The sequence below is a fragment of the Martes martes genome, assembly GCF_963455335.1.
Source record: "Martes martes genome assembly, chromosome: 3".
Classification (NCBI taxonomy): Eukaryota; Metazoa; Chordata; class Mammalia; order Carnivora; family Mustelidae; genus Martes; species Martes martes.
In genome coordinates, this window is record NC_137890.1 from 87,225,285 (window position 1) to 87,297,172 (window position 71,888).

General features: G+C 45.6%; 1 protein-coding gene across 1 annotated transcript; it reads right to left on the reverse strand.

The window, feature by feature from the left end:
• Positions 1 to 13,337: 13,337 nt before the first annotated feature.
• GYPC (glycophorin C (Gerbich blood group)) lies at positions 13,338 to 58,058 on the reverse strand. Its single transcript, XM_080799271.1, has 3 exons — positions 57,444 to 58,058; positions 14,997 to 15,053; positions 13,338 to 14,053 (listed from the first exon to the last, which is right to left on the reverse strand). Exons 1-3 carry the CDS (start codon positions 57,478 to 57,480, stop codon positions 13,857 to 13,859), a joined length of 291 nt encoding a protein of 96 aa, XP_080655397.1. The 5' UTR covers positions 57,481 to 58,058; the 3' UTR covers positions 13,338 to 13,856.
• Between the last annotated feature and the right edge of the window lie 13,830 nt (positions 58,059 to 71,888).

The following is a 71,888-nucleotide window of genomic DNA, read 5'->3' on the forward strand; positions in this document are numbered from 1 at the left end:
GGGCTCGATCCCAGGACCCTGGGATCATGACCTGAGCCGAAGGCAGAGGCTTTAACCCACTGAGCCACCCAGGCGCCCCCATTTTTAACTTTTTGAGGAAACTACATACTGTTTTCTAGAATGGCTGCATCATTCTGCATTCCCACCAACAGTGCAAGAGAGCTCTTCTTTCTCCACATTGCGTCATCGTCAATGTGTGTTATTTCTTGTATTTTTGATTTTAGCCATTCTGACAGGTGTGAGGTGATATCTCATTATAGATTTGATTTGCATTTCCCTGATGATCAGTGATATTGAGCATCTTTTCATATATTTACTGGCCGTCTGTATGTCTTCTTTGAAAAAAAAAAGTCTATTCGTATCTTCTGCCCATTTTTTAAGTGGACTATTTGTTTTTTGGGTGTTGAGTTTGATAATTTCTTTATATATTTTGGATACTATATATTATTATATAGTATATATAGTATTATATAGTATATAATATAGTATTATATTTTGGATATTAACTTTATATATTTTGGATAACTAACCCTTTATCAGATATGTAATTTGCAAATATCTTCTCCCATTCTGTAAGTTGTCTTTTAGTTTTGTTGTTTCCTTCAGTGTGCGGAAGCTTTTTATTTCAATGAAGTCCCAACAGTTTATTTTTGCTTGTGTTTCTCTTGCCTTAGGAGACATATCTAGAAAGAAGTTGCAGTTGTTGTCAAAGAAGTTACTGCTTGTGCTCTCTTCTAGAATTTTTATGGATTCAGGTCTTACCTTTAGGTATTTAATCCATTTTCAATTTATTTTTGTGTATAGTGTAAGAAAGTGTTTCAATTTCATTCTTTTCCATGTTGCTGTCCAGTTTCCCCAATGCAATTTGTTGAAGACTGTCTTTTTCTCGTTGGATACTCTTTCCTGCTTTGTCAAAGATTAATTGACCATATAGTTGTGGGTTCATTTCATTTCTATTCTTTTCCTTTGATCTATGTGTCTGTTTTTGTGCCAGTACTATACTTTCTTATTTTTCATTAATTTCTGTGTTTATCTTTAGTATACTCTTTTTTTGCATTTTCTTTAGGTATGTTTCATTGTTCTTTTTAAGTCATATGTTTATTTAATTAAATTAATATCTTTCTTGTTCTTAATATGAGTCTTTAAGACTATAGATTTCTATCTATATATCAAATTAGTATTCCATTACATTTTGATGTGCAGTCTTTTATTATCTTCCAGTTTGAAATGTTTTCTAATATCCATTGTGATTTCTTCTCTGACTTGTGCTATTCAGAAATATGTCATTGAATTTATATACAGTAATATCTTTGTTTTTAATTTCTTTTTAAAATTTTTTATTATGTTCAGTTAGCCGAGATAAAATACACCATTAGCTTTTTATGTAGTGTTCAATGATTCATTTATTATTCATTTCTAACTTAATTACATGGTAGTCAGAGAATCTAGTTTGAAGATACGAGGATACCAGCCCTTTACAAGTATTTGAGACATTTATATTTTTGTTTTTGGTCTTAATGTGTGGATAACTTTATAAATATTCTACATACACTTGAGTAGAATGTGTATTTCTTAACTGTTGAATGCTATGAATATTAATTGTCTATCTATCTATCATCTATCTGTTATCTGTCTAGCTCTGTTTTATCAAGATTTATGTGTTTTTCAAATCTTTTATGTCTTTGCTTTTTTGTTTTTATATTTTGCTTGATTAAGCTATTCCTGAGACAGTTGTGTCAATATCTGCTAAAATAATGCTGAATTTGTCTGTCTTCTTGTAGTTCCATCAACTTCTGCCTTATATACTTAGAGACCAAATTTTTACATGCATACAAGTTTTAAGTGTTATATTAGCTTTTGTGGGAATCAGATATTTACATGTCTTTTTTTTTTTTTTTACTGTTTTACTTTTATCTTGTGTGTTGTTTATAGCGGTTTTCCTTTTCTATTTTGACAATCTTTTTTTTAGTGGAGAATTTAGTAAATTTACATTTATTGTATTTCTGATAGAATTAGATTGATTTCCAATAATGTCCTTTGTGTTTTCCAATCTTTTCTGTGTTTTTCTTGCTTTCTTTTGAATTGATTGCATATTTTTTCTCATTCCATTTTTTGCTTTCAGCTTAGAATTTATACATTTTTATGTAATGTTATTTAATATGTATATTTAACCTATCAAAGTCAAAGTTTAATTAATATCATTGTCATTTTCCCAAGCAATGCAAGACCCAAGAACGTTTTAACTTTCCTTTTCTAAATATGGTGTTGATACCCAGTATTTTAGTCAAACCATATTTTTAACTTCATAAGACATTATTATTGTTTTATAAAGTATGCATTTATTTAGGTTTACTTATACATTTTTCACATATTTTGCTTATTTTTTATTTTGCACTTATACTTTCCATCTGAGATTCTGTCCTCTGCCTGAATTTTTTTAGTGGGGAGGAGGGTAGAGAGAGAAGAAGAGAAAGAATCCAAAGCAGGCTTCACTCTGGGATGGGGACTGAATCTCACCACCCTGAGATCATGACATTAGCTAAAATCAAGTGATGGACATTTAATCAAATGAGCTACCCAGAGTCTGCTGAATTATTTTAGAATATCTTTTAGTGAGAGTTTCTTGTTCATCTGAAAATGTCTTTCTCTCATCACGCTCTTGAAGGTAGTTTTGATAAATATCCAATTTTGACAGTTTTATCTACTTTTTCTTTGAAAGTATTATTTTAGCTTTTATTGCTGCCTTTTTTTCTGTTGAGAAAGTGTCTGTCAAAGTAATTGTTGGGATCCTTTTGAATTTAATCCATTTTTTAATTATTATTTCTAATATATTCTTGTTATCTTCACTGCTTAGCAGTTTCACTATGATGTGCCTAGTTGTGGGTTCCTTCCATTTTCCTTCTTGAGAATCCTTGGGATTCCCATATTCTGAAGATTGGTGTCTTTTAATAATTCTGAAAAATGCCTCTCTCTGTTTCTCTGCTCTCTTTATAGAAATCTGATTAGATGTATATTAGATCTCCTTACTGAATCCTTTATATATCTTTCATCTCTTAACCTCTTTTTCTATTTTTGGGGGGTGGGTATCTATTTTTCATTTCCTAGATGATTTTCACTTAGTACATTGTAGGCAATCCATTGCTTTCTGATTTTCTCAGCTGTTGTTAGGATGTCATCTGCTAGCCCAATTTTTATTCTGTGGGAGGCAATCTCTTTTTCCCATTCTCTGTGATTTTATTAGGATGTGTCAGGGTGTGAACTTACTTTTGCTTATCCTTCCTGGTTCTGAGGACCAGTTGTCTCTGAAAGTCTTTCTAAACTCTGTGTCTCCCTTTCTAGGTGAATACTTTTATTTTCTATTACTTGGCCAGATTCATCTCTGAGCCAACAAGCTGGTGCGTCTCTCTACCTCTATTCCTTTTCTGATGCCACAGAAACATCTTCCTTGATTCTGAGGCTGCTTTCTCTCTTTTGGGCTTTACTTCATATTACTATATGATGCATCTAAGGAGGGAATTAACTTGTACCATCTTGATTGGACCATGACTTCTAAAAGTACATAAAAATAATATTAAAAAGAAATTAAATGAATTTTCTATGCTGCATCATCTTGGGCCTTGATTTCTTTTGTCATTTAATCTGAAAAAGGGGTCCAGTCTTATATGCTATAGGTGTTTTTGTGGTGGTGGATGCTAATGTGTTAGTAGGTGAATGTTAAGAAATTACCCAGGAAGATATGGTGAAACACCCAGGGAACATATTTGCATGCTATTAACTTCTTCTCTGGAGATAAAGTATTCTTCTCAATTCAGGATTTTTAAAAAGTAGTGGGAATTTCCATGGACTTGGCTTGTGGAAGGGGAAGCGTCCATCTTGCCCATCTGTCATGACACTAAAAGTGATATTTCTAAATTTCAAATCTGTTTAGGCCTCTCCCCGCTCAGAGTCCTCCAGAGGGTCCCACTGATTATTGAGCAAAATGCACACTTCAAAGCTTGATCCTCAAGGCTATTAATGAGCATTCTTTTAGGACTCTGGGCACACCAGATCCATTTCTGCTCATCACCCTTCTCTTTCTGAGATTCTCTTTTGTTAATTCAAATGCTGATAAATCAGTAATTCCTACTTATTTATTCTTTCAGACTAACAAGTAGAGTTCTTCCTCCAGGAACCTTTCCTGGCCAGTTTCTCTCTTCTTTTCTACCCCTTTCTTTGCCTTCGCCTTGCTTCTCTCTCCCATCACACTCTCTTGGGTCATGTGTGGAAACATTCTGGGGTCCCCTCTGTCTCTGTATTCAGTAAGCTGTGTTGACGTTTTCAATTTCCTTTATATTACTGCCTACCTTTGTGACCTCCCTCATTCGTCCCTGTAGACCAAGTGTACACATAGAAGCAGGCACATAGTAGGTTCTCTGTATGTGCTTTGTGACTCAGAATGAAGGCATGTTCTCCTACCATGGTATACAAGTGGTGCTCTGCCCTAGTAGGGCTCCAGGGTTTTGTTTTGTCATGACCCGTGAACAAAATTCCCTGACTTGGCTCCTGGGCAACATCATTTTCAGGGTTTTCTATTATTCTGAGAATTGAGCATTGCATCCAGGTAGAATGTTTCTGGAAGGCAGTACCCTTCCCTCCTCCAGTGCCCCAACCCCTGCAGACATCCTGGGGAAAGCAGATATTTCTGAGAATATATTTGCCTGGCCTCTAAGAATTTGATTGGGAAAACACTTACCTCAGTTGGAATAATTGCTAGTTCTGTGGATAGAGATGCTGACTTGACTGGGTCAGGGTTGCAGATAAGCCCACTCATCTCATGCCAGACAGAGAAGGTATCTAGGCTAGAGCAAATCTCCTGTAGGCTCACAAGCCCCATGTTCCCAGAAACTCAGTGCAGCTCCTTCATTTCAGAATCAACACTTTCTGAAAAACTGTGTGGTGATTAAGTGAATGGGCTGAGGCCTGGTTTCAAATCCTGGCTCTCTAGCATGTCATGTTATGCAATCTGGATGGCCTTCTTAATGTCCCTGTATCTCAGTTTCCTTACCTATAAAATGGAGTCCTACCTCAAAGGACTGTTGTGAGGATTAAATGAGTTAATGGATCATACCTAGTACATATTCAGTGATTAGAAAACTTAGAAAGGTTAGTCATAGCTCAGTTTCAATGTATCGTGTTTTATCCAACAAGACCTTACCTCATCTCTCTTAGTATCCCCATCTGTTCAGTGAGACAGCTGGACTGTATAACCTCATCTGTGCCTTCTAGCAACTGGAGCCCCCAATTGTCTTCCATTTGCTAGCTCCATGCCCAGTGCTTCCAAACGTGGATGGTATGTTCATAGACTAGTATGGCTTAGGCATTGATCTAAATCACTTTTCACATGGCCTTGTTTCTGGTTTGGACAATACTCTTGCACTGCGTCTCTGTTTGGTTCTAAAGACTACCTTTTCTGGGGTGATAACCTTCACTAGGGAATTCATACAGGGATTTGTAGCCTGAGGGCTCAGGGAGGAGGGTGTTCTGTAGAATACTCTGAATTTTACAGCGGAGCCAATTCATGGCTGAGGTTCATTTAATTTATACTGCCCCCCCCCCCCCGATTGTATATTTTTTGTAGAGGACTTGGAAAAGCCCTTGATAGGAAGGAAATAGCAGAAAATGATGACTCATACCTCTTACAGTTTGCTGCAGAACCTCTGTTTCTCTGGAGGAGCTGAGCTCCTCTGCAGTTGCTGGGATAGAGAAGGAGACGTCTGGTTTTCAGTGTCTCAGTGTGAACTCACATGCCACAGTGTAGATCCCTTGACAGGAGATACACAGTGGGACAAGGGAGCCTATGAAGGTGCCATATCCTGAGGGTGAAGAGGGAACAGGCCACAGTGAAGCTCTGGTCTCGGCCTCCCTAGGGTGAGGAGTCTCAGAAAACCTTGCTTGATTCCTGTGGAAACTTCTCTCAATGGTCTTAATACCCTGAGTGGTTACTGTTCACATGCAGGTGGGCTTTCCAATCTTGCCTGTGCCTTTTTAGCCTGACTGAGTTTGCACTGGGTATATTGTGTAATTTAGTGTTTTTCACTTAACATTATATCACAAGCATTTCCTGAACTTATTAACAATTCTCTGTAACATCATTTTATTGCTTCAGAATATCTAATTGTAAGTCCACATCATAATTTTCTTAACATTCCCCTAATGATAAACACCTAAGCAGTTTTATATTTTCCTTACTGTAAATAGAGCTATTATGGGCACTTTTTAACTGAAATCCTGGTGTGCATTTCAGGATATTTTCTCAGAATAGACTTCTAGAGGTAGAATTTCAGGGTCAAAGAGTATGAACGTTTATGATATTCTTGGCACACTGCCAAAGGGATTGAAAGTCTGCTCCTGCCAGCGTATGCCCATTGCACCCTTGGTGGCTCTGGGTAAGCTTCTTTTAGATAATCTCTGCCTTAATTAATAAAATAAAATGGATATACATACTTCTTTGATTAGTAATTCAGCAGCACATTTTTTCCTCTTAGAATCATTTTTCAATGGCAGGTGATTAATAATAAGTGGGATAAACAAGTTAAAGAACTTCCTTCTACCTCCCTGGAGAGAAGCTGCTGTTGACTGCCAAGAATTCCAATTCAGCCTGGCTGTTGAAACTCTCTAGCTTTTTTATTTTGAAAAGTGAACATGTCTGTGTGTGTTGCGGGGGGGGGGGGACCTCTCCATATAAGCAACCCAAACACATTTTTGGCGTGGTACATTTGAACAGGGTATTGAAAAGGATGGGAAAAACTCATGGTGGAGGTTTTCCAAACATCACACATTAACACCTCTGTCTCAGGACCAGCTAATTCTGACAGCTCCATGAAGAAGGGAGGCTAGGACTTTTCTCCTCTTTTTACTAATGAGGAAATATAGGGTCAAAGAGACAAGACTCCTGATTCTGTTCCATGTCAATTCCCAAGAACGAACTCATCTTGCAGAAGTCATGAAGGGTGAGGCTAGACCCACAGACTGCAAAGAACCAGGTAATGAGGAGTCTGGCTGTCATGCTTGGAGTCTGGATGTTGTTGTTGGTGGTGGTGGAAAGCCCTTGAAGGGAATGGGACACAGATGTCTGGTTTGCAAATCATATTGGTAGCCAGTGTTGAAGATGAGTTAGAGGTGTACTCTGGGGAGAAAGATGGCCTAGGAATTGTTGAAGCCTGAATAAGGAACAGCACCTTATAACAGATCCCTTGGGATGGAAGCCAAATCCTCTTTCGACACAATTGTGAATTCACCTGACTCCCGCACTGGTTCTGGGATGTCATGCATATAGAACCCTACAGCTCCTGGAGGGGAAGTTTCATGACTTCTGCAAAGACTGCATGCCCCAGGAACAGCAGCACACTGAAAGTTTCTGCGCTCACCTTTATTTCTCTGCATTTCCCACCCCTATGACTGGTTGACTCCTTTCAAACCAGGCTCAGAGTTCCTTCCCAAGAATGCTTCCTTGGCCTCCCTACTTTAATGTGCTTCAGTATTCTTCTACTGTGGACTCTGTGAAACTTGAGCTGTTTTAATGCATTTCCTACTGTGATGAGTGTCCTCCAGAGCAGCGGCAGGGCCTTGCTCACCTTGTCTCTGGCATTGTACTTACCACTTGGGATAAACTCAGAGAACATTTGTGGTCTGAATGAAGGTGTGTCACTCTCTAGATGTTGAGTTCTGGATGTTCACCATCATTTTGTCCTAATGTCTCCACTTGTCACCCTTAGAGGACAATATCTGATAAACAGCAGCTGTGAACTAAATGGTCCTCCCCTGGAGGAAGGAGTGGTCTGCCCCTGGGGCATCTAAGGGGGACCACAGAGGGCTTTATCTTCAGAGTGCTGAATGTAAAACTTTTTCTTGCTTTTTGATGTGGAGAGAAAAATAATTTCAGCTATTTGAAAAATAAAAGGTGACCAAAGCGTTTGGTTTAAAGTTAAAGACTGCGTGGGGGGTCCACCTCTCTTAAGCAACCTTGGAGATCTATAATGTTGGCAAGAGAGACCTCTTGATCACTGGATGACCTTAGAAATAGAAGCTGGAGAATTCCATCTAGCCTTATTGTCAGGGCTCTAGATTTATGAGTTCACCCATGAACTAAGACATTCCCATAGTGTACACCTCTATTTGTTCCTGTGACAGTAAACCAATAAAATCCAGAAAACCTGCAGCCATATCTCTCTGGGATTAGCAAAAAGATGGAGAAAAGTTTTCTCCTTTAAACTCCCTCATGTGCCTTAAGAAGCAGAATATGCTTTTTGGTTGGCTGGTGACAAGGTAGAGATACTTTGATGTTCTCCAAGCCCAGTTACTTGGCACATTGCTTGGGTTTAATGTATGTACATACTTACTCAACAAATACTGAGCACTCACAGGCAGCAGGCACTGTTAGGCAGCGTCTACCTTGTTGGAGGACAATGCTCCATGGGTCTCTCAAATTTGTCACATCTTGTGAGAAGTGAACTAGTTGTTCCTGGGCTATCTTTGCAAGGATGTTTTTATAGCAAGCAGCTTTGGAGAGTGGAGATAATGCCTTTCTCCAGAGCAGAGAGGCAAGCATGCTTATTGTCCATCAAAAAGGACTCTGGTTCTCTTAGCTCAGGTCTCTTCTTCTAGAACTCAACCTACCTTGTGGAAAAGCATCCAGCAGGGACCATCCACATTGCCGACGTGGGGCTAGGGGACAAGAAGTGCTGACACAAGTGTGTTGATGTTCATGCCCTAGCTGTGAGCAGTAAAGCCCTCTGTCCTGTGTCTTCTGTCCGCGTCCATGGAACTGTTACAGGTTTGGCTTACCTCACAAGCAAGCAAAATCTCAGCACCTTCATACTTCGTGACCAGCTTATATCCTTACTGAATTTCATATTCAAAATACCCTAAAATTAAGATATCTTTACTTCATTTCGTGGATTAGAACTGAAGCAGAGAAGTTAACTCTTCCTAGGTTACAGAGCTAGTTAGTGGTAGAGAGGAATTTTTTGCTCAAGTCTGTCCAGTTCCAGGACCATGGCTTTCCATAACATGTTGGTTCAATTGCAGATGTGAAGGTGCCTGTAGTTCTATGTGTGGTACTGTCCCCCTATTCCCTAACCCCTTGGCCACTAAATGAGCTCTGTTGCTATAATGATAAAAAAGCTCAATCAAGGAGTGGAAACCAATTGGGCAGCATATCCTCCAAAGGAACATAAACAAGATATCATCAGGAGTGGCTTCCATGAAAGAAGTTCTCTGATATTTACATAACAGTTGGCTCAAGCTCTACTTACTGCCTTTTTTCTGATGAGTGGATGAGATCCATTTCCCCACAAGCAGGATGGGCTGAGTCATGTGAATTTCATACAAAATGATATGTAGCTGGAGTAATGGACAGGCTCCAGGATGACAGATGTCTAGCCCCTTCGCAGTGTCCAAACCTTGATAAGCCTATAGAAGCTCCCTTGTACATTTCCACAGTGCATTTTTATCTGTGCCATTTAATTTGATCATTGCCTTATCCTTATGATAGTGACCTGCTTCTCTGGTGGCTCCATATGGTCTGTGGCACAAAGCCCCATTTCTTAGCCTAAGGGACCAAGATCCTCTGTGGTCCAGCCCTAGTCTACTCTGTGGCCAAACAAAGTTTCCTTTTCCATCTGAAGCCTTCCTAATCCATTCCATACCTTCGGTGGAACTGGCTTCTCCTTCCATGGTGCTCACAGTTATCTGTATCCCTTCACTCACAGCATCTGTAACTGTGGGCTGAATACACTGACATGTTCATCTTCTCCATCAAGCCATGGGCCCTTGAGGCAAGGCTGGCTATATCTAGATACACCACCCATGTCACACAGAATCTATCTCTAGGTTTGAAATTTCATCATTAAATACTCTTATTTGGGGCTTAAACACTTTTTAAAGGCAAAAATCATCCCAGGAGTAAGTAGCACAGATGTTTCACACATGTTTCGACATGATGTGACCTATCTGATCATTTTCTTCCTTGATAAGAGTGACCTGGATGGCAAGATTCGTGGGTGTTAGTACATGAATGAGATGTGATCAACCTAAAAGTACTTACTGTCTTTATCTTGCTAATCATCCTGCAGGGGGCCAACAGTTCAGGACTCCACTTGGTCACTGACTCCCACCTTTGAGAGCTGCCTCTGTCGCAGACCAGCCCTTTCCAGGGATGGGGATGTTGGCATAAGAGCCCTGGTCATTGTTGACAGGGGCCAGGCCTGGAGTGCTCTGACCCCAGCACTGGGTCATTTCGCGGTCCTTGAGCCCTGGTGCCACCTGCTCCACTCCCATGAAGAGCTCTTGCTGATGCGCCTCAACCTGCAGAAGGAAGGAGCCTCCTCTCTCTAGCCTGCTAGTCAGACAGGCCTGGATTCAAATGCTCTGGTGGCCATTAGAAGCTGTGTGACCTCCAGAGATCACTCCAAGCTTTCTGAGCCTCAGTTTCTACAGGGCTGAAAGGTGGATGAGGTTACTGGCCTGCAAGGACTGTGGTGAGGACAAGAAGAGCACATGCAAAGCAGCTGGCCTTTCATACAGAGTGTGCTAGCGCCCCCTCCCTCCTCTTCCAGCCCTCCTCTCCACTTCTCTCCCTTTTCTCTCCCCTTTCTGCCTTTCCTCTTCACTTCCCTCTGTCCTCAAGAGCTTTTGGAGAACTGGTGCATGCATTTGTGCACATTTGCCCCCATCCGCATTTGTGGCAGACATGCTACCTTGTAACTCTATGCATCATCCTTTGGGGGAGGGATCAAAGATAAAGAAAGTGTGCTCCCTTCCCAGATGGTGCACCATTTATTTGCATACCAGTGTGTTCTAGATGCCTGAGGGAATGTGTGCTTGCATGTGCTCACTGGCCTGGTGCTTTTGCCTCTGCAGTTAGCCTGTGACAGCTTCCTCCTCCTGGGGGCATCTGGATAGGCCACCTTGGATGAATCAGCCTGGCAGCATCCATGTCACCCCTGTGCCTGGTTCTGGCTAGGCCTGAGGGTTGAGACTAGGTTGTGCTTCAATACAGTCTTCTAGGACATTGGATGGGCACGGAGGGCAAGGACCAGGGAAGGAGGTGCCAGTTCTCAGAGAGTAGTCAACACAGGTGGCTCTGGGGCTTTTGCGGAGGATATGGGGAGGAGCCACCAACATCTTTTTCCAGGACAGACATCTGTGGTGGCATCAGGGGGCCCAGGTACTCTGGGTTCATCCTTTTCCTGGAGACTTTTCTAAAGCAAGACATGCCTGTGTATGGGTTCTGGGAGCCTCCTCTGTGCCCACTGGGCAGTGATCTGTGCTCACAATCCTTCAAGATGAGGCCATATGCCCACATTTTCTCAAAACCCTGAAGTGATGTCACAACAGGAAGGGATGTTGGTAGTTGGTTAGTTCAGTGTTTCCCAAATATGTTCTGGGGACTCTTGGCCCACAAGTGTGTAAAAGGTGTTTTGGGAAGAAATGGGGTCTCTGGAAAAATACATTTGAGGAATGCTGCATTCATCCTCCTACCCTCCCATACTCCAAGAGTCACTGCACACATTGGAACACTAAGGATGCCTGAAACTTCACACAGCTTTAACTTTGCTTAACAGGTCATTTACACATTCATTTGCACAAGGAACATCCTTTTTGTTTGGGCTGTTTATCACTATTTTGCCAGGCTGTTATTTTATAGATTAGAGTTTGGGACACACAGAGTTTGTAGCTAAATGCTTGATTTTTATAGATGAAGTGTGGTGGGCTAGCGAACTCAGGTTACTCAGGGGAAGGTCTCACCTTTTGGCTATCATTAGCTTCTTTTCTTCTATTTCTCCCCCAACACCCATGACAACCCTAGAACATCCAGCTATTTTGCTTGGTGGCCATTTGGGGCAGAACTTGGATCCTGCTCTTCTCCTAGGGGGAATGATGGAGGACCTTTTTGCTGACTCCCAGTTGTAGAAGGTGCAGCCTCAAGAGATCTGAGTCACAGAGGGTTCCTGGCAGCCTGGGCTGTAGTCTTAAACCTAGACCTACTGGCCTCTGAGTGACTGCTGAGTTGCTGGGAGTCTTAGAAAGACCCTTATAAAGGACTATGGTTAGTAAGTTCATCTTCTCTCCCTGTTACTCATTTTAAATGACAGTCACTCTTCTTCTGGAAATGTTTAGAAGTGGTGCAGTAAGGAACTTCCATTATCAATACATATGTACTGCGTATCTAGCACGAATTGTTGACTCTGGATGGCAGCACTGAGTGCCTGATACACTTGTTCCTGCCACCAACCCTGAGATTTGGTACTGCAGGGGTTCAGAATGAGTCCCCACGCAGGTTATTTTGAGCTGGGAAGAATCAAGGCCCAAAAGACTCGGAAGAAACTCTTACCTTCCCCTTAACTGCCCAAAAGAATTGAGACAGGGGACCTGCTCCAGGAGGGGAACTATCACCATAGATAACTACATTATGATATAACCAGAGGAGGTGGACAGGGAGGAGTTTAGCAGAGTGTGTTAAAATTCCTCTCGGTGTCCCATTGTTCCTGAGGGGCCCAGCCAACATTTCTTTACCAAGCATTTACTCTTTTCCACATTCCTATAAATGGACCTTCCTTCCCTTCAAAATACAAACCACCTACCCTCTTCCCCTTAGTCAGGATGGTAAATATACCTCATTTTGCCTGTTTTTGGAATCCCATGTTTATGTGGATTCTCGGGAATTATGAAATTAAATTTGATTTTTCCAATCTGTTTCATGTCAACTTGATTCTTAGATCAGCCAGAAGGATCTTGAAGAGCAGAATAAAATTTTTCCTTCTCAACACTACCATGGAATCATGTCCATTTGGGGGATGAGAACACTGAAGCCAGAAAGGTCAAGTGAGTTGCCCAGGTTCCCAGGACCAGGAAAGGGGATCCAGGGCCCAAACCCAGAGGGATGGCACTCTGCGGGCTATGCTCTAGCCACTGTTATTAAGGGAATGATTGGTTCACTCATAGTTATTTAACGGGTGTAGTTTTTCTAATATCACACATTAAAAAATCAATGCTTCAGTCAGTGTCCTGGCAGCTGGTAAGCCCATTATTTCTAGGGGAACATTCCACTCTTACATTTGTTTCATGAAGCTGGTGCCTGCACAGGGAGAAAAATAAATCTTGCCACTGGGCCCTCCTTCCCTCAGGGCCCCAGGAACCCTCTCCACTGTCTATGCTGAGGACAGGACAATGGGGCTGGAAGTGGATGGTTCCAGCCCCACGCACGCAGACTTAGCGGAGAACACAAAGTCGCACCTGTGAAAGGCAAGGCCTGGGTGGTGGTTATCTTTCCCTAGACAATTACAGTAATGCCATTTGACTCTGAATGCTTGGTTACATTTCAAATTTATTTCCAATCATTTAGAGCTGGATCAATGGGAGACAAAGGTGCCTTTTAGCTCTGGCACCTGCTGTTCCCCCCAAATGTCAAGGACTGACATTTGATGCCATTATCCCCAGTCAGCTTACAGATGACTCACTTCCTTGCTTCCCCAGCCCTCAGGCCCACCCGCCCAGCAAGGACTTTCACACCATGCTGACAACAAACTGCACTGTCCAGGAGAACCCAGACTTTTTCCCTCTGGCAGAGCAAAGGCAGGCCTCCTGGGTGGCCACTGCACCCCTGGGTGCCTGGGAGAGGCCTCTCGTGGCTTAGTTCCTTCTTCCCTCTCTCTCCCCAGGCTAGCACCTAGTGTTCCCAGGCCAGGTGCATATCTTGGGATGAGGTGGGCACTCTCATGATCCGCCTGGTGGTACAGATAGCAGGTGGGGTTGTGGGGTGCATCTTCTCTTGTGGATTCGAAGGAGGCACTGGGGGAGGTGAGGCCTGGTGCCCCTCAGATGAAGTACTCCTTTCTGCTGTTGTCACCTGTGTCCTGGAGGGAGGGGTCGTCCTGCAGGGCTGCGTCTGCACTCTCAGCAAACTCTGTGCCCTTGGCCTCATTGGTGTGGTACGTCCCCTTGTGCCTGTACATGTAGCGTAGCATGACGATGAGGAGGCAGATCAGGACGATGGCTACAGCAGCGATCACGCCTGCAGGAGGGAAGCAGTGCATGGCTCTGTCTGAGACAGGCTTGTGGGAGGGAGTCAGGACACACAGGGCTTGTGGCAGAACAGACACTCTGCTGCAATAAACACCAACCCCAGACAGGCTGGCTCATTCCTGCCCAGTGTGCACTCACCCTTATCTGTGCCCATCTGAGTTACCCCTCTCTCCCCTCCTGCTCCCCCTCCCTCCACTCACTGTGGTGCAGACTGAGGCTGGAAGAGGATTCCAGAACTGACCCTCTCTCAGGGACGCTCAGTTTACTGAGGAAGACAGACCTCTGTGCATAGCTTGCAGAATGAACTATGTGAGTTTATCTAAAATTGAGGGGTTCATGAACCTCAAGACTTTTAGTTTTAAAACCAGAACAATCCCAACTGAGAAACATGAGACTTCCCTGGGGCATGAGACTTGGTGCTGAAACCAGGAGAGTGCCCAGAAGGCTGGGCCCCGGTGGCTGCCCCCTGTGCACTACTGGGGGTACAGAACAGGACCATGGGAAGCCCTTGAGACAGGCTGGACAGAGTGGGGTTCACTGCTTATCACCCTGCCTGAGCTCCAGCACATTCTCCAGAGGTGAGGGCTGCATGAGTCTGGCTGGGGAGCAGTGACCAGCCAAGCAACAGACTAAAGAGGGAGAGGATTCTGGAGGATGCCATGTAAAGGCATGGGGTGTGGGTGGACGTCAGCCCTTCATTTCTGTTTAGGCTCATGAGCAGTTGGGAGAAAAGACTTGAAATCTGGGCAGTAGGGCCAGGTCATTCAGAGCCTGGGAGTGCTGGGGTGAGGGGGACGCTGGCAAGTTTTAGAGGGGCTTAGGTTCCTTATGCAGCCTCACCCTCATTCTGGCATTTGCTCTTAAGCCTCAGGCGGGTTCTCCCTGGGGAGTTCCCTCTAACCCTCCTGGCTTGGAGGCCTAGAACAGCTCACCTGCAATGATGGCGATGTTCGCCCCCAGAGAGGGGAAAAATGGGCCAGGGTCGAGTTCTGTGAACAGAAGAGAAGAGCCTTAGTGGGGAGAGAAAATCTTCCTATACTTGGCAACACCCCGGCCTTGCCTGCACCCCTGCTCACAGGCGCACAGCTCTTGAGCAGGCTGAGTGGACAGGAGGCAGTGTGTGCCCGGCCAGGCTTCTGGCTCTGCCTGGTCACTGGCAGGTCTGGAGAGAACGTGTGAACCGCAGTGGAAAGGACCCAGTTCTGGCGTCTCTGCAACCATGCGAGTGGGATGAGGGATGAGCTCCTGCACTGGGCAGACCCTGGGTAGACATGCCTGGTGGTGGGCATGAAGGTGGGCAGTAATATGCCTGGTGCCAGCACCAGGACTTTGGGCCTCAGCTTTTCACACCATAATGGTAAAAACAGACCATTTGTGAAGTGTCCCCACATGCAGAGGGTCTGTACATGCCAGGTGTTGGTTTAGTTGCCTTTCACCCATCCCATCATGTGGTCTTCACAGCCATCCCATGACGTGTGTGGTATTACTAGTCCATTTCACAGGTGTGATCCTGAGCATCAGAGAACGACATGCCCAGAGTCACACAGCTCACCCAGTGGTGGGCCCGGACTTAGCTCACACTTTCATCTCTGGGGTGTACTGGACCTCCTCCCAGAGTCCCCTCTGTGGTCTCTGATCGACTCTTCTGTGGGAAGGGCCGTCTGGGGCGCTACCAAATTATTGAGTGTGTTTTTCTGTAGGGCTCTGGTTTGGCTGCAGGGCTAGCATCTCAAGGACAGCAGGCACCTGCACATCACCTCCAGCAGTTGCACAGAGTGTCTCCTCTCTCCTCTGGGAGATGAGTGAGAGGAAGGATTTATCAGACCACAGAAATATCAGTGTTAACATGGAAATCCCATGTTCCCATTACAACGGCTATGCATATTAGAGAAGGCTACTTCATAATAGTCCTTTCCGCTCAGATAATCACTTTAATTATAGTCGGATGAGGTCATTCTCCCCAGTGCAGCTTCCAGATGCCTTTTTCTGATAAGAAACCAGCTGTGGGAGCGCCTGGGTGGCTCAGTGGGTTAAAGCCTCTGCCTTCGGCTCAGGTCACGGTCCCAGGGTCCTGGGATCAAGCCCCGCGTCAGGCTCTCTGCTCAGCAGGGAGCCTGCTTCCCCTTCCCTCTCTGCCTGTCTCTCTGCCTACTTGTGATCTCTGTCAAATAAATAAATAAAAAATCTTAAAAAAAACAAAAAAACCCACAAAAAACCAAAACCAGCTGTGGTGCCAGGAGGGACAGTGTGGAGAGCCAAGCAAAGGCTCCAGGCTGGAGGCAGAGGAGGAGAAGAACAGCCTGGAGGACGGAAAGAGGTTAAAAGAGGTCCTCAGGTCAGCAAGGAGAGCAGGCACACAGCAGGAGACAGGGCAGCGGGGGGAGGGGAAGGCAGGAGAAGCAGTCAGGTTAGCTTCTAAGTGCTTCACCGCAGTGAGAACTGAGGCTGGAGGGGCAGGAAGTTCAAGCAGCATCGGACTCTGAGATCTAGGGTGGACAGGAGCAAGCTAGAATTTAGTATGAAGTCCACAGAAGGTGCTCCATGGACACACACTGAATGATACCACAGAAAGAAATGCCTGTACGTGTGTATACACCCCACAAGTGAGCGGATTCAGACGCTAGCCTTGTAGACCTTCCTCAATCACAAAGCACCTCATGCTTCAGTAAGAAGAAGAAAGAATGGCCCCTTCCTTAAGTCTGTGTGGATGGTCACAGAAGTTCAAATATCCAGAATTGCCACTTGGAATGTTCCAGGCCAAGACCAGCATTTCTTATGACAGTTAGTCCAACCAAGTCAGGGATAGAAGGGACTCCTGTTCCGTTTTCTTTTAAAAACAATTCACAGTTGATCACCACGTGCCAGGTACTGTCCTCAGCATTTACCAGGTTTTAACTCATTTAGTCCCCACGGCGGTCCCATTCAGAAGCAGTGACTATTTTTCCCATTGTACAGATCTGGAAGCTGAGCCCCAAAAAAGTGTTATTGTTTTTCCTGGATCATACAGCTAAGAGAGTCAGGAGTCCACCAACTCAGGCCGAGGCTTCCTGGAGTCAGTGTGCTTACCCCTGCAGGCACTGCCCAGGGAGGGGGTCTGGGTTGGCAGCTTAAGGAATAGATGAGGTATTAGGCTTGAATCCCTTGGGGTGAACTTCTTAGCTTGTGTTTGGAACCCAAACCCATATATTGGAACACTGGAAGCCCTCCCAGCAGGCCAGTGGGCTGGGGGAAGGAGGGACCTCTGGCCTCTGAGGGGTCATTAGTTGAGCCCCTAGCAGGGCTCCCTCTGAACTCATGTGCACTCAGGAGCACAGTGGGCAGAGACGCCTGTTCTCATGCCCCAGCCCTCCAGCTGTGTGGAGCTGAATTTGCACACTGTGAGTGCCCCCAGACACTTCAGCATGACAGGAACGGCCACAGAGGTCAGAATCGACACAGAGGAGGCAGCTCAGGCCTGTCTGGGAAGATGGGGATGGTACAAGAAGTGGTTCTCAAAGTGTGGTCCTGGGACCAGCAGCATTTCCTAGGAGTCTGCTAGAAAGGCAAATTCTTGGGCCCCATCTCAGACCTGTGGAATCAGAAGCTGGTGCCCTGCAATCTGTGGTCACAGGCCTCTAGGTGGTTCTGATGATTGTTCCGTGTTGAGAACTGCTGGTGGACGAGAAAGCTCCCAGAGGGAAGTCCTTACGATTGGCCCTTGAAGGATGAATGAGAGTTTCTGCACAGACAGGAGTATAAGCATTCCGAGCAGAGAGCACAGCACCCAGAACAGTGCTCACCTCTCCCGAGCCCTCACTTTCTCCCTGAATGTCCGCTCACCATCCATGGCGCTGAGGCTCCGGAAGCCTGTGCTTTGATCTCTCACCTCTGGAGATGGTGGGGTGAGGACTGTCATTGGCTCTGCTCCTTTGTCCTGCTTCCTTTTAGCCAGCAGCAGTGATAAGGGACATTTGGAAAGGCTAGCTGGAGTGAGCTCCATCCCACCCAGGAAGGTGACGGGTTAGTGTTTAAGCAGATTGCAACCCTGGAATGAAAGCCCACCTCTAGCTGGGGCTGAAGGGTGAGTATGTGATTGGAGTTAGCATCATTCTGAGACCAGGAACTGGGGTAAGGGGATTAATGGGCAGCCTTAGTGGGTGCATTTATGGCAGAGCAAGGCGTTACTTATGGCTAGGCGTGGGACTGAGATCAGAAGTAAGCCACTGTGTAGCCCTCAGACTGGACAGGCATGGGAACCCTCCACCCTTCTGTAGAGATCCAGGGTACGTTGTGATTTTCCTTCTTGGCTCCCCTCAAGGTTGTAACGCTCCCCACCATAGAGAACACTCTACAAGCCCCAGAAGCACACTGACCCCAGTGTGCACAAGCCCCAGAAACACACTGGCCACAGCTCTATGCTCCACATCGGGCTATGCTCCTGGGACCCAAGAACAGTTGTTGAATGGTATGTGAAAGCTTGGTCCCTTCGGGGAGAACCTAGAATCAAACTGCACTTTGCATTGTCCACATTGTTGTGAAGACAGCTTTTGGTTCAAGTCTTGATGTGACTTTCACAACAGTGTATTCAGCAAAGTACTTGATATTGACTGTCTTTAGCTTCTTTGTATGTAAAACAAGATTAGCAATTACCCCCCCTGTGGTAGGGATTAGAAATGACATGCCCACACATGATAAATATTTTATATATGTTTACTGAGTTGTAGTCACTTTTTTTTTTTTTAAAGAAAGGCAGACTGCCACATGTGTCACCTCATTTGGACGTGTCTGGAGTCTTGGAAGCTTGACCACCCTACATTCCCCTAAAAATAGTCCTCGAGAGCTTGACTGAAGGTTCTAGCAGGGGAACTCAGCTACTCATATACCTTCCACTGAAGAACCGCCTTCCTCTATCAGGAAAGGTCGTCCTCTTCAACCAAGGGCGTGGCTTTGGGAGGGAAGCACAGGGAGCCCTGAGGAAGGAAGGGGACACTGCCTAGATAGCCAGATCAACTGAATCAACCCTGGTGATCAGCAGGGTGACAGATGTTGCAGAGAGATCGCCCTCACATCCTGTCACCACTAGTTTGGTCTCATTCTTATTACTACTCTGCTTTGCACATAATTCAGGGCCAGTCCACTAAAAGACCTGCTAACAGATGTTGTGAGTCCAGGCAGAGGATGGATGCTGGTCATGGATTCCCAGCACAGTCTTGGCTGACAGTCAATCACCATCTGGGTGCTGAGTGTCTCTGTGTTCCCAGCAATACCATAGGGACGGAAGAGGTTCCAGGAAACAGAATGAGTCTTGAATCTCAGGGGGCTTATGGTCTCCCTGGGAGATAAGACTGTGACATACAACTTATTTAAGTTAGTGTTATCAAACAGTAAATCCCAACCCACTAGTGGTCCCAACTAGAGAGAGTAGCATGGGGAGAGAGAGAGAAGTAGAGGAAGAGAGAGAGAAAGAAAGAAGGAATGGGTGGGGAGAGAGAGAGAGAGAGAGAGAGAGAGAGAGATGTTCAGAAACCATCAGGCCCTATCATAGGCAGCCAGGGGAAATACTGTTTGGTGGGGCTTTGATTTCATTTGTGCGCATACAACAAAAGCATCCACCATACTGTTTGGAGGCCATGGCTTAAACCACAGCACTATAAGAGGGAATAAAACAAATCCCTAGTCCCGCAGTGCTGGTTCAAGTAAGCGCAACTACAAGCAGGCAGATAGCCAAGAAAGCACGGCTTCACCCTGACAAAAGCTGGTATGGCTACGGCAGTAAGGTGGCCATGTTGCGTGACAGCTCTGGGCTTCTGAACCCCTGATATGGCCAGCCACAGTCCTCACAACAAGGCTAGGGCCTGGGTCATGTGCCAAGTGCAGGGATAACAGATGCTTCCTGTGAGCTGAGCTGGTGAATCTTCAGAGGGAGAGGAAAGGGAAGGGCCGTTACAGCCCCAAACTCCTGTTCAGGGAAGCTGCCCTCCCACGGGGGAAGGGGTAGGATGGTGAGTGGGAGGAATGCTCCCTGATTACGGAGATGAGACCACATAGCCTGGGGTTCAGCCTTGTGAGCCTCTGGAGGAGGAGAAACACTCTGCAGGTTCTCTATGCATAGAAACTCTGGGCAAAGTTTCTGTGGAAGCTCTCTCATTTAATCCTGCAGCAAGCCTGCAAAAGGGGAGTTTCCTCCCTCTTTTAAGTCACAGATAATGCAACGCATGCCCAAAGAAGTCAAATAACATGTCAAAATCTCACTGCCAACAAAGAGCAGAACCTGTGTTCAAACGCAGGATTCCGTAGTACCAGAATGTGTGCCCTTCAAAGCACTGGCACTGGCTTTTCTCCTGTGCAATCTACAACCTGGCTGTGGCCACACACCTGCTGATCCTACATGTGGTCCACAGGGTGGCCAGCTGCCTGTCCTCTTGTCGAGGGCAGCAGGGCACATAGGTGCTGCTCCTCGTTGAAGGTGACATTCCCAGTTCCAGCTGGCAGTTGGGCACAGCCAACAGGGTGCAGGACATTAGCAGCAGCTGGACCCTGGGGGTTCTCAGATGTTGATAGAGAGCAGTGGTCAGGTGCTGGCTCCAGAGACACAGGTCGACCCTCTGGGACCACCAAGAATTTCCCTTCTTCTGTGTTTTCTGATGAAGCTGTGCTAGGAGTTCTCTTTTTTTGTGCAAGATTTTGTCTTTACACCTCTTGCCCACCTCTAATGGTTTTTCCTTGTGTCTCAGGAGTTATGGAGGAAGAGCCTGCTCCCAGATTCCCATGTCCACCTGGGCCAGCAAAGCGCAAGAATTCTGGCCAGGGCAGAGCCCTCTGGGGAACTGAGTTACTTAGAGTCAAGAGGGAGAATGCCTTTGAACCAGGATACCTAAGTGTTGTGGGAAGAGGAATATTATTTCAGTTTTAAAACCATGAAGGGAAACAGAGGTTTGTCGTGTAGTCCTTGGAGAATTCCCACCATGACAATCGTGTGGATGACAGCAACACAAAGGGGTCGACAGCACTGCCTGATGATTTGCCAAGCTCCAGGCTGCTTACCCAGAGCGTTCCATTTCAAAGAAACTACAGATCTGGTTAGAAAAGTCACTCTCCAGTGGCCATGACTTTGCGTGAGTCTGATTTAGGTTCAGGAGGAGGACAGCTATTGGGGGAGGGAGAGGAAACTACGTGGCCACGGAAAGTTCTCCTTGGCTCCCACTGGAGTTTCTTCTTCCTGTGCTAGATTCTTGCCTCCAAGTTCTTATGCCGGTCAAGCAGAAAGCAGCTGACAACTGAAGTTTATTAACTGACTTTTCTTTTTGGGTAGGAAAAAGGTCAACCACGTTTCCTTTTCTTTGATGGTTTGTTGTTATCAGACTCTGAAAGGATATAGCATTTAAGCTACAACTGGGGAAGAATTGGTCTCAGGATAGTATTGCTTCAAAATAATAAATGGATAGCTTATTATTCACTGTCTATCCATCTCTCTTGCAAGCCATCAATGTTGGCTGAGCAGGTAGCATTTACCTAGCCCGGGGATGTGGAGAAGATAGGGTGTGCCCCAGGGAGCTTATGACTTGGCTGAGGAGATTTAATATATTTATGTGAAAAGAGACTGCCAACACTGTCTGTGTGGTAAAGTGTCAAAATGAGCAATAAAGATATGCCTGGGGGTGTGGCAGAGGGGACTCAACCATCAGGCTCAGCCCCAGGATTCCCAGCCTCTCTGACAATGTGGGTGGTCATGATTCTGTTTGTTTATTTTTCTGTCCCTAGCCACATTTCTCTAGCACCTACTGTTTTGCAGCAATGTGCTCTCTACTTAAGCCACGACCCTTACCTGGAAGGAGCTTACTGTGTAATAGAGACAAAGGCATGTAGGTAAGTTTAGAAAGAGTAGCTCTCTGATGTTTTCAGGAATGGCTTCCTGGAGGAAGAGGGGGCTCCCAAGACGGACCTACTGAGACGGTGTACTGGGCAATGCCAGCAGGGGGAGCTGGGTGCAGTGGTGAGAGGACTCAGGGTGCAAGTCTATAGCAGAGTGGTCATGACTTCTAGGTGGGGCAAGAGGACCTCTGTGTGGGCCTAACTGCTGTGGTGCCTGGTCATTGTATGTCAGATACAAAGCCCCATGACAACAGGACTACACCTAGGCTGGAGGGCAGAACTTCTCTGGCAAGTTAGCTCACTTCTTGGCGCTTCCTTCTACTTCCTTTAGAGAGTAAAACCTCTTCCTGATAGGGCTAGAGGGGGCTGATAGCTAAGGTGTGGGTTCTCAATCTGAGTGTGCATCAGTATTTCCTGGGGGATTTGTGACATCACAGATCACTGCGCCCACCTCGGATTCTGACTCAGCACACCAAGAGTGCACCCGAGAATTTGCATTGTTAATTATGTTCCAGGTGCTGCTGATGCTGTCTTTGAGAACCAGGAACCTGTCTTTGAGAACCACCGAGCTCATGACAGTGAGAGTGGCTTACGGATCACGTGCTCAGTTCCAGTGCTTTCACACACCTCCTCTTTGCAAGGAGGTGATATAAGGCTTCAGTAAATGGAAGTTGTGGGGGACGGTCCTCTCTTAGCAATGAAAATAAGAAGTCACACTCTCAGCTGCCTGGCCTCTAAACAACTCTGAGCTTAGTGTCCCTTCTTTCAGGAGCCAGCTGATGTAGTTTCAGACCTGGCATAGTGTTTACTGTGAGAATTTGTCACCTGTGCTGGCTTCCTTGCCTGCCCCCATGACTGGAGCTGGGTGAGAGGACAGAGGGCCCCATGCCAGCATCTGGTAGGTGCACTTGGCCTCTGATCAATGCTAGATCAGAAGACTAGTCTCCTGTTCCTTGTTCTTTGGAAACTTTGAAAGTCTCAACTGCCCCCTGGATGTCCATTTGTATACTGAATGCCTGCAGTGAGACCTATGGAAGGACAAACAACTTCTGCCGATGTTTTTCAGTATCCCTGGGCTCTGATGATGCAGCAAGGAAGTGGTTCTCCAAAGAAAGGTGTTTGGGGCACCAAACTGGCAAAAGGAATAGATACTTGCGGATATTTTGAGAAGCCAAGAGGGGACAGTGTATCCCAATCAGCTTGACTTCCTAGCTCTGAGCTCCTGCAGAAGTGACTGGAGCACAGGCGGCCCTGGATACACTTATTCCAGCCCCAGCTCCATCCAGACTGGGGGAGAGTGAGGGCACAGGAAGCCTCCACCTGCCAGGCTCGTGGCTGGGTGCCTGCTTACCTGCATACCTGTGAGGTGTGCACATTGGCTGTGTAAGCCAGGCTTGGAAGTGAACAGGTGAAGGAGTGAGGTCCAGAGCAAGGGGCAGTCCCGCAGCACGACTGAGCTCCTGCCTAGACAACACCTGGACTGTCCTAGGGAGTGCTGTGGCCTTTCTAACCTCACCTTCCTCACATGTGAAATGTGATGGCACAGCTATGTAGGCTCCTTGTCAGTTAGTGTGTGGTGAGCACCTGGGGCCGTGGCCAGCACAGGCTGGCTGTTGGATTATCACCATTGTCACCAGTATCACCATTGTCAACAATGTCAAAATAGCCTCCAAGTGAGATTTTCAAAAATGGTCACCTTTAATTCTCTTGTATACTGTTTGGCAAATATGTCACCTTGAGAATCAAAAATTCCATTTCTAGTATGATCCTAGTGAAATAATCTGAAAAGGGAACAAAAATTCATGCTTAGGAAAGTATACTGCAGTTTGGCTTAAAATAGAAAATAAAAGAGAACAATCTAAATGTTCTACATTAGGGAATTGGTTATGTAAATTCAGATATGCTTATATGATAGAATATTATGCAGTTATTGAAGTGATGCATGGAAATCCTCAGTGACAGGAGGAAATGCTTACAGTATGATTTAAGGGGGGGAAAAGGGACCCCGTAAATATAAATTACATTAAATATTAAAAAAAAAAACTATGAAAAAGGAATTGAAGGAAATAGCATGTTGGGGTAGTGGCTTTTGGGTGATGGGTGGGGTTTAGGGATGGTATTATTTTCTCCTAACATACAGTTTTCTACATTTTCCAAATCATCTATGATAAACATGTTACTCTTAAGGTCAAGAATTGGAAGTGGATCTACAGAACCAGCTATTATCACAGAATCTTCAAAGCCTCGGACTATAATGTCCACAGAGTTCCCTCCAACTCTCCCCATCTGCCTGCCCCACCCTAAACCCCATGGGATGTCTGCATCCTTTCGCAGTGTTCCCCACAAAAGTCATTGTGGACCGTCACTGGACAGTGGGACTATGGCTGCGCTTTCTCAATGATCTAAGTCTTGTGTTCACATATCCTTTGCTTGACCTGGTAGACATTTTCCCTTCCAATAAAGAGGTGCACGCTGGGGAAAACTGCAAGTGTATTCAATGCCCCCAGCTCATCCTGCCTTTTCCACGGGCTGCAGATGTGGATGGAGGAGTTCCAGGTGTGGCTTGAGTCCAAAAGTCCTCACAGACACCCTTGTTTCTGCAAGTGGAAACAAAGGTAAGCTCTGGCCCTCTCAGGGAATGAGTCAGAGCCTGGATATGGGAAATCCTGCAGCTTCTGGACTACAGGTTTTGCTTGTGTCTAAAGGAGTGTGATCCAGAGCAAGGGGCAGTCCCGTAGCACAACTGAGCTCCTGCCTGGACCACACCTGGACTGTCCTGGGGAGTGCTGTGGCCTTTTAAACCTCAGCTTCCTCACATGTGAAATGTGATGGCACAGGTGCATAGCTTCTGCTTGGCTTCCTCATAGAAGCTGCATAATTTCTCTTGAGTCATTGTGGGTGTTCTACTCAGCTGGGCTCTCAAGGATTCCTGGATTTAAGTATCTTCCTAAAGATATTGGAGGGGTCCCTCTCACTTCCTAGACTGGTTGAGAGCCCTCTGGGCAGGAGTCTTTGAAGGGAGGCCTCAGTTATCCTTCTAATCTCAGTCTCAGGGGAAGCGACCTTATAAAATGGAGCGCACAGACTCAGTTTCGCCTCTTGGCTTCCACCTCTTCCTTTTTCCTTATCCCTGTGGCCCATCTTCAGTCACTTCATGCTCATCCATATTTCTTGCTTCTTTTTTTTTTTTTTTCCAAGTACAGTGAATCTTCCATCAGTGATTTTACCCTTCACTTTTGGAGTCTGTATCTATCCTTCTATTTATAAAGAAGTAGTGGGGTTTAGCGCCTGGAGGCGATGACCTCTAGTCTGCCTTGCAGAAAGGCACCCTTAGCTGTGTGGGTGTCAGAGAGCTCAATCGGGGAAGATCCTTGTAGTCCCTGAAAGCCAACCACTGTAACCTCAGGAGAGCTGGTATTATACCTCAAGGTCACAGAATGTCTCATCTTTCAAAATGTCTGTGGGAAGGGTGTTGGAGGAGTTCATGTCATCTACTGTAGACGTTGTAGTGAGCATGTACTTAACAGTTGCTCGGTTCCCAGCAGCTTTGGGTTAGAAATGACCTTGAATGCTCCTCCTGGTGAGCTTTCGGGTGGAAATAACCTTGAATGCTCATCCTGGCCACCACTGTCTGGTTCTTCATTGTTCTAAAGCCCTTTTGACCACAACACCTACACTGCATCCACAGCTTCCCAGGTCTATCAAACCAGCCCTGGATTCTACCCCTTTCCACCTGAGCTAAGTGGCCAGCTAGCCCCAAGACAAGCTTTCCACCTGGGCTTGTCTTGTTACCTGATCAGTTCAGGAGAGCTCCGTGAGCTGGCATGGGGTTGCCATCACTACTTCATGTTGTTTTGTGGGGGAAATAAGATACACATGGACAATGGCAATGCTTTGTCAGCAAGTTTATACGTTCTCTCATCCAGTTAAGTCCATGGATATTCAATGCAAGTACTCAGTCACAATGTAAATTTCTTTCTGGTCTCCTACAGATAATGCCTGCTGCGGGCAGGCCCTGAGTAGAACAGGTGTGGGAGGAGGGCACTGTGGTGTAAGAGAGGCAGGTGGGGATCGGGCTGTACAATGCAGACACAGCTCTGTCCCCCCTCTAAGCTGTCAGAACATGCTCTGTGTAGCTTCTCTTGGCCGGGGACTGCATCGTAGGTCGATTCTTTAACTTTCCAGTCCCTTCCGGGGGAGTCCAGCCCACAACAAAAGCTTTGGTCTCATATCCATTTTAAAGCTCCTAAGTGAAATAAGCTAGTCCTAGAAACACAGACACTGCATGATTCTACTTACATGAGGAATCTAAAATAGTCAAATTCATAGAATCCAAGCATGGAATGGTGGTTGCTAGGGGTTGGGGGTAAATGGGGACTTGCTAATCAATGAACATAGTTTCAGGAAAGGAAGGTGGAAAGCTCTAGAGCTGTGTCATATGGCACTGTGTCCACAGTCAACTGCTTGGTACCCTGGAACATTGGTTAAGTGGGTAGGTCTCATGGTAAGTGTTCATACCATAATAAGATAAAATGTTTTTAAAAAAGCTCTCACTGTGCTCAGCTTGCCCAGCAGGGGAAAGGGAGCCTGGCCTTTTCTCCTTAATTCCTCTCTCCCCACCAGTTCTGAGTTCGGACCCTCCTGAGCTGCAGTGGGAAGGAGATGCGAGGCCAGGAGGAACCATCTTTCTACCTAACGGGCAACTAGGGTTGTTTGGTGTTGGAGGGAGAGCCCTGGACTGGGAAGGCTCTTTCTGAGGGTAGAGTGATGGCCTCTGGGAAGAACTGAGGCAGGTGTGTCCACCCCTGACCCTAGTGGGCCTTGAGCTGACTGATCCTTCAGCAGGCCCCTGTCCAGACTGGATGGAGCTCTTGTGAGTGGGCTGCTTTGAGGATGGTTCACATCCAACTCCTCTGGGCCTCATCCTGCAGAGCAAGGGAGATTTAGGATGTGCTGCCGCTGCCCCTACTGCACAGAGGTACACAGAGCCAGCTTCTCTGTGGCATCAGCCCTGCATGCTCTGGGGACTCTCTCGGGTCCTCTTCACTCGGCCAGAGGTGGAGAGATGCTGAAGGCCACTTAGAGAGACAAGGACAATGAAGTGTGTGGACTCCACTTAGGATATGTCTAGTGTCTGTTTAGAATGTAATTAAATTAATTTAAATTAAATTAATTTAAATTAAATTTAAATTAATTTAATAATCTAATATTTAAATAATTAAATAAAAATAAAAATAATCTAAATTAATTAATTAAATTAAATAATTTAATTTAAATTATTATTATAATAATTTTAATTATTATAAATTATATATATAATATATTATATATAAATTATAAATTTAATAATAATTTAAATTAATTAATTAAATATTAAATATTAAATATTTATTTATTTGAGAGGGGGAGAGAGAGAGAGAGAGCACACACATGAGCAGGGAGAGGGAGAAGCAGATTCCCTGCTGAGCAGGAAGCCCAACACGGGGCTCGATCCCAGGACCCTGGGATCATGATCTGAGCTGAGGGCAGATGCTTAATCGACTGAGCCACCCAAGCACCAAAAATTCGTGTATTATATTACACACAAGTATTATATTACACACAAGTGCACAGACACACACAAAGCCCTTCAGGACCTGCAGTCCTATAGGGCCCCTCTTCGAGCTGATGCAGCTGCTTCTCTAAGGCATGGGCCCTACCACTGATGGTGGGTTGTGAGCTTCCCAGCTATGTCTGTTCTAGCCCAAGGTCAAGCACATGGATGGTAAGCAAGATCCATAATGGGAAAAATAATTCTGTAAGGAGCTCTCAGTGAGGCATGAGGCTAAGAATGACAGTGCATCCAGGAAGTGAGTCAGTGATAAGTCTTCTCAATCCTGATTTCAGGCACAGGGACCTAGGGAGGACCTGATCTTTTCAGCTTAGGAAAGAAGAGAGGCTGGTGTTATCAAGCCTTTCTCTGCAGTCACCCTGGGCATCTGGCTGTCTCTGAAGCTCTTCTGAAGACAAGGTCACCTTCCCAGACTTCCCCAAACCTTCATGGGTCTTCATGGCCTCTGTGTGCTCTCTCCTTCACAGCCCGAGGCCTGGGTTTCCCTTCTTGCCTCCATATCCTCTACTTCCCCAGGGATCCTGATTGCCCAAGGCTCTCTTTTCCTACTTGAAACTCTCCTTTCCCGATGTGGATAATGACGCCATTGCCACCATTAGGGACTCATTTTATAATCGCATGTGTTGTTCCTATTTCTCAGAGGAATCACTGAGACGGATGTTATAATGCCTATCACTTTACAGTTGAGGAAATGGAGGCTCAGAGAGGTTGGGTAACTTGCCTGAGTTTACACAATGGATAAGTTCTGGGATTGGAATCCAGGTCTAATTCCAAAGCTCATTCCAGAATCATTCATCCAGTGAAAGTCTCTGAATGGCTACTGTGTTCCTGTTCTAGAGCCTGAGGATCTCACAGTGCACAGCACAAACCCGGTCCTCAGCATCTTCCATTCTAGAGGAGGGAGCAACCAATAGCTCATGAAAGATGTGGATCCATGCTACAAGGCCTGGTGGTGATAGATGCTATGAGACATAAAGAAGGGAGAAGAGAAAGAGAGTGATCAGGGAGGCCTTTTAGAGGAAGTGCTTTTGGGCCGTGCTAGAGACTGAATGTTTGCATTCTCCCCAAATTCATATGTTGAAAGCCCTCACTGGGATGGCATTAGGAGGTCGGGCCTTTGGGAGGTGGAGCCATCATAAATGGGGTTAGTGCCTTAATAAAAAGACTCTGAGCGCTCCCTCACCCCCCCTGCCATGTGACGACCCAGAGAGAAGATGGTCATCTATGAACTGGGAAGCAGGCAGGCTCTCACCAGATACAGGATCTGTCAGTGCCTTGATCTTGGGTTCCCAGTCTCCAGAACCCTGAGTAAATGTCTGCTGTTGAAGTCTTCCAGGCCACAGCACAGTGCTCTGTGGTAGCAGCCCGATCCCATTAACACAGTGTGAAGCAGGGAGAGAATGAGCCCTGCTCCTTCTGAGTCTGAAAGTTCCAGAATGTCTGGAGTGTCCCAGCTGGACATTGGCCAGTGTGAAGGCCGGGGGCAGGCTGGCTTGGTGAGCTCTGGGGTGAGCCAGAGACTGTGGGCCTAGAAGATGTGGCACTCTACTGTAGAAAGAAGTATGGTTTCCATCTGAGAGGGGTGGGAGGCCAGGGAAGGGTCTCCCGCAGGACTGTTTGGGAAGTTTCTATCTGAGCAGTGTCACCATGGCTCCCGAGCTGAGGAGAGATGTTGGGGTGAGGAGGGGACCGCTACAGTCGTGGTCCAGGGAAGTGCTTAGGCCTGCACAGTGGTGGCGCTGGTGAGAAAGAACGGAGGTACTTTGGACACGTCTGGAATTAAAGAAGGAAGGAAGGAAGGAAGGAAGGAAGGAAGGAAAGAAAGAAAGAAAGAAAGAAAGGAAGAAAGAAAGAAAGAAAGAAAACAAAAGAAAGAAAGAAAGAGAGGAAGGAAGGAAGGAAGGAAGAAAGAAAGAAAGAGAGGAAGGAAGAAAACAGAGAGGAGGAAGAGTCAAGGGTTTGGCCCCAGCAGGAAGGCTGGGCTGCATTCACTATGGGGGGGGGGATCACTGGGGTTGGGGGGGTGCTGCTATGCACAGAGAGCCTTCAGGTTGCAGCATAGGCACAGGGTAGGCCACTGTGCACAGGGCCAGGGGTTCAGGGGAGAGGTAAGGCTGGAGCCCCAGCTGGGGCTTCCAGGGCCTTGATGGCCTTAATAGCCAAGGGCAGGAAGAAGAGGAGAAGAGCTGAGCCAGGCGATTTCCACAGGGCATCCTGGGAGGGAGCAGGAGAGGACTAGGAGGAAAGCAGGGAGCACCAAATCAGGAACATCTCAGCTTTCCCTCTGATGCTGTCCAGGGCTGTCTGGGTTCCCTACCACTGTACCTTTGTGTGTGTACTAGACCCATGTCTTACTGGACTCTGCTGAGATCCTCTCTTCTCCCGTGCATCACTGAATCAGTCCCTCCACCAGATCACTTCTGGCAGTGTGACCATTCCAAATTTAAGAAAAGGAAAACCTCCCCTGATACCCTGTCTCCCTCTTGCTCCTGGCCCCTTTCTCTGTGCCCTTCATGGCAAAGCTCCGCTAAAACATTCCTATACATGCTTTTGGTGTTTGAAGTGTTTTTAATTCCCCCCCCCCCCCCCAGTGAGATAAACTGAAACAGAACCTTCTACAGAATGTGGGAAGCTTGGAGAGAGTGGAGGCAGGGAAAGGTGATGGTTTGCTGGGCAGCACACTGGGGCTCTGGTCAAAGCACTGAGGTGGGGCTGCCCAGTGTGAGTGTGTGTGAGTGTGAAAGTGTGCAAGCATGTGTTTGTGTGTGAGTTAGTGGGGTGTGCTTGCAGCCATGGGCATGTCTGGGTGCAGGCATGCAGCATGAAGGAGTTGGATCATCTAGACTGAGCCAATAGAAGAGATTGAGAAAAGATGAGAAGAACATTCAGCCCAAACCGGCTGGGTAACAGCAGTGGACAAACAGCTCAGAGATCCGGTTCTCCTGGAGTTCAGTTCACGTTCTAGGGAAGAAATGCAGATGATGCAAAGGAGAAATTAATAAGCTCTACAGTGTGCTAGATGGTGCTAAGAGAAACAATGAAGCAGAAAAAAGGGTGGGGCTCTGGGGGAGGGGTGAGCTGCAAGTTTAAACAGTGCAGCTGGGAGGGCATCAGGAAACAGGTGGCATGTGGCTGAGGTCTGACCCAGGCAATGAGGGGAGGATGAGGGTATCTGGGGGAACAGTGCTGTACACAGAGGGAGCAGCAAGTGCAAAGGCACCAAAGTGGGAGCATCTCTGCATATTTCAGGAACACCCAGAAGGCCAGTGTGGCCATGGTGAAATGAGCTGTAGAAGACAGGGTTGGAGCGTGAACTGGGGCCACGTAGGGCCTTGAGATCCCTGGATGGCCGCCAGGTCTCACCCTGAGGTAGATGGGACCCATGGGAGGATTCTGAGAAAAGGAGTGACATGAACTGAGACGTTGACAGGATTACACTGTGCAGGGGAAGGGGACCATGGCGGGCTGTGGTAAAACCCAAGGTGGAGAGAATGGTGGTGGCTTGAACTCCAGTGGAAGAGGTGAGAAGTAGTGGGCTTGAACATACTTCCTAGAAATTCCTGGCAGGAGTTGAGGACATACAACAAAGGGCCATAGCAATGGGCTGCAGAATCTGAGCTGCGGAAGGGAGGTGAGAAAGGAAGGGAGGTGGCCAGGCTGCAGGGCCCGGGGAGCCTCTGGGCTAGGGAATTGCCTGAGTAGAAATATGGGATGGACATGGGCAGGAGCTAGGAGTGCCGGAGCCTTTGGAGGGCAGGGTGACTGAAATGGAGATTGGGGTCATTCTTAGTATCCCCTGTCAGTGAGTGACTGTAGGGCTGATGTCAAGTTACAGTTGGGGTAAGTCACCTTTGAGGGTGAACGGCATTAAGAATGACAGTGGCCATGTGTGTGGGAGAGGCAGCAGAGGCAACAGCTTCAGAGAACAGGATGTGTGCTTTTTAGAAGTAAGGAAGTAACAGTGCCTTGGGAGTAGCCTCTGTTTCCACACTGTGCCCAGTGGCACAAGAACGTGGGAGAGAAACACAGTGTCCTCCAGGAGCCAGGCTGATCTTCCCCCAAGGGAGAAGAAGCTGAGGGAAGGGGGCTTGGTGATGCAGTCTGGAGGCTTAGGGACAGAGATGCCAGGCAGCACTGAGGGCCTGGTCAGGGGGAAAGCCCTGAGCCACAGAGGAGAGGGCTAGGGAACTTCGTGTGCCTGGCGTCTGTGTGTGGGAGGTCAGGGGCCCTCGTTGGGCTGTCTGTGTGTCTGTGTGTGCCTCTCTCTTCGTTCCAGCTGCTCTTCTCTCCCCGGTCATTCAGTCCCCAGAGGGACCCTGTGATGATTCAGAGCTAAGTCTATGGTCTCTAGGCTAGAGGGGGCCTGAGAAGCTGAGTCATCTGTCCCTTCCCTCTGACTGATGTTGGGGCATGTTACTGTGTCTGGGCAAATGCCTGTTGGTTCTTCTGCTGAAGATCCAGTCCAAGTTCCACTGCCTGACATTTCAGAACTTCTGGATGCCTACAGCCCTTATTTCAGGTAGAAATCCTCTCAATTTGTCCTTAATCTTTGTTTTCCATGTTCTAGCCGCCAGGCTGGAAGGAAGCTCCTGGGAGGCCTGAGTGCTGTGCCAAGTCTCAGGGCCGTTCCAAGCTCCTGTTCTGCAAACAGGTTTAGATCATGTCACCTCCTCTGGGAAGCCGCCTCTGACTTCTGCAAAGGGCCTGTGTGATCCTTCCTCTATCCCTGCAGAAGGTAGCAAACTTTCTCATAAATGTTTTAGGCTATACATAGACCACATATATTCTTCTTTGTTTGTTCTATTCATTGGTTTGTTTGTCTGCTTTTTTACAATATTTTAAAAATGTAAAAACCATGACTCTATCAAAACAGGCCAGAGGCTGGGTTTAGCCTGAAGGCTGCAGTTTGCTGAACAACTTGTTCAAATCACCATTAACCTGCTTTGCAGTTGTCTGTCTCCGCACTGATTTTTAACTACTAGAGGGCAAGGACTGTATTTTATATACCTCAACGTCTGACACAATGCTACATGAACGAGTAAGTGATGTTGCATAAAATATCCTCTGACATGTCCCAGCTGACTCTTTTATCATTTTTCTGCACACCTGCCTCTCACATGTTAAATAAATAACCTCCTTAAGAGTCTCCAAGTCAGTCATTAAACAATCCCTCCACAGATGCACACTAAGCTTTCAATGATATTAATGGATGTCATTTATTAAGCTCCTGGTATGCAGCAGGCCAGTGCAGAGTCCTGGGAACACAGAAGTGAAGCCATGTGTGTGTGTGTGTGAGTGTGTGTGTGCTCACACAAGTGACTCAGGTACGGGTCACTCAGTCTCTGCACAGCCCAGGGTCACACTGACGTGCCCTCTACTGTCTCTGCTCTCTAGCTGGATCACGTGCACTAATCCTTACCACTTCTCTGGAGGACTTAATTCACTTAAAAAATCATATAATTGCATTTTCAGCATAATTAGGTACCTAATTACATGACTAAATGTCCTCGATCAGGCTGCATGTGTAAATAATGATGATTTAGTTAGCCATGCTTTGTTATTGGCTTTCCAGAAGGCTCATCAGTTGGCGAACAGGATGGAGAAAATGTTTTTCTCCTTCCTTCACCGGGTTTGACAGGCAGGAGCGGCAGAGCTCTTTCCTACTAGGAGAGGAGCCGGGTGGCGAGGAGAGTAGGAGGTGGAGGGGACTCCTATTGCTTGGGGATCTTGGTTCAAAGCCTCAGGGAAATCCTGTCAGATGAGGGCATGAGTGCCCACATTCTAAAGACAGACAAGACCACTTGCCCCCAAGAACTGCCATGGGAGGCCAAAATGGCCCTGAGACAGTGGAACCTCCAGATTCCAGACCAGAAGGGTAGAGCTGTGGTGAAGATTCTAGAAGGAAGGGAAGCCACAGGAGTAGGAGGCATGCATGGCTCCTCTTCCATTCCCTGGAATAGTTCTCCTCCTCTTAAGCCAGTGAGGGCATCTAAACCAAAGGATGCAGCTTTCTCCCCATCCTGGGCTGAGGTGTGCTGAGACTCAATGTTCTTACACATGCAATGGATCACGAGAGAACTTACCTCACAGGACAGTTGTGAGAATGACATGAGATGATGTACATAGATGGCACAGTATGATTTAATATGCAATTCCTGTTAGCTAGTATTGTGAATGATACTGTGGTGATTTGTTTTTTAAGCTGGACTAGTGTTTTTTTTTTTTAAAGATTTTATTTATTTATTTGACAGACAGAAATCACAAGTAGGCAGAGAGGCAGGCAGAGAGAGAGGGGGAAGCAGGCTCCCTGCAGAGCAGAGAGCCCGATGTGGGGCCCGATCCCAGGACCCTGGGATCATGACCGGAGCCGAAGGCAGAGGCTCCAACCCACTGAGCCACCCAGGCGCCCCTGGACTAGTGTTTGAAAGGGAGGGTACATTTTGACCTATATATTGGGAGTATATTGCTTGGGGTCAGTGATGAAGAGAAGGGCAAAAGTACATCAACACACAGCTCTACAGAAGTTATCTTAAAGTGATTAAAGGGGCGTTGTGATGCACAGCACAGGGAGTGTGGATTGTGGCACCAGAAAGGTATGGCTATAGGTCCTGTCTCCTGAGTCCCACCTGCATATGACCATCTCTAATGCTCAGCTAACTCAACAATACAGAAGGATGTAGCTTCATGGCACCAAGAGAGGCACTGCCCAACACAAGCAAGCTCTTCTTATCATTCCCATTTATTTGAATATAGCTCCTGCACATGTGTGTGTTCATACGTATGGCCCCTGGATGCAGGGCCCCTGTGGGGGAAGCAAAGGGGTACAGTGCTTGTGACTTGAGGAGTAGGGAGTCCTTGTTTATCTTCTGGGATAGCTAGGCTTCCAGATGCTTCCCACTCTGCTGTTAGCCCTCCTTTGTTCTCTGGGTATCAGAGCAGAAAAGGGGCTTCAGGAAGTCACCAGTTCACAGAATTTTGTACACAGCACCACAGCCAGGAAGCTGGCTGACCCCAGTCAAGCCCCTCTGCTGTGTTTATGCTCAGGGAGGAAAAGCTATTTCTCTTCACCACACCTGACCCACCACCCCTCCACCCCATCCTCCCACTGTATTTCTGGCTGATGAAGACACTCTATAATACGTCTCAATCCATCACCCTGGCACTCTCCTGTTCTGTCTTCCCAGCCCCCCGTTCAGGTCTTGTGATTTATATTTCCCCAACATTAATCTTTTAAAAGCAAAGAAGCTATAAACACATACATAATTCTTCCTCCTGTCAGTTGAAATCCCATGACACAAATCAACTGCCATCTAAATTAAATGTTTCTTTCACAGAAAGTGATAAATGCCCTGGAGACCAATCAAGAAAGCCAACAAACTTAGACTTGGTTTCACTTTGGAATTTTTCAGTTAGTATGGCTAAAGTCTGATAACTGGTTATATCTCATAACCAACAGGAGTGGTGAATTGTATGTTTTAATACAGCTGATGTGGACAGGAGACATTGTGCATCTTTCCTCATTAGGGATCTAGCTTATCAAATGCAGGGTTGAAATCTAACACATAATCTTAGGGGCAAAGGGTAAATACAGACAAAATATACTATTCTATCAGACCAAGTGACAGAATGAAAACAGAGTTACCAAAAGAGACATCAGCCTGTTATAGAGTTGGATCTGTTTAACTAGTTAGGATTAGGGCTCCTAGATATGTCAGATGGTCTAAGAGCAGATTTCAAATAATTTTGTCTTTTTTAGCAGAGATGGTTTCATATTTTTAAAAATGCAATTTTTAATTCTTCACCTTTCAAATACCTATTTTTGGGGGAAATATAGAAGCTATGTTTTTAGGAGAAGGAAGGAGAGATGAATGGCTAAATCCGGTACATATCTTGGGTTTATTTTCCTCTCTTCCTTTTCCGTGTCTTATTACTTCTTCCACAATCACTACCGCATTCAATATTATTAATAAACGTCATTATTCATCTCATTATAGGAAGAAAAGAGTCCTCTTCTTTTTTTTTTTTTTTTCCTTTTTGAGATAGAGAGCAGAGATCATGAGTGGGGGTCGAGGGGTAGAGGGAGAGGGAAAGAGAGACAATGATGGAGCCTGATGCTAGGCTCGATCTCAGGACCCTGAGATCATGACCTGAGCTGATATCAAGAATTGGATGTTTAACTGCCTGAGCCACTCTGGTGTCCCAGGAAGTAGATAATCTTAAAGGTCAGGTTAAAGAAACTACATCTTCTATTGTAGGCCATTAGCAGATAAGAGATTATGAAAAAGGAGATTCTCTAGAAATTCTGAAGTAGTACAGGGATGGAGAGGAGGGCCTTTTCTCTTCCAAGTTTAGAAGAGCACTTAGAAGCCACCAAGAAAGGATCAGCATGACACAATGAGAGGCTAGCAAGGCTGAGAGTAGTGGACATGAGCAGAGAGCTGTGAGGTGCGTGTGTGTGGGGGAGGTCCAGCAAGTTACACTTGACAAGGCAAGGCATCTTGAGGGTTAAAGAATTTGAGGTTCTGACAGGAGTGTGATTAGAAGTTAAGTGAAGAAGACGGTGTGATAGAACAGGTAGGAGGATTATGAACAGTGATTTATTATTTTGTATTAAAATATATAGTTAATGAATAGCTTCCATAATTATATAACAATATAATTATGCAAAATAAATGGTTACAAAATAAATAAATCACTTAAAGTATTAAATATCAGGATGTGTTTCAGATCTTAAAATTTACGTAAAAAATAGGTTTTTGACCATTGTGGGAAGCATCCATATGTGGTTGGGATGAATGAGTAAGAAGGGGATCTTGAAAATGTTTGAAATAAGGATGTTGTTGTTTTTTTTTTTTTTTAAGATTTTATTTATTTATTTGACATAGAGAGAGAGAGAGATCACAAGTAGGCAGAGAGGCAGGCAGAGAGAGAGGAGGAAGCAGGCTCCCTGCTGAGCAGAGAGCCCGATGTGGGCCTTGATCCCAGGACCCTGAGATCATGACCTGAGCTGAAGGCAGAGGCTTAACCCACTGAGCCACCCAGGTGCCCTAAGGATGGTTTTTAAGACTAGGAGTGCTCCATTTACCCAGAGGGCTTTGCACCCAGGCACCTGGCCTGGGAGTTGAGGCACTGAGTATGTAGGTTTTTCCCTCAAAGCAAGAGCTTCTTGTTTGTGGTTCTCAACTCTGGCTGCACATCAGAATCACATGGGACCCTTTAAAAAACACCCATGCCCAGTTCCCATCCTCCTAGTGTTGCCAGATAAAATGTAGGACACTAGTTACATTCGAATGTTAGATAAACAACAACAAATTTCTTGGTATAAGTATGTCCTACATATTGCAAGACGGCCCCAGAGACTATTTGGTTCTTTGTCAGATCACGATAGACTGGTAGGGGAATGCACCCGGGGGAGAGCCCTGAGATCTCTTGGGCCCCAGCTAAGAGCCACAGACAGAAGCCAGCCTGAATCTTCACATTATTATTTCATGTGTTCATATCCCTCCTGCCTGTCCCATGTGAGCCTACTGTATGTCACATGGATTCTAATTCTACTTCATACCTCCTGTCTTTTGGCTCATGCTGTTCCCTCTGCCTGCAGTTCAGTCCACCTGGGGCCTACCTCGTGAATGAATGTCTACACATCAAGGAGGATATCTGTCCTGACCTCCTAGTGGAAATGACCTCCTGTTACTATGCACAGACTCACCAAGTATGTGAAAACTACCCTGGGGGTGTAGGGAGGGTCTCGGCATCTTTGTCTCGGTATTTTGCAAGGTGGCTTACACATAGTAAGTCAGTGGTCATCGAAAGCTTACTGAGAGAGAGGTCTTCTCAGCAGACCGGATTGAAATGTAGCAGGAAAAAATCACCCAAAAGAGAGCTTCTGAAAGCAGGAGTGTGTAGTGATTGCTAAAACAACTGCCGAACACCTACTAGGTGCAGGTGTAAAACAATCTTTTGCATTTATCTCTCCACATTGCACAGAAATTTTATATACACTAATTCTTTAGCTAATCATTAGAGAATTATTACAGTGATGGTTTGGTTGGTTCCAGGGAAGAGATTGGAGGAGGCCTCTTTGGGTCCCCCCAACGCTGGCTACCCTCCTGCCCTTACCCTTGATCTCTAGCTCTTCAGACTTTGTCAGCCTTGGTGTCTGAGAGTTGCTCATATCTTGATATTCTAGTGATAATCTCCTTGAGCTCAGTCTCCAGGTCAAGGCACACCACCAGCACAGTCCCAGTTTGGGTATCTCTCAGGAGCTGCAACTTGCCCATGAGTATGCTTTGATGGAGCCGTCCTGGCATGTCCTCTGAAGGTTCAGGCCTCGGGGCCTCCCAGAGGACTCGGAGTTGGCTCAAACCATAGATGTAGTCCTGATATCTCCATGGGAGGCACCAGGTCCATTGCCATGTCCACGTCCCCAAAACTCTCTACCATCCTTTTCTCCATCAACCCTCCTTGCCAAACATTTACCCTCAGTTGCTCCTCATTGGGTCCTGCTGCCTGTGGCCACCAGGAGTCTATCTGGTGCTTAAGAATGGAGAGAAGCTTTCTGGGTCTCACTCTTCCTGTTTCTGAGGAGTTGGGCCCTGGGGATGGGTCTGAGAAAGCAGGTGGTAAGTGGCTGGGCCCAGACCCATTTTATCAGCCCCAGGCCCATCAGGCAGGCACCAGATCTCCCTGCAACTCCCTGATAAGAGGCTTAGCTCAGCGCCTAGAGTCTTATCAGAGGCAGGCCTGGGTGAAGGTTCCATTTCCTTCAGTGTGAATAAAGGGGAGGGAAAAAGGCCCGGGAAGAAATAAAATGTCCTCACACTCAGACACAGTCAAGCCGGCTACCTGCCTGTGAGTCCGGGCCCTGTTGGTACAAACAGAGAGGGGCTCAGGACAAGGAACCCCAGGCTTCCCTATGCAAGAGTGAGTGGGGAACCTTATGCCCACTGGGTCTGAAGCTCACAGAGACCTGAGCCCAGTGAGGGTGCATGCTGCCTTGCAGCTCTCCTGACTTGGGTGTCTGTGTGTATGTGCATGTGTGTTGGGGGAAGCAGGGAATGTTTAAGCTTGAAGCATTTTCCCCCTTAGAACTGTGGCACATAAAGCACATGGTGTCATAGACAGGGGCGCACTGCCTGCCTACTCATGAGCCTGGCAAGTTGCAGAGGTTGTGGGATCAAGTTACACCTGAATCCTAGCGTGGGCTCCACCATGTGCTATGGGTGTGCCCTTGAGACAGACTTTACTTCTATCCCAAGAACACTCAGGATACTGAGCTGTGTGAGAACCCTAGGTTCCTCATCTAGGCAGGTGTGTAACTTCCCAGTGGGCACATGAACAGCCTGCCCTGGCATCCAGGCACAGAGAGAGTTCAATAAATGCTAATGTCCTGTCCACCCCTCCCTCCTCCGCTATACCATGCTGGGCGAGGACAGAGTGAGATAGGAAGTGTGAATGGCTTTGCTCTGTGCCAGTGATTCCAAGCACAAGCAGTTGCTCAGGGGGCCTGATTTCCAATAGGGTCGTCAGGTGGAGATGAGAAGCCAGTCACTCCCGTAGAAGCTGGATTCTAGTGCTGGGATCATATTCTCTGAGGGGAGGAGGCACACAGGATGAATTTGTGTGTATGTGTTTAAGTGGCTTTGGTCACTTAACTGAATTGCTGTTTGGACTGCTTATCAGGCTAAACAGAAAAGTGTGCAAATATAAAGCAGGTGCAAATAACCTCTTAACATCTTTCCCATGCTTATGACACTGACTGTTAGTGTGGCTGGCCTGAGGGGAGAACTGCATCAATTTGTATCTTGCACATGGGTGGTGGGGTGGCGGGGAGAGCCTGAAGTGGTGGAATCCTGGGCTCTAACCTAAGCTGTCTGAGCCTGAGCTGGTCTCTTCAGTTCTCCGATTTCCAGGAGAAGAAGCCTGCATTTCTGGTCTGTGTTTTCATTCTGCCAGCGAAAACTAGGTGAGGCTGAATATGGCAGGAGGACCTCCTTCCCCAGCAAGGTGGCAGCGTGAACATCAGGAACGGCAGGGTGGACCTCCTTTGTCCACACTCTTTCATGGTTCTCTCTTCACCCCCTTCCAGGCCAGACCCTCCACTGCAGGGGAGAAGGTTGCTGCTCTGGGCTCTCTGCCGGGTCGGCACCCTCAGAGCTTCCCTGTACCCAGAGCTGCAGGTGAGGGGCTGATCCACATCCTTCTGCTTCCGGCTTCCCTGTGAACTGCAGGTACATGGGGCTCTGGGCCCTGCACTCACACTTAGTCCTTGCAGAAAACCTTCAGACCCAGAAGATGCAACTAGCAATATCAGAAAGGCTTCTGGAAGCTGGCCTCTGTGTGTATGCACACCTGTGCACTCAACTAAAGCATCTCTCAGGACAGCTGAGGACAGATGGGGGGTCTTGGTATTACAGTACCCCCTGTCTCCCATTCCCCTGCATTTCAGGCACTCCTCCGGAATTCCCTAGCTTCTTCTCCCCTTCCACTCATTCTCACCACATTGCCATGGCTCTTCCAGGTCTTCGCTCTTAAGTCTTTTGCTGAAGCATTAGCTGAATGCTCAAGGGCTCCTCTCTCAGGGGCAGGAGTGTTCTACCAGGAGGTCTGGAGGTCCCCAAAACTTGGGAGGATTGTGGAATTCCGGCTGCTACAACAGGTGCTGGGAGATAGTCCCATTGTCTTTCTGCTACCTCCCTTGTTGGTCTTTGTCTCTTTCTTACTACTTCCCACCATTCTCCTCTAGAAACACTGCCTCCTCAGTGTTCCTTGATCAGGCCAGTCTCCTCCTACCTCAGGGCCTTTGTACCTGCTATGCTCTCTGCTTATTTTGTACTCTCTCAGATATTCCTTTTTGACTCCCTGGCTTCCTTTAGGTCTTTCTCAAACATTATCTCTCCCAGTGAAGACTTCTTTGGCCATGCTCTCTAAAATGGTATCTCCCTCATCTCCCTCACCTCTCTGGGCTCAGACCTAGTTTGCTGCAACACGGCTAAGCTTTCCAAGAATGTTGGAATCGTGGGTAAACATAGGACCCTTTATGGTGCTTCCCTCAGGAAAATGGTGAAGAAGACTGAAATGAGCCGGTATGCCATGTACACTTGCTCTTTCTGTGGCAAAACCAAGATGAAAAGGCAAGCTGTGGGATCTGGCATTGTGGCTCCTGCATGGAATCCGTAGCTGGTGGTGCCTGGACCTACAATCCCACTTCTGCTTTCACAGTAAAGTCTGCCATCAGAAGACTGAGGAGTGGGGTGCCTGGATAGCTCAGTTGGTTAAGCCTTCAGTTTGGGTTGTGATCCCAGGGTCCTGGGATCAAGCCCCACATCAAGCTGCCTGCTCAGCAGGGAGCCTGCTTCTCTCTCTCTCTCTCTTGCCTGCTTGTGCTCTCCCCTTCTCTCTCTCTCTCAAATAAATAAATAATACCTTAAAAAGAAAACAAAACAAAAAAAGAAGATGAAGGAGTTGAAAGACCAGTAGAAGTTCCACCATTTGAAACACTGCTAGCCTATAATAAAGGAGTTATTTTATGTAACAAAACAAAACAAAATTAAATAAAACGGTACCTCCCTCATCCCTGGCCTTCCTTATCTCCTTTCTTGACTTGATTGTCTTCTCTAGCACTTGGCACTATATGATGTGTTGAGCATTATCTCCATGTGTCTATTATCTATCTGTCCAAACCCCATAGAATATAAGTTCCTTTTTGTGATCACTGCTAGTTTGTTCACTGTCATATCCCCAAAACCTCACACAGTTGGTCCTCAATTCATGGTCATGGAATGTGATTCCTGGCCTACCAGCCAACTGGTGGTGGTGACTTAGGCAAAGAACATGGGTGTATACTCAGGGACCCTAAGGCTGAATTCGGATCCACCATTTTATAACTGGTCAAATGCAGACACACTTCTGAGTATCCAGCTCCAAATCTGAAAAGAGAGGTGATAACCTCCTGAGGGGTAAGAGGTTTCAGTAAGGTCTGGGCAATGCACCTGGCCCAACACCTGTCATGTGGAGAGTTATCCCTTTTCCTTGCCTGGGTGGTGGGTGAGAAGCACTGTTTTCTGAACGTGGGAGGTAAGCTGGCAGGCGCCGTAGCTGTAATCCCAGGGGGAGCCTGTGTGTTGCCTTTCCTCCCACCTCTGTGACGTTGAGATGAGGATTTTCTGCAGGGCAGCAGCAGAGCCCTGAGTGCCTGTACTGACAGAGGGGTGACTAGAGGACAAGAGACAGTGAAGACTACAAGAGGAGCCCTCTCCTTGGTGGCCTGGACACTAGCAGATCAAGTGATGGGAGCAAAGGCACTTTGTGTATCCATAGTCTGGCCCACATGGGCCTCCCTGGTCGAGGTCTGGTTCTTGATCTTGACTGCAGGTCTTTCCTCCATGACTTCTTATTCATCAGGGGTGGTGGTATCCCCAGAGAGAGGCTATGGGCCCCACATGGGCTCTAGGCCTGGAAGTTGAGCCATTAGAGATTCTCTTGTTGGTTTAAGTCAGGAGTCGAGAAACTTTTTTGATGAAGGGCCACATGGTAAATAGTGTAGGCTTTGAGGGCCATAAGGTCTCTGTTACAAAACACCAGTCATAGACAAATGAATGAGTGCAGCTGTGTTCCAATAAAACTTTATTTATAAAAACAGGTGGCAGACTGGATTTGAGGTGTGGGCCTTAGTTTGCAGACCCCTGGTTTAAGTCTCTATACCACCGAGTCTCTCTCTCTTCCTGCTCAGACTAATATTTACTAAATATTTTCCCCATGCTAAGCCTGGGCCTTTTCCTATATCTTCTCATTTTCTCCCACAGGGAGGAAGCCAATGAACGGCCGAGCTGCACCTTGAACCCAGGTCTGTCACTCTGGAGGCCTGGAATTTTACCTGTGCAATGCACAACTGTTGGAATGCAGGCACGCTGTCCACTGCCCTGGCCACTTTCTACAGATTACGAGTCTGGTGGCACGTGGGGCTCATTGGATCCTGGACATACTGTGGGGTGGTGAGTACAAAAGCATCAGGGGCACAGAGGCCCAAAGTGGTGAGATGACTCTCCTGAGGTTGTCCTCACCGCTTAGCAGTGGAGCCAACAGTAGCTGGTGAGGTGGCAAGGAGGGGTGGGGTCCTGCCTCTGAGTTAAACCTTGCATAGGGTCAAATCCATCTGTGCCAGTGAGGGCAGTGGGCTGGGCCTCCTTGACTTGGCTCTGTGTACCTTCTCTGGCCAATTACACTGATTGTCCAGGGCCTGTCACAAAGGGACTTCCCGGGGAATCCTGAGCCCTTGGGGCCTTGGGTCCCAGAATAGGATAAATGGCCACAGCTGGCTACCTTGTAAGGGCTGGGTGCAGGGAGGCCAGAGGAGGTCTGGGAAATATGCTGCTGCAGTCTGAGCTTCCCTGAGGGAGGCACTAGTGGCTCAGAAGGAGATACCACGATTTGAGGTGGAGGAGAATGCCACCCTGCACTCATTCCCCGTTGGGGAGGGCCCTCTCACGGGAGCTCAAAGGAGAACCATGGGGGGACCCTGGAGGCAGGAGGCAGGGCAGTGAGAGGTCAGCCTTTTATCTGCCCAGACAGTCAGACTTCTGTTCCCACAGCCCCTGGACAAGGAGGGCAAGATAAGGCCAAGAACTCAGATAATTGTGCCTCCTAGGCGGTGCAACTTCAGCATTGGCTTATCCCCAAAGCACCACCCTGGAAACAGAGGGAAGAAAGAACAGTGAAAATAGGCAGGCGGAGACCAAAGCCTCAGGAAATAAATGGCCCAGAAGTGCTCTTGAATGGGAAACACAGCCTCAGGGTGTCTGAACTTTGAAGGAAAACTGTGGATTCTGTCCTCCTTTGACTGTCCTCCAAAATGGATTTTGACTTTTTCCAGCATTGTTTGTTTTCTCAGTGAGTGACAAATATCATTTCACTCAAATAAGTCCTTTAAAAGCAGCATGTTCCAAAAGGTCTTTTCGGAAGCTCCATGATTCTTTTCTTTCTTTCTTTTTTTTTTTTAAGATTTCATTTATTTATGACAAAGAGATAGCGAGAGAGGGAACACAAACACGGGGGAGCTGGAGAAGGAGAGGCAGGCTTCCCGCAGAGCAGGGAGCCCATATGGGCACGTTCCCAGGACCCCGGGACTGTGACCTGAGCCAAAGGCAGACGCTTAATGACTGAGCCACCGAAGAGCCCTGGAAGCTACATGATTCTTAAATAGGAAATGTCCTAGGGGTAATTACCAGAGCCTGATACAAGGAAATGTACTTAAAAAGCCCATTTGAACCAACATTCTTTCCCTCCTCCTGTGAAAGAAAACTTTGTTCTCCTTGGAAACTCCTTATATTCTGCACATATGAATGGTGGTGGTATGCAGAGGTTAAAAGACAGCCCAGGGTTGGACACCCCCAGCTCAAATCACAGCCCTGCCACTCACAGCAATGGCCTGTGTCCTGAAGACGGAGGTGCCACCCACAGCAATCCCCTCACAGTGAGGGACCCTGGCTACTGATAAGTATGACCAGCAAACATTGGCTCAGCTCTTCAGACAGTCCAGATCACCCTGCATAATGTGTGTACCCTGTACATTTACACGGTGTTTTTCCTTTTTACATCTTTCCATTTGTTTTTACTGAAGTCATTCCCCAAAGTTAGAACATTCTCAACAATCAACATTGATCACTGACAGCTTATTTCTTGAGGCATAAAATCTTAATCCAAGATAAAATTATATCTAGCTAAATAGAAATTTACCATAATTTAATATTACCTACGAATATTAGGTAATATTAGGTCATAATTTACATTTGGGGAATTATATTACTTAAAGTTGTTCTTTAGATAGCTAGATATCTGTTTAGCTTGTTCAGTGAATGATCACAAAACACAGGCAGTTTGATCTGCAACCTGAATTCGCGTGATAAGAAATGTCTCCCTAGGAGGATTGGTTGCTTTTTTTTTTCTTTTTTTTTCCTGTTATGCTGTGTGTCTTGCTGCTCCAAGAAGCCCAACAATGGTTTGAGGGCATGGATCTTATCTTATACTTTATTTGTTTCTTCCTTAATCCCTAGGACAGATGAGGAAGATGGGTATTTCTACTGATGAACCAGGAATGTATATGGTATTGAGTAAAAATTTGTGTATAAATTGCTTTCATAATCAACTCTTCTGTCTAGTTTCCCTTCCTACTTTTTTTTTTTTTTTTCAGATTTTCTTCATGGAGTCTGAGCGTTGGGTTCTAAAGTATGATAAGATATCCTCAGGGAACTAATTGGCAGAGTGATTGACACCTGGGCATACATTACAGTTCGGCTGTAGGCAAACATTTAACCATAGTGAGAACATTTTATGGCTTCACGGAATGGAAATATCTACAATTGAAGGATCCTGAGATCCAGGCTCCCAAGTATCATTGATAACCAACAGTGACTGGATATCAATGAACCATTCTGTCTTAAGCACCAAGCACCAGACAGAAAGGAGTTAGCAGACTGGGTTACACGAAGCCCTTGGTGTCCAGCGATAACTTAAGAGTGAACCATCACAAGGAGCCCCTGGAGTGTGGTCACCTGCCTCTCATCCTCAACTTGACTACATCAGGTAGGCTTTTATCACTTTTATATTTCCAAACTTCATTTAAGAATTTATTTTGTGGAAATGTCATTTCTGCTGAAAATAATTGCAATGGAGATTTGTAGCTGTGACACCACTGTGTGTGTGTGTGTGTGTGTGTGTGTCTGGGGGGAGACCCTAGATGAAAAGCCACTTCTTTTGGAGTTTCAGGGATACATGACCTTTATTCCAGAGGGGACCTGCAGAGCTGCATGCAGCTGAACCTGGCATGGCCAGTGGCCTGAAGGGTATTTTGAATTCCTTTGCCCTCTGATATTCTTGTGTCTTGCTTCCCAACTAGGTTGAAGATCTTTTGAAGAGAGGGTCTGTGTCCCCTGTATCTCCTGTGTGGTCCCTTGTACACAGGTGGTGCTCATTGGACCAAAATCAAAGTGCATCAGATTGAATTATGGTAATCTGGAGGGGTGCTCTGGACTGGATTCACCAGAAGTGGATAGAAAGCCAAGGGCCCATGGCTTGTGTCACCTGCTTCCCAAGGGGTCCTTGAAGACTTGGGATTTACAAAGAGACCCCAAATGATGTGATAGGCTGGGAGTGTAGAGGGGCATGTATAGGGCTCAAATCTGGAAAGTAGCCCTGAATCTGGTACATGCAGGTGCTGCATCAATAACCTGCCAGAGGGAAGGTGGTTTTTATTAATGGACTGACTAATAGATTGTTGTCTTTGTTCATAGACTCTGGGTGGGCTCAAGGGGGGAAGGCATGAAAGAGGCAATGCTGAGCCCAAACCCCAAATCACCAAAACAACCTTGTGGACTTTTTTAGACCTGTGTGTCCTATGAAGAGGGTGGTTAAGGGGATCTGGCCTGAACATTTCACTGACTTCAGATGAGATCACAGACAGAAGAGGCTTTGAGAAGCAAAGCTGCCGATAGATAGTCAGGTGTGCTGCAGAGATACCAGACTGAGGCAAAGAGATGCAAGCTGTGTCTGAAAACTGGTAGCATAGGAAAAAGTTTCAAAAGTATGCCCGAGGCCAGAGATGCTGTAGGCAGCACGTCTCACATTTGTTTCCAGCTCTCTCTGTGAGGTCAGCAGGACCCATAGACTAAATGTCTGTTCACCCTGCCCCAGGCCAAACTAGGACCCAAGAGAGCTCCTCCTTGCCTTGAACCTGGCAGTGACACCAGTCTGTTGCTGAGGACTGAGAGCAAGTGGTAAAGGGCGTTTGTGCATGCATGCTGTGCGCACCTGTGCGTGAATATGTGCGTGCGTGCCTGTGTGTGTGTGTGTGTATGTGTATGTGTGCACGTGTATGGGAAGGTACAGGAGAATGTAGTGCCAGTGTCGGTTTCTTCCTTTTGGTGACCCTACAGGCCCAGCATCAGCATCTCGGCATCACCCTCAACCTGTCCCCGACTTAAGAACCTGAAGAATGAGTTTCTGTGGGACAAAGAGTGCACTCCCAGAGGAATCAGAGACCTGTGTCCCAACCTTGCTCTACCTACTACCCCTGGCTGCTCGAATTCTTAGAAGTCACTTAGCCTCTCTGAACTTTACTTTATTTTCTCTCAAAGAGGGAGAGTAGTCTCTCTTGAATGAAGATGGGAAATGGATTTGAAAGGACCTAGCAAACTGTAACACACAATGCAGTAATGGTCCTGTGGCTTGAAATCTCTGAACAAAAGACAAAGCTGCTGCTAGTCCAGGGGTGGTTGTGTAGTAGAGGCATTCCAGCAATTGTCTGGGAATTGGTGGGGTCTTTATTGTCTCCAGTGTCCTTGCAGTGAACCTGAGAGGCAGCTGCCCACTGCTTCTCCAGGGGAAAGTGAGACCTGTGTGTGGGTGAGCCTTGGCAGGCAGGGCTCTCACAGGCACAACCCTGCCCTTGTGTGCCACTATGGGCATTTCATTAGCAGCTGCTGGGCCGGCAGTTGTGGGCTGGCAGAGGACGGTAGAACTGAGCACAAGTGGCCTAGGGTGGGTGGATAAAGAAAGGCCTTTTCTTCTGAAGCAGGAGAGTAACCTCAGGGCTGCATAGGGCCAAGCGGAAGGGCACAGGGTCATGGGCAACCTCCTCCCAGCATGGGGGGTGCCGCATCCCACAGGTGGAGTGAGACACACCTAACTCAAAGCAGGACCGTGCCAGTGGTATACAGTGAGGGCCTGGGGACACCATCTCTTGAACCTCACTTTCCATATTTCTAAACTGGAATTAATAGTATCTGCATTGGTGCAACGTCTCCAGGATGAAAACCAGGTACCATGTATATCCTCAGTGGGTATGGAGTAGGACAGAACGGGCACTCAGCAACTGCTCTTCACCACCCATCCCTTTGTGCCTGTGTGAAGATCCACACCATCTGGAGTGATCCATGCAGCCCCAGGAGACTCTTCATGCCCCCACCCTCAGCCCCTGGCGGCCCCCCCTTCCCTGGTCCTTATCTTTGCCCAGATCTCTCTACCAAACTTCCTTCCAGCTGTCACCTGGATGCCCCACGAGTATCTCAAAGTCACCTCTGCTCTAGAGAGAATCTTCCTACCCCTTTCCTCTTGGTCTTGTACATATAATTCGATAATGAACACAAATTGTTTCTATAATAATGAAACAGGATAAAGAAAACCTGTTTTTAAAAAAAATTTTTTTAAATAGATTTCATTTATCTATTTGACAAACAAAGATCACAAGTAGGAAGAGAAGCAGGCAGAGAGAGAGGAAAGGAAGCAGGCTCCCTGCTGGGCAGAGAGCCTGATGCGGGTCTCGACCCCAGAACCCTGAGACCATGGCCTGAGCTGAAGGCAGAGGCTTTAACCCACTAAGCCACGCAGGCGCCCCCCACTTTTTTTTTAAATTTTAAGTGAAGATCAACTTAATTACATGGCTTAAAAAAAGCGAAGAGAGTAAAAGAAAGAGAGAGAGAGGGAGAGAGAGAGAGAGAGTGAGTGAGTCCTGGCTCCCCACAAGCATTTACTTTGACGGAATCTCCTGAGGCCAGAGGTAAAGGGTAGGCTCAAAAACAGCCTTGGCAGCTGGCCACCCCAGGGGGCTCAGCAGGATTATGCAGCACTGCTGGGGGAGTGTGAAGATTCCAGGTAGGGCAGCCATGAAAGGTGGTTAGTGTACTGGCAGCAGAACAGAGTCCAATAGGGAGAATGACCTCGCAGGGACCAGCAGGTACCCAGCCCCTTGGCCTCCGGTGCTCTGAGCCAGGCAGGGATGCTGGGTGACCTTCCTGGGCCTGGGTGCTTCATGGATCCCTTCTCCACCAAAATATTAAAAGTCTTATTTTACAGTGGTATTGGTCTAAAGACAAATGTAATGTTTAGTATTAAAAGTTCGAGTTTTGTTGTTGTTGTTCCTTTTGATTTTAAAAGACACACACATTTTTTGGTATCTCTAAGAGCACGATGGGTCCTATCTACTTGCCTACTGTGCAGGTTAGCCCTGGCTGAGCCCTTCCTAGAAAAACCCCAGTACCCATGAGCATGCGTGTGAGGGGTCGGCTGTGGCTCTCTGCAAGTCACGTTGGTTGCCTCTAGGGTTTCGGTATCATCATATGCAAAACAGAGATAAAAATACCTCCCGTAGTGCAGCTAGAGGGTAAAATGAGATAACTTATGGGACATGAAGCCTACCTTCTACCCTTTGAGCCAGGGAGATAGTCACCACAAGGGAGAGTGGGTCAGGATAATTTACAGAATTTGCACAAAAGGAAAAGAAAAGAGATTATGAAATTAAACAAAAAAAAAGAAGATTACTCAGGATTTTCAGCCATAGATGAAATTAATTCACTAAAATGAGAATTTTGGTAGAAGCTGAAGGAGAGCAATTCACATGACAAGTCAGTCTCAGGGTGCGACCAGAGGAAGCAAAGTCCAGGTTTCCAGCAGGAGTTCAGGCATGGGGTGTAGGCTGGAAAAGAGGGGTGGAGGGAGTCCTCCCAGGAGAGAGGGGACTCCAAGCTTTAAGAAGCACCTGGCAGGGGGCACCTGGGTGGCTCAGTGGGTTAAGCCTCTGCCTTCGGCTCAGGTCATGATCTCAGGGTCCCGGGATTGAGTCCCGCATCGGGCTCTCCGCTCAGCGGGGAGTCTGCTTACCCCTCTCTTTCTCTGCCTGCCTCTCTGCCTACTTGTGATCTCTGTCTGTCAAATAAATAAATAAAATCTTAAAAAAAAAAAAAAAAGAAGCACCTGGCAGAGTCCTCGCTGTCAACCTGGATGAACAGCAACATGAGGAAAAGAAAGAACTGACCCAGGAGGGAAGGCACTGAAAGGTGCTGGGTGAACCAGGTAGGGGTCTCCACGTGCATACAGGTCATCGTGAACAAGGAGTGCAGGGTAGGATGGGGACAGGCCAGCGCGATGAGCCAAGAGGGGCTCTGAGGCCACTGGGTGGGGTGGGGGGGTGGGTAGGGGATGTGAATATGGGGATCCATAGTACTCTGTGTAGACAGGCTTGGCTTGCATTAGTTGGACCTCCACATTCACTCATTCTTTCATGCATTCCTTCACTCACTCATTCAGTGTTTTTAAAGAGCCTGTGCTTCCCCATGGAGAGCAAGACAGCTGAGCCCCCAGTGTTCAGATGAGGCTGGTGTTCAGATAAGTCTAGGGGAACAAGGATGTCCCCCCAAGTACCATGTAAGGAAACTGACTGCAGAGGGTAAAAAGTTTGCTGGAGCCACAGCTGGTGTGAGAAGTCACAGTGGCCTTTGTGTGTTCTCTGGGCTGCCTCCTTGCCCCCTCACTGTACCCTAGAAACATGAAGAAGCCCATGTATTAGGGGCAGTGCTCACCGCTCAGAAGGGAGCAGCTTGCCTTGCCCTGGCTCTCCAGACCTGGGCAGACTGTGCCATCCCATCCTTAGGTGCTATGCTCAGCAAACAGACAGGGACTTGGCAGCGGGAGTGAGCCAGCGTTCACTTAGTACTCAGTAAGGGGCAGAGATAAACATGTACCAGGCACTATACTAGGAATTTTATCTAGAATAATACATTTAATCCTCAGAACAAACCCCTGAGGTAGAAATGATTATTATCCCCCCCTATTTAGTGGATCAAGACTAGCTGTAGAATTTATGGGACCCAGTACAAAATTAAAGCAGGGGCTCCTTTACAAAAATTAAGAGTTTCAGGACAGTGATCGCAGAGCATTAACAGAGCACATGTGGGGTCCTCCGAGAGTGGGGTCCTGCGTTACTGCATGGGACAAAGTCAGCCCTGTCCTGGAGGATGAGCTGAGATGCAGGAGGCCTGGCAACACGTTCAAGGCCATAGGCAGGTCACAATGGGTTCAGACTCACACCTAAATCTTTGAATTGCAAATCTCATCATCTGATGTCTTCATCACCAGCAAATTGGTGCAAAGTGAATTTGAGCTAAATGGCTGCTTTTTCTTTTTTTTAGCTTAATTTTTTAAAAAAAAATTTATTTATTTATTTGACAGACAGACATCACAAGTAGGCAGAGAGGCAGGCAGAGAGAGAGTGGGGGAAGCAGGCTCCTTGCTGAGCAGAGAGCCGGATGTGGGGCTCGATCCCAAGACCCTGAGATCATGACCTGAGCCGAAGGCAGAGGCTTTCACCCACTAAGCCACCTAGGTGCCCCAGCTTAATGGTTTTTAAAAAATAGAAAGGGGAACCTGAATATGAAGCCTGTGGTTGTTGAAGGTGGTGTGCATGGTTTTAGCATTTGGTGAGCCTCTAAAGAAAAAGTACAATTTCATAGCCAGTGGACTTTGCTGCCAGGTGAATACAGAAATCACAGCCTGGGGCCCAAAAGAAAAGGCAGGCAGACATGACTACATTATCTGGTTTTGATTTAGCTAACCATAATGTCCTTCACCTTAAGACTCTGGTGAGATTATATATGCCCACAGCTAAGATGTGAAGTTTCTCCAATCCAGGAGAGAATTTTCCCAAGGGGGAGAAATGACAGTGCTGAGGCCTGGAGTTGGGTGGCAGCTACACACCTGAACCCCTCTTAAAAATGTGCACTGTCTACAGGAGAAGGGGGAGCAAGGGACTCTGGCCGTCTGTGTTCTCTGCAAGTGATGTGCTAGTCAGAGCTTCACATTCGAAGTGGGAGTAGAAGGCCTCCATCTATGAAGGCCGCAGTAAGATGACTCAGTAACCTTGCCCAGGGTCTGCCCCCATGAGTACCCTGGAGGGCCGGCTTCCCCCTTAGGGACCTGGAAAGGGTCTGGAGTATGTCCACTGAGCCCCAAATAGTACGTCGCCCTCAATGTTTTGACAATAATAAAAAGAAGGTGTGGCTTTAACTACAGAAGGACTTTGCTAGAGAACAGAAACAAGAGAGATTATAGTACAGTATCTTAAAGAGCTATTAATCGTAGTTGTTTGAAATTTCCAGCCTGGTAATTCCCTGCCATGGCTGGTTCTGATGCTTGCTCTGTCTCTTCGAATTGTATTTTTTGCCTTGTAGTGTGCCTCATAATTTTGTTGACAGCTAGACATGATGTAATGTGTAAAAAGAACTGCAGTGATGTGGCGGTGGGGTGGCGGGGAGAGGAGGCATCCCGTAACCCTATCAGCAGGTCTGTCTTTCCGTGAACCTGTGCTTCTGGGCTATGAATTCATGAGGGTTTCTATTCTTTTTTTTCACCCCTTAGGTGGGACAGGATGGGCTGGAATTGGGTAAACCCCTTCCTCTAGGTGAGATAGGTTCTGATTATACCCGAACAGATTAGGTTCTGGTTAACTCAATTGACTTTGAACAATGTAGGGGGTTAGAAGTGCTAGCCCCCTTCCTCCCCAACAGCTGAAAATCCATGTGTAACTTGTGACTCTTCCCAAAACTTAATAGCCTGCTGTGAACCAGAAGACTTACCAGCGATATAAATAGTCTATCAACATATTTTGTATGTTATATATATTATATGCTGTTTCCTTACAATGAAGTATGCTGGAGCAAAGAAAATGTTATTAAGAAAATCGTAAGTAAGAGAAAATACAATTACAGCACCGTGCTGTATTTATTTTAAAAAATCCACATATAAGTGGACCTACAGGGTTCACAGTTGTCCAAGGGGCAACTGTAGCTTCCACTGAGGCAGACCTGGTTCAGAACAGATGCTCTGGTCTATTTCAAGATGCATTCATTTTCCTTCTCCTGCTGGAAGTTTGAGGGGATTTTCCTCTGATAAATACTGTGCGAACGAGGTTGAGCTCTAGGAGGTGAATCTCACAGTATTGGGGGGATCTTCTATGACCCAGTCCCCTTGGAATTTCTAACTCTCAGAGTTGTCCACACTGAGCCTCCAGCAATTCGGTCAATCTCAGAGTCACTAATGAGAGGGGGTGACGATGTCAGGTCAGGAGAAAGGGCAGGGCACAGTGCTAGGCAGGTGGGTCGTAAGTCCTACTCTGCTGTTGTCACCTGAGCAACAAGATGTGGGGTGTGACAACCCCGCACGTTCTCTGGGAGTCATGCAAGGGCCCTGCTGAGCCCACCAGCCTGTGATAGGACCCCATGTCTTGGACTTGGCTCCTGCTGGCACAAGAGGAAACCTGCTCTCATCAGCATGTGCCATGCTATGATTTTGCACACTATTTATACTGGAAAAATGTACAAAAATGAAAATGCCTAATAATGGAGGACAGGAGCCAGCACTCCCTCACAAGTTCAGATTACATGGCGATCTCTGGGGGAGAAAATGAAATAAGAATCAGTATGGGAGTGGGAGAGAGCGAGGTAGTGAGTGCCAGGGCCAGCAGCCCTGATTTCAGAGTTTGTTTTGTTTTGACTTTCTGTCCATTTTAGCTTATTATTCACTGACCTCCATGTATATGCCAAGTTATGGACACAGCTACTGAATGTATGATTTTTAAAAGGGGTTTCCAGCGTGTGGAATGGATACAGGCCTAGGAGCATTCACCTCTCTGTACCAGACCCCAAGGAGGGGGCATGTGGGGTGATGGAGTCCCTTGGGAGGTCAGAATTTCCAGGAAAGGGATAACTCCAGGAATTTGTTGGTGCCGCAGTGTCCTTAGGGCCATGGTGAGTGGTTTTCTGGTGTTCAGGGAGGGCCCAGGGAGCTTCAGGGGAATAACCCAGGTCTTAGGGGATGAGCAGGAGGGAGACAGCAGGCAGTGTGTGGATGTGAACATGAGTGTGTATGTGTGATTGCATATGTGTGTGCAGGAGCACCCAGAGAGCACTGGAGGTGAAGCTGGAGAAGCAGAGCCATCCTGGGCATCAGGAAAGGCCATAAGGGAAGGTTCTAGAGGACCGCCCTAGCCAGCTGTGGAAGGCATGATGAAGGGCATCAGCTGACCTGGTGTGGGTCAGGCCCAACTACAAAACCGTGGGCAGTGGTACACTGAGGTCAGAACACAGGCCTGGCTGAGGAGCCATGGGGTGGTTGGTAGGTTCTGAGGATCTGTGCCACACACAGGTCCTCTGTGTGCAAAGCTCCAGTACAGTTTCCCAGGCACAGCCCCCATGGTGCTGGGTGGCAAAATGTCCTGTCCACATGCACCCTAAGTGCCCCTCGGCTGGCCTCTGCTGGCTCTGGGGTCTGACAGCCTATGTCCACAGCCCTGTGCCCTCAGTGCCTGGGAACCCTGGGGTAAGCCATCCCCTGAGCCTCCAGTGTTTCCTATGCAAAATAGTTAAGAAAATGCCCATGGGACCAGGCTGAGGAGAGGTGACACACACAAGGCCTTACTAAAGTGTTCGGCATCTAGGTATTGATATTCTTGTTATATTATCAAAAGCAAAAACAGCAGCTGTCTGTAAGGGAGACTCTAGAGATTAGCAACACCCGCAGGCCAGGTTTGCTTTGATAAATTCTGTTAACAACAACAGCCACAGATACCACTATTCCTGGGCAGGATGCCAAGCCCTTATTCTCATGGGGCTTATTATTCGTCACATGACTCCTGGGAAGTAGCTCTTACTATTCCCACTTTCAGATGAGAACACTGAGGCTCTCACGTAGTGTGTGCCTCCTCAAAGCCTGCAAGTGTTGGAGGTGAGTCCAACCCCAGGTCTGACTCCACAGCTCTGACTGTGGGGCTCAAGCCCTGCTCTGCCTCCAGGTCACTATAAGAGAGAGGACACCTCATAAACTTCTTCCCTGGCGGTGGGGGGGCCTTGGAGGAAAGGCCTTTTTCTCAGAAAAAGAAATACAGTATGTTGTGGAGGTATGAAAACATACCCAACCTCCTCTCTCTTTCAGATAAATAAATAAAATCTTTTAAAAAGGGGGGAAGCACTTGGGTGGCTCACTCAGTTGAGTGTCTGACTCTTGATTTCAGCTCAGGTCATGATCTCAGGATCCGAAGATGGAGCCCCAGTGTCCAGTGTGGAGCCTGTTTGTCCCTCTCCCTCTACTCCTCCTCCTGCTTGTGCTCTTTCTCTCTCAAACAGATAAAATGTTTAAAAAACAAACAAACAAGCAAAAACTATGCACAACCTCACTCATAATTACAGAGGCACAATCAGAAGTGACAACATGTTTTACTTACCAGATTTGCTAAGACGTAAACTGCACAGTGTGAATGAGGGTGTGAGGAAAGAATGACTTCCATTGGCTACTGGTGGGTGTTAGAGATTCATGTGACCTTTTAGAGGGCAATTTTTTAGTATCTACCAACATTTTAAATGTTCAGACTCTTTGTCCCAGAAATTAAATCTGTGTGTGTATATTTGTCCTAATCATATACAAATGCATATATTTACACATATATGTGTAAATACATAAACCTTACTTAAAGGGTTGTAATGACAGCACTGTGTCTGGCTTAAAAAAAAAAAAAACACAAAAAACCACAACAAATAATGACTGTCCACAATCTAAATGTCCATTGGTGAAGGAACTGCTTAAATAAAATAATTAATTCATTCCTATATTCATGCAATTCATATGCATACAGCCCTGAGAAGAATGAGTTAGTCTATATATGATGAAAAATTCTAATCTCCAGCATATATTCTTATGAAAAAAGCAAGACGAAGTAGAATATATAAAAGAAGTTTCATTTTGTAAAACAAAAAGTAATTGTATATACATACAATAGTTCCAGAAGGCTTCTCATAAGTCAATAAATTGCTCTTGAAGTGGGATGGTATCATTTTCTTTCCTATTATTAACTCTTGATTCATTGTTCAGATTTGTTTTTAGCTTGTACTTGTTGGGTCCATTGTACTCACACAGTCTCTGGAAAGTGTTTTGGATGCGGCTGCAAAAGGCCATTTGAAATATGTACCTCTATCTGCCATCCAAAAGAGGAAAACTGATATGGCTTGCCACCTCCCTCTGCTGCCTCTTCCTTCTCATTGTAGATGGGCTGATGTGCTTCCACTGCAAACACAGGAATGCCTCTTATCCCATACCCCTCTGTTTCCCAAGGTGCACTGCAAGTCCCCAGAAATTGTTGCCCAACCATGGGCACCCTTGGAAAGGTCCAGCTGCTGATGGTGCCAATGCCATGTGACTCCTACTGCTGTGGATATCTGGAGGGGTTGAGCAATGGTTGAGATGGAATTTCATTTGGCACTTAATGTAATCCTTTCAGCTTCTGCCAGACTCAGTGAAATCTATATAAAGTTGACAAACCTGACTATCTCCTCACTGAGCGTTGACCCCTTCCATCCAAGGTCAAGGCAGTGGATTTCTGCACATGACTTATTTGCAGTACCTGGGGCATTCGGACTTACGGGAGATGACTGAGACTAGAGGGGTAGGGCAGGCCTGATTGGGCAGGAGCAGAGGGTCTTCTCCATTCCAACCTCTGCTTCTGAGAAGCAGTGACGTAAACTGAGACCGGATATAGACACATCCTGCCTGAATTAGCAGCAAGAAAGAGGGCTCCAGGGTTCTCTTATAGCAAAGAGCCGGCTGTAAATCAAATCCTAAGGGTAATCTAGAATGGTATGCAAGTAAGGGCTACATCCCTGTGAGCTCCGGAAGGGAAGTGTCTGCAGCCATTGGTCAAGGTCTGAAACTTGAATCCTAGAGAACTGCTAGAGAGAGGGGGCAGGGGTAGGGTTCCTGGTGAACAAGCCTGTCCTCTCCAGCCAGGGTAATGGCCGCAGACCTGCACTTCCTCAGCGCCTCTACTGGAATGATTACAGTGGCTTTGCCTTTCAACCTGGCCCAGACACACACACACTAAGTTCACTAGTGTCTGACTCCCACACACTCAGAAACACACATGCAAGTACTAATGCACATGAGCTTCCGGACCCAGTCTAGTGTAAAATGAAAACAAAAATGCCTGACATTTATCGAGCCCTTAGTATGTGTCAATCTCTGTGCTGAACCATTTACAAGCTCTTAATTCTCACAACCCAAGGAAGAATACCCTATTATTCCCATTTTGCAGATGATGAAGCTGGAGCTAAGAGAGGCTAGCTTGCCGCAGGCACCTGGCTAATGGGTGGCACATCTGATCCCACAGCAGGCAGTGGGGCCCTCACTGCACGACTCTTGTCCTCCCGCAGCACCCAGGCTCACTGAGTACCCTCACGGGCACAAGCGTGGGCATGCAACCACAGGCACCTAACCACAGTCCACTATGCTCAAGGTCCGCTGGTGAGGCCACACAACCACCTGGATTTAAAAGACTTGTAAAGGAGTGTCTCTAGTACCCATATTATTATCATATTAATTACCTAACGTGATTACACTATAGACTCAGAATGTCTCCCCTCTGACAGTTTCTAAGGACCAGATCTAGCCAGGGTGGGGATAGACGGGATAAACATTCACTCTTAAAAAGGAAATTTTAGTTTTTTTATTGCAAAAGCCTGCTGGCCAAGAAGGGCGTAGGGGAGGCCTGGCAAAGTTTCCCAACATCCTCACAAAGAAGCTCAGGGTATAGGATTTCCCGTCAGCAGGAAAGCATGTGCCGTCTTAAAAAGAAAGAGGAATTACAACACCCGAAAGGGTCAAGGCGAGCCGATGACTCCGCCATGTGTGTGTCCCTCCCCGCGCCCAGAGAGTGAGTCAGGGCATCGGCGGAGTTTAGTGAAGTTTACTCCGAATCCGTCCCCGCGTCCTGGGCCGCCGAGCAAAGAGCGTACGACGTCCTCTCCCTCCGAGTAGGTCCTTCACTTACTAGTCTAGGGGCCAGTTCCTGCGGCACAGACTCGGCGGCCACCGCACAAAGACGTAGAGAGCCGGCGGCGCGCCGGGCGGCGGTGGCCGGGCGGCCTCTCCAGGCCCCGGGGCGCAGAGCCGGGCGGGGCTCGGGGGTTCCGGGCACGACCCGGAGATGCCCAGGGCCGGGCTGCGGTCCCGTCTCTGAGGCCGAGCTCCTGGCCCCCGTGGGCCCGGCCAGAGTGGGGTCCAGGGGACCCCGCGGAGCAGCGGACCCCCACGGGCGGCGGGTACTCACCAAGGCTGGGCCGCGACGTGCCATTGACGCTGTCCATCGCCGACGGGTGCGGGGCGCCGGCGGGACCAGGGGCCGAGGGGACAGCGGAGCGGTGGCGAGGGTCGCGCCGGCCGACTCCTGACCCTCAGCGGCGGGGAGGAAGCGGCACCTGTGTCACGCTCCTCTGGCGCGGGCCGAGGGGAGGGGCTCCGGCCAGAGATAGGCAGACTTCATTTATTTTTTTTTCTGCAGACTTGGCTGGTGGGGTTTCCACCCTTTTCTTTCTTAGTTTCTTTCTTTCTTTCTTTTTTTTTTAAACACACACTCCCGCCCACGTCTGAACTCTTCTCTGTTCCAACTTTCCTGCGCAAGAATCACATTTTTCTAACCACGTTTCTGTTTCCATCTGCAGCTACCAGACTCAGAGGTTGTGGTGAATTCCCCTGTGTGTGGACTGAAAAACTCCCAGATGTGACATGAGGGCCTGTCCCAGCACTGTCAGGGCCGGTGACCAAATAGGGGCAGACCTATTTGAATCTTGGCTGGCTGCTCTGCCACTCCAGAGCAGGGTGGCCTCTCACCGCTGAGGGTCCTTAGTGGTCTGGGAAATCCCTGCATGGCTGGCCCCTCAAAGGCTCTGTCCCAGTCTGTGAGCCAGTGTTTGGAAAAGATTCTTAGAAAAAGGGATTAGAAAAAGGGACAAAGACCATGTTATTTATTTGGATCACTTCTGTCTGAGGCTTCCAGACATAGTAGAGTTTGTAAAGTCTTCACTTAGGCAATTAAAAACTTGAAGCGGATTTTGACACTCTGGTTAGTTAAATGGAGTCTACCTACATCACCCAGAAAGAATGCTATGTTGTATGTAGCATTTTTTAAAAAAGATTTTATTTATTTATTTGACAGAGAAAGATCGCAAGTAGGCAGAGAGACAGGCAGAAAGAGAGAAGCAGACTCCCCACTGAGCAAAGAGCCTGATGCGGGGCTCAATCCCAGGACCTGAGATCACAACCTGAGCTGAAGGCAGCGGCCCAACCCACTGAGCCACCCAGGCGTCCCTATATGTAGCATTTTATCTCAACCCTCTCCATGCCAGAAAGAAGGGCAGGTAACTTGAGACCATGGCACCCCTGTTTTAAATCTCAGACCCAAGAGACACCCTGCACTTCTCATGTCTGATGGCTGGTCCTTCCTGTGGGGCTTTTCATTCTTTACTTGACAGTCCTCCAGTGCACTGCTGACACCCTCCTGGCTTCTCCCATTAAGGTTGCTCTGCTGCAGTCCCAGGGCTGCATTCCAGATGTCTGCACAATGTGTGTGCCCTTGGGAGTACCATCCAGGTTGAAGGGAATGTAAGGTTGCCCCCTGGAGGTGTGCAGCACAGACAACTTTCCCAATTCTGTGTGGGCTGGACCAACTCCAGGCATTATTATTAGGACTGCTTGTTTGACACAGTGGGCAAGTGTTCATAATTCTCTTTAGTTAGTTAATGAAGAAATTGACACTGCTTGTCAATATTTAGTGAAACTTCCAGGATGGACATATACATGTTGATGTGAAGGGAACTATTCACAGAACACTCTTGACCAGGTGTGGAAACTTTTGAGTCTCCATTTCTTCGTTTAGAAAATGGGGACAAGAACACTTGAATTCCAGAGTTTTGCAGAAGCAATGTCTGTAAGATAACAGTGGGACAGAGTAGCATTTACTAGAAACTAGCAACAGTTCAGCATTTTGTTTTGTAGTACTCATAGATCCATGTTGGCTAATAGTATCTCCTGTTTCAGAATTCATAAATTAAACAACTTCAATTATCTGAAATGCAACTGGGGAGCTGGAAGGAAGCCAAAAGAGCCAATAGGTAACCAAAGGACATGTCTCCGGGTTATTGTACCTCAGTTATGGGAAGACTTCTCAAGGCTCACTGACAGGCAACTGGCCTTTAGACATAATCATATAAGCAGACGCTTATGTCATTTCTCCAAGTAGGATGGGTCAAAACCACCAGAATATAACAAGAATTCCTTACAAGGAGGAAGCCAAGCAACTAACTAAAGAAAGGTAGAAAATTCCATAAACGATAAGGTCAGATAAAAAAACAAAGTAGCATTTATTATACAACTAAAGCTTCTTGGATTCAGCCATAAATGGAGGATGTGCTGGATCATGGGCTGGCAAGGAACTGGGGCTTTAGGACTCCATCTCGGTTTGAATCTTCACTGCCTTCCATGGGGCTGACTGTTGGCATTTTTTTTAACTTCTCTGAGCCTCAGTTTTTTCATCTGTGAAACTGGAACAACCTGCAAAGTTAGGTTGTTGTGATTAATACATTAGATAATAATGTGAGGCATACCTGCATGGCTGTCGGTTAAGCATCTGCCTTCAGCTCAGGTCATGATCCCAGGGTCCTGAGATCGAGCCCCATATCGGTCTCCATGCTCAGTGAAGAGCCTGCTTCTCCCTCTCCTGGTCCCCCCATGCTTGTGTTTCCTCTCTTGCTATCTCTCTCTGTCATAAATAAATAGAACCTTTAAAAAAAATAATGTGACGGGCGCCTGGGTGGCTCAGTGGGTTAAAGCCTCTGCCTTCAGCTCAGGTCATGATCCCAAGGTCCTGGAATCAAGGCCCGCTTCGGGCTCTGCTCAGCGGGGATCCTGCTTCCCTTCCTCTCTCTCTGCCTGCCTCTCTGCCTACTTGTGATCTCTGTCTGTCAAATAAATAAATAAAAAATCTTTAAAAAAATGTGATAATACAACGTCTTACTCAGCAAATAGCTTAAAGATATTAAGTTTAAGTTATTGGAGAGATTGGTCCCCTTCCCTTGATGGGCACGCTTATAGTAAGGATCCAAAGCCATTCTGAAAAGAAGATAAATAGGGTTTAATGGTGAGTGGTTGTTTAGCTTGTAGGGAAAAATTTGATATTTTAGAAGATTTAACCATGGAAGTGTTTAATTTTAAAGAAATGAGGCACATTTTAAGAAGGCAAAATAAGTATATGAAAAATTAGATTATATGGTAAAAGTCTGATGTTAAGTCACAGAAATGCAGTGTGTCTTCCTGTGTTGGATACTTATTAATGGAGTAGCAAGAACTCAGCTATATCTTATAACAATAAAACTGTTATCTCATTTAATTCCCATAAATACCATCAAAGAGGATATTGCCAAAGGCCCATTTTAAAACTGAGAAAATGGAGGTTGGGAGCAGTGACAAGAATTTGTCTGAGGAAGTGCAGCCAGGGCTGGGGCTCAGTTCCAGCAGCCTCAGTAATGTGTGCAGGATGTGGCTGGTGTAAGCAGCTGAGCTCCCCACAGAGTGACAAGGTGTGATGGAGTCCCAGAGGGGAATTTTTACTTCCTTCCCAGAACTACATCCAGCAAGGGTTGCCCATGAGAGGGGCATCCCTGCCCACTTTATCCACACCCAAACAAACACATACTCAGTGCTTGTTCCTTCTTGAAGGGGCCCTACTGCAATCCCTGTCTGTGAGCTCTTACACATAGAGGCAGACAGATTTTCCTTGGATCCTATAAAATCTACAATTAAAAGTTTTGCCATGTATCAAAGTGATAGATGTTCTTTTTTTTTTTTTTTAAAGTAACGGAAATGTGAAAAAAAAAAATCCCAAACTCTATCAACTGCTCATAATATCTAGCACATTCAGGTACATTTTTTTCTAGTCTCTTACACACTTGTGGACATTTGATTTATACCTCTGAGATGTTACTGAATATGTGATTTTAAGTGCTGAGTTTTCACTACCAAACATTATACCATGACCATTTCCCCATATAAAAGTACAAAAGCTCTTTAATTTGTTTTAATTACTAAGTTGCTTCCTTTTCTTTGCTATGCTAAACCATATGAACATAAATATATGCCTTTCATTTTTTTTTACCTTAGCTTGTATTCCAGTAATGGAACAACTGGATCAAAGGTTATGAGACTATGTTTCAGGCTTTTGATACATTCATGACTTGTGGCTGTAACAATTTATATTCTCCCCAACCAAGTGTTCATCTCAGAGCCTCTTGCCAGAATCAAGCATTAGATTTTAAATATTGATAATTCTGTAGATGGGAAATATGTAATTATTTGTCTTTGCATTTTCTTGATTACTAGTGGGATTCAATGTACTGTCATATGCTTATTTAGAAATTGCATGTTCTTTTGGGCGAATATTTTGTTCATGCTGTTTCTCATTCAGAAGGGTGGTTAATGTTTTTCTTATTGATTTATTTGAGCTCTTTATACACAAAAGACAACAACACTTTTTCATGTGTATTGCAAATATTTTCTCCTTGGGCCTTTTTCTGGTTCTTTCTCATTAGCGCAGAAACATGGCTTAACTTAACTGATTGGCAACTTGGAAGCTTTTAAGAAAACCAAACTGTGGCTCTGCATATTTTAAGAGGAGAGGATAGAGGAAGCAGGGGTTTGGTTGGTTAAGGCTCCTGCAAGCTGTGAGTAATGAGGAGCATGGGGTAGGAATGGGGAGGGTGGGGTCCTGAGAGATCAGTGAAAACAAACTGTGCAGCCATGGCCAGGAGCCTCTCCCCTTTCCCAGGGACACAGAGATCTTGAGAAGAATCCATAAATGAGGAGGTTTGAAAGCTGAGAGAGAGGAGACTCAATGCTTCCTGCTAGGACTGAGGTGCTAGGACCTCTTCTGTCTAGACTCTGCTAAAGGCTGGCTCTCGACATGCTGGGTAGAAAACAGCACCCAGGGTCAGTGAGGTTGTGGACTCAGGTCAGACCCAGAACTGCAGCCTAGGCCCCTAGCTTGCAGTGGTACCTCATCTTGGGGTAGATCTTAAGGATCCAGAATAACCTGCCTCTGGATGCTTTCTAACAGTATCTTTAAGAGAAGAGGGACAGCAGAGAAACCCAGCAGGAACACCAAGTGGTCTGGGATAGTTTGAAGTGACCATAAGCAAAATCTCATGTGTTGGTGGCAGGTCTGAAAGTCCAGCTGTATGGACTATGGTTAAGAAAAGTAAGAAAGCTTCAAAGTAAGGGTTGGGGGTGGGGGAGGAAGGAAAGGAGAGAGAGAGAATGAATAGAAAACCCAGAGATGTCAGAATGGGGTTGGCTTGAATCTTGGGCAGAGAAAAGTCAGTAAAAAGGACACAGCATGTAAGTTAGCCTGGGTGGTTCTGAAACTTTTGTAGATTTAATGATTTCCCAGAGAAACACATCCCAGCAGACATAGGAATGTACAGGCAGTAACACTCCTCTGAGCACCTAGAATGGGCCAGAACTGGTGCTATGTTGGGTCCTCCTATATGAGGGTATTGTTATGTCACAGAACCCTTACAGGGTGGATGGTACCTTGTTTTAGTCTTTTTTTTTTTTTTTTCGAAGAATTTATTTATTTATTTGACACAGAGAGATCACAAGTAGGCAGAGAGGCAGGCAGAGAGAGAGAGAGGCGGAAACAGGCTCCCCGCTGAGCAGAGAGCCCGAAGCGGGCCTTGATCCCAGGACCCTGAGATCATGACCTGAGCCGAAGGCAGAGGCTTAACACACTGAGCCACCCAGGTGCCCTGTTTTAGTCTTTTCCCCCCCTTTTCCTTCTTCATTTTACAGAAATGGAAACTGAGGACCAGAGAGGTGAGGTAACTGCTCAAGTTCACACAGGTACTCAGGGACAGCTAGAAGCTGAACAAGGACTGTCTAGCCCTCAATCTCTGCTGTGAGGGAGATGCTACTAGTTTAGTCTCCTTGGCACCCCTCCTTTGTAACCCAGTGTCCCTAGAAGCCCCCAGTGTCTGGTGTTACTGCTCAGCTTGATGTGGCTCTTCCTGGAGGCCCTGAGACACAAGGAAAGGAGACATAGAGTTCCTGAATGAGTTTCCAACAATTCCCATCAGAACATCAGGAAATTAGTATCTCCCAGCAAGTAGAGAGTGAATTACTAATGTTCAGAGAGCCCTGTTGGGGTCACAGCCCTTTCCCTTCATGTGTAAGTTGTTGGTGTGAACCTGAACTAAAAAATTTGTATCTCCAGCTACTCCCAGCTGAGGCCTGGGGCCCTCTAAGAGAAGAGCCAATTTCTTCCTTAGACCCTTTGTTGTGGCGTTTGTTCTTTTTGACTAGAGAAGGGAGGGATTTGGGGTATGTTGCTGTGACGAAGAAGGGAGAACCAGAATGATAATTATATTTGCCAAACTTTTGCTATGAATGCTACATATTTCATCTCATTTAATCCCCAGAACAATTTCATGAGCAAAGAAAGAACAGGATTTGGGGGCACCTGGGTGGCTCAGTCGTTAAGCATCTGCCTTTGGTTCAGGTCATGATGCCAGGGTCCTGGGATCAAGCCCCACATCAGGTTCCCTGCTCAACAGGAAGCCTGCTTCTCTCTCTCCTAATCCCCCTGCTTGCTTTCCCTCTCTCACTGTGTCTCTCTCTGTCAAATAAATAAATAAAATCTTAAAAAAAAAAAACAAACACCAAAAAACAGGATTTGAAATGTGGCAGACATGGCTTCTCATTTCTGACTCAGCACTTGCAACTTTGCTAAGTGACTTTGCCTCTAAATATTCTCACGTCACAATGGGGTTAATGACACTTACATCTGATGTGCTCTGAAGGGTTCTTTTTGGAGGCTCACACATTTATCAAGAGGATAAAGACAGAGACTTCATAGCACTAAAGAAAAAAGTCAAAATATCATGTGTAATACACAGAGAGACATAGATATAACTATGCTCACTCACAGATGGAAACAGTCATGCCAAGTCCACAGGGACACAGGGGACTGTGTATCTATTTATGTCATTATAAGTTCCTTCAACTGTATAGCTCAACGACAATAGACTTAGCATATTTTGTACTCTTTTTTTCTATTGCCACCAGCAGTGTAAGGAGCTGTCAAACACTTGGTATTTTGAGCCTTAAATTTACCTAGTTTGATATGTAGGAGTATTTCACTGTGGTCTTAACTGGCACAAATAAATACATCAGATAAAACGATCAGTGAAGTTGAACACCACAAGAAATTGGAAAGAGCCCATGGGCAGTGAGTGAGCTTCTCGAATGGTCTTGATAGCTATCTTTGGCATTCACTTAGTAACACTGCATGAGATACTTTCTCTCTTTGATCTGTAGCTTTCTTGTATGTGATATGTATAACATATGTATAACAACTCTTTCTTTGGAGATGTGTGGTGAGAATTACAAATGATACATATACAGTGACTGAAGTGTCATGAGTACTCCATAAATAGTTACTCTTTTTCTTATTATCTTTACTCATTGGGTGTTAAAAGCCACCAAAGCATAAAAAGCAGACAGAGTTCCAGGAAATTGTGAGGAAGCAGCAGGGGCCTTGAGACTTAACTTTTTTTTTTTTTTTAAGATTCAATTTATTTATTTGAGAGAGAAAGGATGAACAGGGGAGGAACAGGAGTGGGACAAGCACACTCTGGGCTGAGCGTGGAGCACAATGTGGGGCTTGATCCCACAACCCCGAGAGATCTTGACCTGAGCTGAAACCAAGAGTCTGATCTCAACCGGCTGAGCCACCCAGGTGTACCAAGAGTTAAGTTTTGAATGACTCCCTGTGATAGTTTGTATTATTATCCAGTAAATATTTACTTTTCCCTTCCCTGGAAAAAGCCCTGTATAGTGCCCCACCCTATGGATATTGGGTTTGGTCACAAGATTTATTTTGGCCAATGGAATGTGAGTGGACATGACCTAAGCCATATCCCAGTGGAGGCTTGTAATGAGTTTGCATGGTTTGGCCTGACTTCTTATCCTCTGGTCCTCCACCATGGGAAGAGCATGTGCCTGGTAGCTGCTGCTTCTTCAGTCTGAGTCATGCTTTGGAAGCCCCACTGGCTCTTACTATGCCATTCTGATGTCTTGATTCAGCTGTGAGTGTCTGTGTTGAGAATTGCTGACAATGGTGACAGTCTGAATCATATCACAATTTCTTTGTATATGGCAACAATAAAAAATAATAAACATGAAATAGATTTTCTTTGCAGACAGGAATTAATATGACAGTGGACAGATACTCTAATATTCATCCCTGAAGCTGTTAGTGCTTGTTTTCTCAGAAACATGAAGAATAAATACAAGGATCTTTCTGCTTTGAAAAGAGGAAAAAAAATCTAAAGGAAGCGACACTAATTTACTTATAGTTTTCTCTGTGCTAATGAAACTTACAGGGTGGAAATAAATTCCACAAAGAATCTTGAAGCATGGAAAAAAGATCAGAATATAGGACCATTTTCAGAACAGGACCGTTTTCAGAGCAGTAGACATTAGACATTAGATCTAGTGTGACCCTCTTATCTATTTGTCATGAGGAAAGGTTGACTCTTGGTATGAGGACTCACTTATCCTCCCACCCACCCATCCACTCAACTATTCATCTACCCTCCATGGATCCAATCATTCATTTATTGAGCTAATTGTCCACTGTGTGCCAGACACTATGCTAGGTATACAGGATACAGAGAGGAGTCAGACATAGAGCTGCCATTAAGAAAAGCAGAGACAAGCATTGGAGAGGGACACTTGACAGGAAACTCTTACAGAGTGCTGTAGATGCTACTAGATATCTGAGTAGGACTCCTTTTCTGGCAGGCTGGAGCAGAGTGCATAGTGTTCCCATGTCATGCCCAGACTCTCAGAAACAGACTAAGTCTTGTCATTCTTTCGTAAGTCTTGAAGCAGTTGGCACAGTGGAGCACAAAGAGATGGCAGGTGATTGAAGTTACGTGGTATGAAGGTAGTAAAACCTTCTCCCACAGTTACCAAATTTTAGGGGTCTGGCTAGTCTACCCCTGTGGCTTCGTCCTGTGCCTTTATAACCACCTGGTTCCATGTCATTGCCCTGTACCCACCTGGGCAACACTCTGATGTGTGCCTGATATTTTCCATTCAGCCATTCCTTTTAAAATGCTTGCCTCTTCTACTTAGTCTTTGAGGCAAAAACAAGCACTATATTCCCTTTTTAGCTTTAGTGTCCTATTGCAACTACCATTTAGACTGGGAAATATCTATTGCCTCTATGTCATCTTGACAATTATATGAGTTAATACACATAAAACACTAAGAACTATATCTAGCAAATTGTGAGCTCTCAAAAAATGTATTGATATTATTATTAACATTATTATTAGCTAATATATCTTTGTGTGCTTCTATGAAAATTTCTGAATGACAGAGCCTTAACAATTGAATTGCTGAATCAAAGAGTAAATAAATTTGAAATACAGAGATACCTGACAGCTAAGTATTTTCATTTCTACTTCCCTAACTTATGAAAGTCCCAGATTTACCACCATGGATCAATGGTGTATTAATTTGTAACTTTTAATGTAACGTATGAAAAATACCTCATATTGCTATTTTAATTTAAATTTTTTGATTAAAAGTGAATCTGCACATTTATTAGACTTATTCTTGTATAGCTTATTTGTGTTCTCTTTGTGAATTGCCTGTTTAGCACTTTTGTCCAGTTTTTCCTTGTGATGATTCTCTTTAATCTTACTGATTTGTTAGGACTCTTTATATATTGTTAATAACTATTGAATCTCATCTGATGGGGGTTGCTGAAGATATACATATGTTAGCACCAGTAGAATGTACATTTAAGATTAGTGCACTTTACTGTATGTTAGTTATAATAGAGTGAAACACTTTTAAAAATAGGAAATCAAACAATATAAACAGACCTACAGAAAATTCAGATATTGCATTTATTAGACATGAACTCTATAATAATATGTTCAAGGAGTTAGCTGACAAAATTTTATCAGGAAACTGATATGAAAAATTTTACAAGGAGACTATAAAAAGTTTATATGCATGTTCTAGAAATAAAAATACAATAATAACCTATATTAATTAAGAACTCAGTAAAGGAGTTTTACAACAGATTGGACAGACTTGCAACAAAATTAGTAAGCTGGAAATCTGGTCTCTAGAAAATAGACTGAAGCATGGAGAGAAAAAAAAACATGCAAAATACAGAAAAAGAATATGAGACAGATGGAGCATGGTGAAAATATATGACAATGAGTTACTGGAGTGCTGGGAGTAGGGGGTAGAAAAGAGAATGAAATGGGGTAGAAGCTATCCTAGAAAAAAATCATGGACAATAATTTTCCCCAAATCACAAAAGACATCAAGTTATAGTTTCAAGTGCTTCAGACTTTAAGCAAAATAAGTGCTACAAATAAACCTATGTTTAAACACATCACAGGACAAATGGTGAGAAATAAGACAGATAATTTTTTTTATTTTTTAATTTTTTTATAAGCATATAATGTATTATTAGCCCCAGGGGTACAGGTCTGTGAATCGCCAGGTTTACACACTTCACAGCACTCACTATATCACATACCCTCCCCAATGTCCATAACCCCACCACCCTCTCCCTACCCCCCTCCCCCTGGCTACCCTCAGTTTGTTTTGTGACATTAAGAGTCTCTTATGGTTTGTCTCCCTCCTGATCCCATCTTGTTTCATTTACTCTTTTCCTACCCCCCAGCCCCCCCATGTTGCATCGCCACTTCCTCATATCAGGGAGATCATATGATAGTTGTTTTTCTCTGATTGACTTATCTCGCTAAGCGTAATACCCACTAGTTCCATCCACATCGTCGCAAATGGAAAGATTTCATTTCTTTTGATGGCTGCATAGTATTCCTATATATATACACATATATATTCCTATATATATATATAATATATATATATATATGTATACACACACACACACACACACACACACACACACACTTCTTCTTGATCCATTCATCTGTTGATGGACATCTAGGCTCTTTCCATAGTTTGGCTATTGTGGATATTGCTGCCATAAACATTTGGGTGCACGTGGCCCTTCGGATCACTACGTTTGTATCTTTAAGGTAAATACCCAGTAGTGCAATTGCTGGGTTGTAAGGTAGCTATGTTTTCAACTTTTTGAGGCACCTCTATGTTGTTTTCCAGAGTGGTTCCAGAGTGGTTGCACCAGCTTGCATTCCCACCAACAGCGTGGGAGGGTTCCCCTTTCTCCGCATCCTCGCCAGCATCTGTCATTTCCTGACTTGTTAATCTTAGTCATTCTGCCTGGTGTGAGGTGGTATCTCATTGTGGTTTTGATTTGTATTTGTATTTGTATTTCCCAAGACAGAGAATCTTAAAGGCAGCTGAGAAAAAGGGCACTTTATTTTCAAAGGAGCAATGCTTAGACTGAAAGCTGACTTCTTTTTTTCCTACTGGCAGTGAGATTAAACTGGATTTTCTTTTTGTCTGTATATATTTGAAATGATAAGCAGAAAAATAATATGAAGGTATTTGTATTTAGGGGAAATTCCAGATATAGAGGTTACAGTTATATGCCAGTGACATGGCCCTTCTTTGAAATGATTTTCCATCTCATCTCAACTTTGAAAATTAATCAGTCCTCCTTTTCTTTAAAAAAAATAAAATACATATATATATAACCAGTTATACTGTTTGTTAATGGTTCAGAAAACCTGTTGGCTCCTCTTTCAAGCCAAAGCCTCTTAGAAAGGAGACCTGTCAATGCAGGAGGCATAAAAGGACGCCCTGTAAGTCTAACAGCAGCTTATGTGAAAACTAAAACAAGTGCCAAGCTTCAAAGGCAACGATTTTGAAGGGTAAAATGCTTACTAGACAAAAATACTATAAAATGTGAAATTAAAAAAAGGGACTTTAAAAATTAATAGACTTTATTTTTTAGAGCAGTTATAGATTCACAGATAAATTGAGCAGATAGTACAGCAAGGTCTATATGCATCTCTTCTTAAACAGTTTCCCCTAATTATCAACATCCTGCATGACTGTGGTATATTTGTTATAATTGTTGAACAAATATTGATACATTATTATTAAATAAAGACCACAGTTTGTATAAAGTTTCACTCTTTGTGTTGTACATTTCTATGGGTTTTGACAGATGAATAATGGTATGTATTACCATGACATTATCATACAAAATAGTTTCACTGCCTTAAAAAATCCTTGTGGTCCATCTATTCATCATCCCCAAATACCTGACAACCACTGACCATTTTTGTCTCTGTAATTTTGCATTTTCCAGAATGTCATATAGTTGGAACCATACAGTATATGTCGCCTTATCAGATTGGTTTCTTTCATTTAGCAATATGCACTTAAGCTTCCATCATGTTATTTCATGGCTTGATAGCTCATTTCTTTTTATTGCTGAAAATATGCCATTGTATGGATGTACCAGGGTATCCACATATTGAAGAATATCTAAGTTACTTCCGGTTTTTGGCAATTATGGATAAAGTTGCCATAAACATTTGTGTGCAGAGTTTGTGCAGGTAAGGGTTTTAAACTCAAATGGTAAATATGTAGGAGATCTGGATTACTTGGAAAGAGTTTGTTTAGTTTTGTAAGAAACTGGTAAACTGTCTTTAAATTGGTTGTATAATTTTGGATTCCCAGCAGCAGTGAATAAGAATCATTTTTCACATTTTTGGCAGCATTGGGTACTGTCAATTTCTTTTTTAAATTTTAGTAATCTTAATAGGTGCACAGCAGTATTTCATTGTTTCAGTGTTGAGCCTTGTTTTGTTTACGTATTTGCTATCTCTACACTTTCTTTAGTGAGGTGTCTGTCTAGGTTGTTTGCCCATTTTTAATTGGGTTGTTTGTTTTGTTTTTGTTGAGTTTTAGAGCTCATTGTGTTTTGGATGAAAGTCCTTTATCAGAGATGTTTTTCAAAGATTTCTTCCCAGTCTGTGGCTTAACAGAATTGTTTTTACTTTTAATAGAGCCCAATTTAGCATTTTTTCTTTTATGAGTCATGACTTTGGTATTAATATCTAGCAACTCATCTCCAAACCAAGGGAACTTTGAATTTCTCCTATGGCATCTTCTAGAAGCCTTATAGTTTGGATTTTAAATGAGGTCTATGATCCATTTTGAGTTACTATTATTTTTTATGTTCAGTTAGTACATAATTAGTACATAATATAGTACATAATTAGTTTTTGATATAGTGTTCAATGATTCATTAGTTTCCTGTAACACTCAGTGCTCATCACAACATGTGCCCTCTTTAATACCCATCACCCTGTTACCCCGTCTCCCACCCACCTCCCTTCTGTAACCCTCAGTTTGGTTCCCAGAGTCCAGAGTCTCTCATGGTTTGTTTCCCTCTCTTATGTCATCCAATTCAGTTTTCCCTCCCTTCCTCTGTGGTCCTCTCTTACTCTGTGCTATTCCTTATGAGTGAAACCATATGATGATTGTCTTTCTCTGCTTGACTTATTTCACTTAGCATAATCCCCTCAAGTTCTATCCATGTTGATGGCTGAGTATTATTCCATTTTATATATGAACCACATCTTCTTTATCCATTCAGCTGCTAAAAGACATCTTGGCTCCTCCCACAGTATGGCTATCGTGGACATTATTGGTATGAACATTGGGAGACATGTGCCCCTTCTTTTCACTACATCTGTATCTTTGGGACAAATACCTAGTGCAATTGCTGGGTTGTAGGGCCACTCTATTTTTAATGTCTTGAGAAGCCTCCATGCTGTTTTTCAGAGTGGCTGTACCAACTTGCATCCCCACCAGCAGCGCAAGAAGGTTTCCCTTTCTCCATATCCAAGCCAACATTTGTTGTTTCCTGTCTTGTTAATTTTGCCACTCTAACTGGTATAAGATGGTGTCTCATTGTGGTTTTTATTTGTACTTCCCTGATGGCTAGTGATGTTGAACATTTTTTCATGTGTCTGTTAGCCATTCGTATGTCTTCTTTGGAGAAGTGTCTGTTCATGTCTTCTGCCCATTTCTTGACTGGATTATTTGTTTGTTTGTTTTCTTGGGTGTTCAGTTTGATAAGTGCTTGATATATCTTGGATATCAGCCCTTTATCTGAAATGGCATTTGCAAATATCTCCTTTCATTTCATGGGTTGCCTCTTAGTTTTGTTGACTGTTTCCTTTGCTGTGCAAAAGCTTTTTATCTTGACGAATTCCCAAAAGTTCATTTTTGCTCTTGTTTCCCTTGCCTTTGGAGACATGTCATGAACGAAATTGCTATGGCTGATGTCAAAGAGGTTACTGCCTGTGTTCTCCTCTAAGGTTTTGATGGATTCTTGTTTTACATTGAGGTATTTCGTCATGAGTTTATCTTTGAGTGTGGTGTAAGAAACTACAGAACACTATGAAAGAAATGGAGGGAGACACAAAGAGATGGAAAAACATTCCATGCTTATGGATTGGAGGAATAAACATTATTAAAATATCTATGCTGCCAGAGCAATCTACACTTCCAATGCCATCCCTTTCAAAATACCATTGACATTTTTCACAGAGCTGGAACAAACAATCCTAAAATTTGTATGGAACCAGAAAAGACCCTGAATTGCCAGGGGAATGTTGAAAAAGAGAAACAAAGCTGGGGTCATCACAATGCCTGACTTCAAGCTATA

Coding starts and splice junctions, on each gene's coding strand:
- GYPC (XM_080799271.1), bottom strand. CDS start 57,480: ATGGACAGCGTCAATGGCACGTCGCGGCCCAGCCTTG. Junction 15,054..57,443: donor CACGTCGCGGCCCAGCCTTG/GTGAGTACCCGC, acceptor TTCTGTTCACAG/AACTCGACCCTGGCCCATTT. Junction 14,054..14,996: donor GAACATCGCCATCATTGCAG/GTGAGCTGTTCT, acceptor TCCCTCCTGCAG/GCGTGATCGCTGCTGTAGCC.